Source organism: Leptodactylus fuscus, chromosome 4, assembly GCF_031893055.1.
Source record: "Leptodactylus fuscus isolate aLepFus1 chromosome 4, aLepFus1.hap2, whole genome shotgun sequence".
NCBI lineage: Eukaryota > Metazoa > Chordata > Amphibia > Anura > Leptodactylidae > Leptodactylus > Leptodactylus fuscus.
This window is the reverse complement of record NC_134268.1, coordinates 104,598,459-104,670,547: the sequence shown is the minus strand read 5'-3', so window position 1 is coordinate 104,670,547 and position 72,089 is coordinate 104,598,459. Positions and strand designations below refer to the sequence as shown.

The window sequence follows — 72,089 nt, the reverse complement described above, 5'->3', positions numbered from 1 at the left end:
GGAGGCTCCCTCCACCATGAATTGGTCCAAACTGGGTTTTTTAGAGGCTCCCTCCACCATGAATTTGCCCAAACTGGGCTGGTTAGAGGCTCCCTCCACCATGAATTGGTCCAAGCTGGGTTTTTTAGAGGCTCCCTCCACCATGAATTTGCCCAAACTGGGCTGGTTAGAGGCTCCCTCCACCATGAATTGGTCCAAACTGGGCTGGTTAGAGGCTCCCTCCACCATGAATTTGCCCAAACTGGGCTGTTTAGAGGCTCCCTCCACCATTAATTGGTCCAAACTGGGCTGGTTAGAGGCTTCCTCCACCATGAATTTGCCCAAACTGGGCTGTTTAGAGGCTCCCTCCACCATGAATTGGTCCAAACTGGGTTTTTTAGAGGCTCCCTCCACCATGAATTGGTCCAAACTGGGTTTTTTAGAGGCTCCCTCCACCATGAATTGGTCCAAACTGGGCTGGTTAGAGGCTCCCTCCACCATGAATTTCCCAAAACTTGGCTGTTTAGAGGCTCCCTCCACCATGAATTGGTCCAAACTGGGCTGGTTAGAGGCTCCCTCCACCATGAATTTCCCAAAACTTGGCTGTTTAGAGGCTCCCTCCACCATGAATTGGTCCAAACTGGGCTGGTTAGAGGCTCCCTCCACCATTAATTGGTCCAAACTGGGCTGGTTAGAGGCTCCCTCCACCATGAATTGGTCCAAACTGGGTTTTTTAGAGGCTCCCTCCACCATGAATTTGCCCAAACTGGGCTGTTTAGAGGCTCCCTCCACCATGAATTGGTCCAAACTGGGCTGGTTAGAGGCTCCCTCCACCATGAATTGGTCCAAACTGGGCTGGTTAGAGGCTCCCTCCACCATTAATTGGTCCAAACTGGGCTGGTTAGAGGCTCCCTCCACCATGAATTGGTCCAAACTGGGTTTTTTAGAGGCTCCCTCCACCATGAATTTGCCCAAACTGGGCTGTTTAGAGGCTCCCTCCACCATGAATTGGTCCAAACTGGGCTGGTTAGAGGCTCCCTCCACCATTAATTGGTCCAAACTGGGCTGGTTAGAGGCTCCCTCCACCATGAATTGGTCCAAACTGGGCTGGTTAGAGGCTCCCTCCACCATGAATTTGCCCAAACTGGGCTGTTTAGAGGCTCCCTCCACCATTAATTGGTCCAAACTGGGCTGGTTAGAGGCTCCCTCCACCATGAATTTGCCCAAACTGGGCTGTTTAGAGGCTCCCTCCACCATGAATTGGTCCAAACTGGGTTTTTTAGAGGCTCCCTCCACCATGAATTGGTCCAAACTGGGCTGGTTAGAGGCTCCCTCCACCATGAATTTCCCAAAACTTGGCTGTTTAGAGGCTCCCTCCACCATGAATTGGTCCAAACTGGGCTGGTTAGAGGCTCCCTCCACCATGAATTTCCCAAAACTTGGCTGTTTAGAGGCTCCCTCCACCATGAATTGGTCCAAACTGGGCTGGTTAGAGGCTCCCTCCACCATTAATTGGTCCAAACTGGGCTGGTTAGAGGCTCCCTCCACCATGAATTGGTCCAAACTGGGTTTTTTAGAGGCTCCCTCCACCATGAATTTGCCCAAACTGGGCTGTTTAGAGGCTCCCTCCACCATGAATTGGTCCAAACTGGGCTGGTTAGAGGCTCCCTCCACCATGAATTGGTCCAAACTGGGCTGGTTAGAGGCTCCCTCCACCATTAATTGGTCCAAACTGGGCTGGTTAGAGGCTCCCTCCACCATGAATTTGCCCAAACTGGGCTGGTTAGAGGCTCCCTCCACCATGAATTGGTCCAAACTGGGTTTTTTAGAGGCTCCCTCCACCATGAATTTGCCCAAACTGGGCTGGTTAGAGGCTCCCTCCACCATGAATTGGTCCAAACTGGGGTTTTTAGAGGCTCCCTCCACCATGAATTTGCCCAAACTGGGGTGTTTAGAGGCTCCCTCCACCATGAATTTGCCCAAACTCTGCTGGTTAGAGGCTCAATCCACCCTGATTTTCAAAACAAATGTTGGTGCCAACCTCAACTTACTACAAGGGCCAAATTCACTGCTGGTGACAAGCTCTCCTCACTGCAAGTGCCAAATACACATGTTTCAAGGTGTTTTCCTACTGTCAGAGAGGTGGTATTGAGTGTGTAAAGTGTGTAGTTGTTAGGCTGTGATGTTGGGGTAATAGAGGGTCTTTGGTGTGTTAGATGCCCCCAGACATGCTTCCCCTGCTGTCCCAGTGTCATTCCAGAGGTGTTGGCATCATTTCCTGGGGTGTCATAGTGGACTTGGTGACCCTCCAGACACGGATTTGGGTTTCCCCCTTAACGAGTATCTGTTCCCCATAGACTATAATGGGGTTCGAAACCCGTTCGAACACACGAACATTGAGCGGCTGTTCGAATCGAATTTCGAACCTCGAACATTTTAGTGTTCGCTCATCTCTATTATTCACTAATACAGTCCTATGAAAAAGTTTGGGCACCCCTATTAATCTTAATCATTTTTAGTTCTAAATATTTTGGTGTTTGCAACAGCCATTTCAGTTTGATATATCTAATAACTGATGGACACAGTAATATTTCAGGATTGAAATGAGGTTTATTGTACTAACAGAAAATGCGCAATATGCATTAAACCAAAATTTGACCGGTGCAAAAATATGGGCACCTCAACAGAAAAGTGACATTAATATTTAGTAGATCCTCCTTTTGCACAGATAACAGCCTCTAGTCGCTTCCTGTAGCTTTTAATCAGTTCCTGGATCCTGGATAAAGGTATTTTGGTTGAGGGATCATTCGCCCAATATTGTTTGGCCTGTGCTGAGCTGGTCCACCAGCACATTCAAGTGTCCCTTTATGTGCACCGCACTGCGATGGCTTAGATTTTCTTCTGCCTGAGAAAAAAATCAGCTTGAGAAGGGGAGGAGATCGTACCTCCCTGTTTGTTCAGGTAAAGAACAGCTATGATGTTGTCCATTCTGATTCTGACCGCCCTGCAGCGGAGAGACTGAGCGAAGCATAGAAGGGCCCGGTAACGCATAGTTCACGCCAATTTTATGACTGGGATCTCTCCAGCTGATTCCACGTCCCTCACACCAGGGTCTCCCCCAGATGCACCCCCCAACCATGGAGAGAGGCATCTGTTGTCAACAGGGTCCAGTCAGGCTGGACCGTGGACATCCCGTTCTTCAGTAGGGACCACCATACAGTGATTGACGGGTTCTGATGGACAACTGGAAAGGCTTCTCCAGCCCCGAGGGGCTGTGGCTCCATACCTTGAGGATCTCGCTCTGCAAGGGTCGCATATGCCATAGTGCCCATGGAACTGCATCCGCAGCCACTGACATTAATCCTAAGACCTTCATTACGGGTTCTTACCTGAACCTTCCGCATAACCGCCAGATGATGTACCGCCCAACAGATCTTCCCTTTCCAATTGGGAGGAAGAGATATCTCCATCTTCGGGGAATCTAAAATGAAACCTAGAAACTGGATTCTGGTGGAAGGGACAACCCCCGACATTTGCCAATTTATTAGCCATCCTAGTTCTTCAAGGAAGGTGGTGGTGGTCCTTAGGTGGGCAGTGAGAACCTCTGCTGACTGGGCCTTTAACAGCCAATTGTCTAGGTAAGGTATGATAAAAATACCCTGGAGCCAAAGCGCTGCAACGACCGGAGCCATGACCTTTGTAAAGGTGTGGGGAGCCGAGGATATCCGAACGGAAGAGCTGTGAACTGTAGATGACACAGAGTACCGTCCAGCACAACCGAAATCCTCAAGAATATTCTGTGTGGCGGAAATATCGGGCCATGCAGAAAGGCGTCCCTTAAGTCTAAGGTGACAAAACTGTCTCCGGCTTGCAGGAAAGGTAGAACCGACCTGATGGTTTCCATCCGGAAACTGATCTTGAGGACATGGCGGTTGAGAGATCTTAAATCAACTACCATTCTCCTGAAGTCTTTGGGACCAGAAATATTGGAGAATACCCACCGGCCGATTGCTCTTCCAGAGGCATCGGCTCTAGAGCGCCTTTGTTCAGGTACCCCTGAACGGCTTTCTCTAGAAGAACCTGCTTGTGACCAGACAAAACAAGGGTTTTTACAAAGGTGTCGGGGGGTGAGAAATTAATTTTATTCTGTAGCCTGAATTGACGAGCTGAAGCACCAGGGGTCCTGAACATGACTGGAACAGGGGGGCGGGCAGAGGGGGAGGAAGGAGAGGAGAGTGGACGTCAGAAATATGCCTTTTTCTTTTTAGGCTCACGGGTGAGGCCTAGCGAACCCTCTCCCCCTAAATGAAGGCCCAGTTTTCCCCCTAGAGCTTTGGGGAAGACTTTTCCCCTTGCTATCAGCCAACCCCTCCATGATGGAGTCTAACTCTTTACCAAAGAGTCTGCCAGGTTCAAATGGGAGGGAGCAAAGATTGTATTTTGAAGTGTTAGGGCTAGCTTCTCCTCTTCCGCCAGCAGATTTTTCTGCTAGCAGAAAAAAAGAAGTGACATGACCTTTCTTCAGGCGGAAGTCGCGGCACACTGAGCCACGGCTTCTGCCTAGCAGCAGCACCCTCCGATGTCGGCCCGTTCATTTGGCCTGGCTACGGAGGGGAAAGCCGCGACCGTGATGGTTGTGGCAGGCGTGTCCCGACTCGAGAGCGACGCAGCTCCCGCGTCACTCTCTGTGTCAAAATCCGCCCCCACGCGTGAATGAACCCTTATCTGCCCCCCAGGGCTTTAACCACAGAGGACGTCTTGCTGCAGTAGATAGCGCCATCGCCTTTGCTGCGATCTTCACTTACCTGGTAAAGAGATGCTTCCGCCAGGTAATCTACCGCAATGGAGGTGGAGGATAGAAATGCCCACAAGTCATCTCGGGGGACCCCCGAGTCAATATCTCTACATAGCAAAGATATGTTGCTATGCAGAAACTGGACGACCTCACTAGACCTCACAAAATCCCCATGGAGGCTTGAGCTGAAGCTGAGGTGTAGATGCGGCACAGAGAACCCATCCATCCCTTATCCCACCCTTATCCATCGCGTCCTGTAAATTTGAACCATCTGCAGATGGTACCACCGGTTCTAACCGCGGTCTTTTGGCAAGTTGAGAAACAGATTCTTTAATTTCTTGCATCAACTCCTCTAAATAGTCCTTTACCCAGGACCAGATCTCGGACTCATGATTCCTCAGTGGCCTTACACGCCAAGCGTCCGTGTCAGAGGTGGGCTTCCTACTGGGATTTTCCCCCCAATAGAAGCACAATCAGATATCTCTGGTAAAAGGCAAGATAATATTCTGCTACCATAGGTGGCAGCAGGCAGTAGCTGACAATCAAGTAACTGGCAGGTAGCCACCCAGGTGGCCGGTAGCCAAAGTCAGGTAGACACCATACGCGGCGCAAATAGAAATAAAAATCTGCTTCCCACAGACTGAACCACAAAAAAAACTTGACTTTTTAATGAAACTTGCTCAATATGAAGAATAGACTTGGCGCACATTCAGCTTACCTCACCTGGATATATGCAAACCGCTGAAAATCCAGTGAGCCCTAAACTCACTGCATTAATAGGCTGTTATTCACATTAGCTGCGATTTAAGGCAGTGGAGAAACCCAGCCCATCAGCCAAGTGAGAGCAACAGTCTGCAACAGCAGGCTGGAAGATAGGCACCATTAAATATAACTTAGAGAATACACCATCAAGTGAGCAATAAACAAATATGTACTTATCAAGTGGTGATAATACACAGGTATATGGGAACCGCTATACTTAGGTCCACAGCATATGGTCTCCACTTAGGAACTAAATGCACCTTAAAAAACTGCAAGACATAAAAAGTTTGGTTGGATCTTACCATAATGGCAGTGAAATGACTTCCACGGCTGAGAAGCACAGGTGAGTGCGCAAGGGCGCTGACAAACAACAGGCAGTTGACAGAGTGCACATAGCAACAGAAATAGTGCTTTAGTTTCTGCACTGGACACAGGAAAAGTTGGAGAGGACTCTGCTTTAAAGGGGCTCTATCACTGGGAAAAGTCATTTTTAACTAATCACATCCTTGCATAGGGTTTAGTAATGCTATTTCACACTTACCTTTAGTATGTAGATTGCCTCAGTGGTTTCTGAATAAGTCCGTTTTTATTCATATGCTAATGAGTCTCCAGCCAGTACAGGAAGTTCCCAGCAGCCTCTCTTCTATTATCTCCTATGTGTGTGAGGCAAACAGGAAGCTGAGTCATCAGCAGCAGCAGCAGTCTCCCATAGGAAGCAATAGGGAGAGGTGTGCACGATGTATCATGCACCAGACTAATTAACATATGAATAAAAACGGACTTATTCAAAAACCACTGAGGCAATCTACATACTAAAGGTAGGTGTGGAATAGACTTTCTAAAGGCTATGCAAAGATGTGATTAGTTAAAAATGACTTTTCCCAGTGATAGAGCCCCTTTAAATTACCGCTGGTAATGAACAAGCTGCAACACAGCTGAAAAAATGTCAGTAACAGGAAAGACAAAAGACTAGAATATAAACCCAGATCTTTCTCTCAGAAAGGAAGAAAAAGGAGAATAAGAAGGCTCTAAGACACCTTCCTTCAAACCTTACAGGAGGCCAGAAAGCCTCCTCCACCTGTCCAGTCACACAGGACAGAAAAAAACACGAGGTGGGGGAGGTCTGCTGACCTCTTATAGGGGAGGTTTTCTTTGATTGATTAAAAATTCCACCTGTCCTAATTGCATGCAGGGGCAGGAATACCCCATCTGCCGTGCCGCTGTTTGACGTTTGGGGAAAATGCTTCTCTGTCTGTGTCTCTGTGCAAGCTGCAGCTGCTCCTCCTCCCCCCTTCCTGTTTCACTAATGCTTCCCGAGACAGGAGGGGGGGGGGGACTTTAAAGTCCTGTATCTCAGGACAACTTTGGCCTATGAAGATAATTTTAAATTCATTTAAAGAAGAGAATCTCATCTTTAAAATGACATCAAGATCTTCATAATAGCCCTTACAGATTTTTAGCGAATTGCTGTTAAAAATGCTGTCAGGAATTGAGATCTTCAATGAGATCTAAATCCCCAATAGTATTTTCAACAGTGAATCGCTTTGGCACAGTAAGGGGTAACGTGAAGAACTTGGTATCATTTTAAAGATGAGATTATCATCTTAAAAATGAATCTAAAATTATCTTCATAGGCCAAATGAGTCCTGAGATATGGGCATTAGAAGTAAGGACGTAGCAGCTATGTCCTCGGATAGGCAAGTGACACCCTGGGAGGACGTAAAGCTACGTGATTGGCAGTGAAAGGGTTAAGGATGCAGCCTTCATTCATATCAGTGTTTGGTTTCCGTCCGGGAAAGTCCGCATGGGGACCCCCCCGAATGGAATACCAAACGTAAGTGCAAAGTGCTGTGCTGTAAAAGCACGTGGACCCCTTAGACTATAATGGGGTCCGTGTGCTTACTGCCAGATCTCCCAATCTACTTTCCTGTCCGCATGATTCATGCGGGCAGCACGTGCCAGGCACACGGACCCATTATAGTGTATGAGGTTTGTGTGCTTTTATAGCACATTGCTTGCAATTGCGTTTGTATTCCGTTCAGAGGGTCTCCATGCGGACTCTGCCCGGACAGAATACAAAAGTAGAAACCACACACCAACAAACACCACTACACAGACACTATCACAGTAGGCCAGAGAGAAAACAGACAAAGCAAGGCAACAGGACTAAACAGACAGTAAAACAAGTCACAGGAGTATCTGACCACAAGTGTATAACCGGTGCTAGCACCCAGCTTAAGTAGCACACCAGAGGGTGGGGCCAAACCTCAGGAAAAAAAAACCTCTCCCAAACTGCAGTGTGCAGAAATACAGAGATTAACCCTTGCCAGCCCTGACCAGCCCCCTAACACACATAGAGCTTTATTTTTATTTTGCAAGTTTTTTTTCTTTATTTTACGTCCGTGAAAATGTAACAAAAAAAGGAGGGAAATATGTTTGTTTCACTGCTACTAAAAACTTTTTTAAGGCTGAAGGTACATGTCACGAAAATTCTGTTTTTGCCACTGTGGAAACCTGCCACCAAAAAACTTGCCATCATTTTACAATAACCACTAAGTGAATGGGATTCTGGCTAACCCCATCCACATATCACAGGAAAAAAAATCCGCTGCAGAAAAGCTGCATTTTCAAAAATGCTCACTTTTTAAAGATCGCAGCATGTCAATTATAGGCCGGGGCCACACGGGACATAAACGCTGCGATTTTCCCGTGGTGGAAACGCTGCGGGAAAACTCGCAATGTTTTACAGTGCAAGCAAAGGGGATGGGATTCATGAAAATCCCTTGCCCACTTTGTGTAAAAAAACGCAGCGCGGACACGCTGCGATTTTCAAAACCGTTGCGGTTTTGAAAATCGCAGCGTGTGAATTATATCTACGGAAACGCCGGTGGCTTTCCCATAGATATAATGGAAACAGAAAGTCCGTGCAGGAAAACTCAGCGAACTTTCTGTTGAAAACGCTGCGGAAAGAACCGCAGTGCATTCACGCAGCGTTTCTTTCCGCAGCACTTTTATGCTGCGAATACGGCCCGTGGGGGCCTTAGCCATACCTGGAAAAACACTTGCGTTTTCCCTATACATATATAAGAGAAGAAAGTCTAAAGTGAAAAACTGAGCAAAAACATTAAAAATGCTTCGGAAAAAATGTGATATGTTTCTGCTGCAGTTTTTACCACAGCGTTTATTATCTGCGTTTTGCTATGTAGGGCCTAAAAAAGTTTTCCCTCTCTGGTTATTTTTATTTGGTATTGTTATTTGGGGTGGAGCTACAACCTATGATGTAGGCATGGTATTGGCATATTTTCTTTTATTTTAAAAGTTTTAGATTTTAAAACTATTTTAGTTAATTTTTTTTAAACTTTTTTTTTTATTTTTTTTTCTGGGAGGGGGCAATTTAACAGTATGTTTTCACTATAATCGGAGCTCATATATTTAGCCCCAGTTACAGGATGAATACAGCCTCCTGTCCATAACTGCAGAGCTGATGTGGGTCCTCTATTACGTCAATGCATAAACCATGGATCAAAATTTTTCTTTTAGAAATTAAGTTGCTAAAATATATGGTTATTATGTTAGCTTCTGTAAGAATTATCAACCAATAGTTCACCTTTATATGCACTGTTTTTCCTTGAATTATAACTTTCTTACTGAGAAATGATGAAATTATTATTTCACAACATGTAAATTGTGAACTTAGGTGTTGTCCCTTGTGATGTTGAAGCACCCCACCCTATAATTCTCTATAACAATGTACTGTATAATTCGCTGGCAGTGTAACTAAAATTTGTTTGCATATTAAGTATCTCAGCATCTTTGGTTCAAGTTCTGACCTATTTTGCTTGTGGTCATACCACGTATGTAATATGGACATATGCCATCTGTCCCTGCTAAGGTTCAGAAAACACGTAGGCACAGAATTACTAGTATCCATCACTTTATCTTTTAGCACAGACATATAGGAAGAAATAATTTGCAAAAATAAAGGCATAGGTTGTTTTGCTTTATGGTCAATAAGATTTAAACAGGTTCCTGACCTGTGATTTACTATTCTTTTAGGGGTGAGAACCTGTTCCTACAATCTGCCCTAATAGTATGACATGAAGGTGACCCTGGCTCAGGAAGCGTCAAGAAAGGATGTTAGCAGTATCACATAGCTGACATACTGCTCTGACGGCTATTTGTGGTGAAAATGCAGTTTGCAGCCATTTAACCTGCTTTTTGTCATCATCAAAAATATGGTGACATCAAAGTGATGTCTTAGTGTTGGCCCAACCTCATCAGTACCAGACTGTTGTCATGTTGACAAGGGTGATACCAGTGGCGTAACTAGGAATGGCAGGGCCCCGTGGCAAACTTTTGACGTGGCACATAGTGGCCCCTGCACACAGTATTATGCCCCATAGTGGCCCCTGCACACAGTATCATGCCCTATAGTGGCTCCTGCACATAGTATGATGCCCCATAGTGGCCACTGCACACAGTATGATGCCCAATAATAACCCCTACACACAGTATTATGCCCCAATGTGGACTACCCATGAACAATGATTATACTCTGGGGTCTGAAAAGTGTTATGATTAGAGACCCAGGGGAGGATACAAACATGAAAAAACACTGTTACTTACTAGAGATGAGCGAACACTAAAATGTTCGAGGTTCGAAATTCGATTCGAACAGCCGCTCACTGTTCGAGTGTTCGAATGGGTTTCGAACCCCATTATAGTCTATGGGGAACATAAACTCGTTAAGGGGGAAACCCAAATTCGTGTCTGGAGGGTCACCAAGTCCACTATGACACCCCAGGAAATGATACCAACACCCTGGAATGACACTGGGACAGCAGGGGAAGCATGTCTGGGGGCATAAAAGTCACTTTATTTCATGGAAATCCCTGTCAGTTTGCGATTTTCGCAAGCTAACTTTTCCCCATAGAAATGCATTGGCCAGTGCTGATTGGCCAGAGTACGGAACTCGACCAATCAGCGCTGGCTCTGCTGGAGGAGGCGGAGTCTAAGATCGCTCCACACCAGTCTCCATTCAGGTCCGACCTTAGACTCCGCCTCCTCCGGCAGAGCCAGCGCTGATTGGCCGAAGGCTGGCCAATGCATTCCTATGCGAATGCAGACTTAGCAGTGCTGAGTCAGTTTTGCTCAACTACACATCTGATGCACACTCGGCACTGCTACATCAGATGTAGCAATCTGATGTAGCAGAGCCGAGGGTGCACTAGAACCCCTGTGCAAACTCAGTTCACGCAAATAGAATGCATTGGCCAGCGCTGATTGGCCAATGCATTCTATTAGCCCGATGAAGTAGAGCTGAATGTGTGTGTTAAGCGAGATAACTTATTTGCATACAGAAGAAAGCCAGGATTTCTACCAAACAGTGGCACGGAGAAGACATCTAAAGTTAGGAGAAGAATAGCCTTTCATAAGGCTATTCCTATGTGTTAGGAAGAAAAAATTGCTTTTTAATTAGTGAATCCCTTTAACAAGTGTTTTCTATATGTACAAGAGGTTAAACTCAAAATGAAAATGTCTTTGTGAGGCTCTAATAGAACTGCATCTTCAGTTTTACCTTATGTACATACAGGAAACAATGGGGGAATATAGTTTCTTCTATGCCGTAAACTGGCATAGTTGTGGCACATCTTTGGCACATGGCACTTTTCGGGGCCCAAAATGTGTCACTTCCCTGCCTTCTGTGCTTTTTGACAAATGCCAGGAAACTGGCTCAAGCATTACAGGAAATCTATGTAAATTCATTAATTATGTAGATTTACATTCAGGCGCGGTTAGCGCCAGCATGGGAATGAAATAAGCCTGGCAAACAAAACACCATTCTTAATAAATTCCCCCCACTGTGTGCATCAGAGGAGCAGAGAGGAGGTCAGTGCTCTAAAGGGCAGCCCCAGAGCACAATAAAAACAGTTATTCAGCAACGTTACCCAGTAATGCATAGTATCCAGTCCTTTACATCCCCTTATCAATAGTTTTCAGTATTCTGTCCATTAATATTTTTAAGTATCCTGCAAAATGTTCAGGCCTTTGCCTAACAGCAGGCTCTTTACATAGAGGGTGATACCTATACTTGACACAATCAGACATTGTTTCCATAACAGCAAGTTTTTTTTATTGGTTCACATAAAAATCCCACTGAAAAATCTTTTCTTAAACATTTCTGTAGTAGTTTTTCATTTTTTAAAGCACTGCCGTTTTGGCTATTTTTATTTAGATTTATTTAGATTATGGATTTTTTTTTTGTATTAAATGCTTATTTGGTTTGCAAGCACTGCAGGAAACTTGTTCAGCCAGTCCAACAACTGTTGAATAAGTTAAGTGTGTCGACAGAGCCAATGAAAATATTGTGCAATGCAGTAACAAAAGCTACAAATTTTTTTTATTTCATGGCACAATGCCAGTGAGCGTTAAAACACAGTATAAAAGTCAGCACATTTTGTATACCTTACCAATTAGCTGAGATCCAACGAAGATACACTAAGTCAGTATAACTTTATCCATCAAGGTAATTTATTTTATTTCTTACTATGTACATTATTGCTTATTGCTTGTTCTATATACTCTATATATTAATGTACTTATTCGCTGCATTCTTACAATATAGTAAGATATAAAAAAATATAAACATTGAATATTCTTTTGTGAAATCTGTCAAATGGAATCCACCTAATCCATGAAATTGTTAATCCAAGTAATCTCGCTTTGTTAAACATGGTAGTTCACGAGAAACTTTTGCTAGTTCTGCTGCTCTGCTGGAGAGATTGAAGGTTTTTCAGTAATTTCTAAGAGTTATTAAATATATCTCTATAGGATCCAGTGTCGGCATCATGGATACCCACAGCAAAGCTCTTACCATGTTCTCATTTAATCTGATGAAAGAAATCACGAAAACAGAAAAACACAAGAACATAATGTGTTCACCTGTCAGCATTTATGTGGCATTGAAGATGGTTATGACTGGGGCAGGTGGGAAAACTAAGTCTGAAATGGAAGAGGTACCGTAACATTGCTGTGCCATTATTACTTATTTTGGAAATTTAAAGGAACTATTCAGACATACCATAACACCATAGTAACACTAATGGAAACAATTGGTAATGTAAAGGGGGTGTCCAGTTTAAGATCAATATTAAGAGACAAATGCAATTGTATAAAGAAAAGTTATACCATATTCCAATATATTTTCTGTTTCAGTTACTCACGATTTTCTAAATTCCTGCTTGCTGTTATTCATTCTGCTTACTTAGGGTCCATTCACACGGAATAAATGCACGCTCATTTTGGCAAAATACACGTGTCAAGAACACACGTGTAAAAATAAGACTCCCATTGACTTCAATGACATTTTACACGTGTATTTTCACATGTATTTTGACGTGTTTTTGTACACGTGTAAAAAAAATGTCATTGAAGTCAATACACGTGTATTTTGCCAAAATGAGCGTGCGTTTACTCTGTGTGAATGGACCCTTAGAGTAGATAAAAATCAGTCCATGGTGATGTGATATAATGTCCCTGCACACAAACTCCTTATTCTACTTCTGTTACCAAATATCTCTTAATATTGATCTGGACAACCCCTTTAATGACCCTTTTATCTGACAGCTGCTGTGGTGATAAGTTAATAGTATTTAGGCTGGGGCATCACGCTGCGAAAATGTAGTGTTCTGTCCTTGGCAGAAACGTTGTGGCAAAAAATGCGGCATTTTACAGTACTTGCAAAGTGGAAGGGATTCTGGCTAATCTCATAGCAGAAATAAGTCTAAAGGTACAAAAAGGTTCAGCTCACCCACAGGTTGATTTCAGACATCGGCTTTTCAATGGTTAAATTCTTCGGGGTGCACGGCAACGCACTCTATTCCTTGAGTGTAATATCTCCACAGCAAAAACAAATTTCTCCGGCAACTCTCCGATGATAAAATATAACTTTTAATCAGAAAACATCATAAAATGACAAAAAATTTGATGTCAAATCACAAAATAAAGAAAAGAAATATAAACCCCCTAAAAAACGCAGACGCGATGGTTCCGCAACGCGTCTGCGTTTTTTAGGGGGTTTATATTTCTTTTCTTTATTTTGTGATTTGACATCAAATTTTTTGTCATTTTATGATGTTTTCTGATTAAAAGTTATATTTTATCATCGGAGAGTTGCCGGAGAAATTTGTTTTTGCTGTGTAGAAATAAATCTGCAGTGAAGAAACTGTGTTTTTAAAAACGCTTATGTTTTTGAAGATCGCAGCATGTCAATTATATTTGCAGAAACACTGGTGTATAATAGTTACTGCTCTTCACTATGTGGAGCCGTAGCCTAAGGCCTAGTTCACATCAGGACCCCCCCGAACGGACTACTGAACGCATTGGCAAACGGTGTGCAGTGAAAGCAAACAGACCCCACAAACTATAATGGGATCCATGTGCTTTCTGCATGGTCTCCGCACAGAACATGTGGACAGAAAAGTAGTTCATGATCTACTTTCCTGTGCGCATGACTTGTGTGGAGACTGTGTGGAAAGCACACGGACCCCATTATAGTCTATGGGGTTCATGTGCTTTCACTGCACACCGCTTGCCAATGCGTTATGTAGTCCGTTCGGGGGGGTCGGGTCCTCATGCGGACTCCTCCAAACGGATTACCGACGAGATGTGAACAAGGCCTAAAGCAGATTTATTAAAATGGTCTATAAGGAACCAGACCCCAGTTTGTGACTTTCATCTAGAGTGAAGGCTCTCTTAAGTGACCTATTGATAGAGTACAAACAGCCAGGGGCATTGCTAGAATCTTTATTTAAACAGGGGCACAAGCTTCCATAAAACCAATATATATGCATCACAAACTGCATATCTGCAGCAGATAGATGCAGTGGGCTAACCCTATGTATAATGGTATAGCTCTAAAGATGCGTTCACATCTGTATCGTGCATTAAGTTTTTCTGTTCTGTCAAATTGAAGACGAACCTATCATATGTTGGCACTAAGGCTGGTCTTACACGCCCGCAAGTTTCTGATCATCAACATAGACTCCGCAGACACCCTTGAACTGCCACACTCGCCCGTACAGTTCTGTTGGCGAGTCCGTTCAGTGCCGTGAATTCACGGCCATTAATTGCGGACCTCGGTTGCGGCCCAGCCACACCACGGATAAAATATCCGGTGGTCTAAGAGGCCGCATTGAATATACCGTATTTTTCGGACTATAAGACGCACTTTTTTTCCCCCAAATTTGGGGGGGAAAGAAGGGTGCGTCTTATAGGCCGAATGTGGCGCCTGGCATCCGCTGTAATAGAGAGGCGGAAGCCGGCAAGTGATAGACGCCATTACAGGTGCCGGGGCCTGCAACATCGCTGCGCTCCTCTGCCCTGCATGAAGCCAGCAGCAGGAGGAGTGATGCTATTCCGCTCCTCCGTCCCCCCACCGCTGGCTTCATGCAGGGCAGAGGAGCGCAGCGATGTCTCAGGCCCCGGCGTCTATCCCTCCCCAGCATCCGCCTCTCTAGTACAGCGGATGCCGGGTCTGCAGTCTGTATCAGCGGCCTCTTATCCCCCGGGGCCGGTCCCCACCGGCCCCGTACCTGTAAAGTTGCAGGCCGGCTCCTGCACTCCGGCGATATCGAAGGAGCCGACCTGTTCGGGTGACAGCCGGGAGGCTAATGAGGCTCCCAGGCCTGTCACTGCTATATATTAGTATTGCGGCTGGGTCTATGACCAGCCGTAATACTAATACACAGAATGTCCCATAGACGGCAATACAGTTGTATTGCCGTCTATGGGACTTGCAATCAAGTGACCGCAGGCTCAAGCCCCGGGGGGGGGGGGGGGGGACAAAATAGTAAAAAAAAAAAAAAAAAAAAAAAGCTTTAAAAATAATAATAAAAATATGAAATAAATAAAAGTTCTAAATCACCTCCTGTCCCTAGAATATATATATAAAAGTAGAAAATCATATATCATAAACCACCGGTTTTTTTTTTCAATAAAAGGTGATCTAAGCAATAGATATTCCCCAAAATGGTAAACTAAAAAGTACATCTGGCCCCGCAAAAAAAACCCACTCTATGCATCCCCGTACAGCTGCAGGGTCACCTGTCAATGTGGCCTTGCAGCTGTTGCAAAACTACAACTCCCATATATTAAATATTTTACCAGTTTTTGCTTCAAAATTTTTTTTCCCTATTTTCCTCCTCTAAAACCTAGGTGCATCTTATAGTCCAGTGCGTGTTATAGTCCGAAAAATACGGTAATGTGTCTGCAGATGGTCCGCAATTGAAAAACCTCAACTGCGGACCATTTGCGGACTTACATTACGGCCGTGTAAGACCAGCCTAGCAGAATTGGCTTTCCATAAAGTTCAGCATGCTGCACTTTTTTTTTTTTTTTTATAGAACCTGCAAAAATCTTCTAACTCACATGTGAACACACCCTAATAATGCAGTCAACAGTTAATGAGCAGATAGGTACCAGTTCTATACTGTATAAGGTTAATACATTGTTCAGTTTCTTTTCCATCTGGACCAGAATGCCATGATGTCTTCTTCCAGCCACAGCTCACCCCTGCACACAAATTGTTTATTCTACTATTCCAATAGCTATCTCAGGGTCCATTAACACAGATGAAAATGGTGAGGAATTTGGTGTGGAATTTCAGCGCTGAAAAAAAAAAGCCTCCCATTGACTTCTGCTAGCAGAAAAAAGGGACCCATTGAAGTCAACAATGGAAGGCTTTTTTTCAGCGCTGAAATTCCTCACCAAATTCCTCACCATTTTCCTCCGTGTAAATGGACCCTAATAGTTCCTCAGATTCAGGGGCATTATTAGGTTCATCAAAGATCCAGGGCCCAATCCAAAGTACATTACCAACCTCTCCCCATTTCAAAGACAACAGTGCAGATAGAGACGGGAGAGCCTCTGAAGATTTGAAGATATCAGGATTTGTTGCTTTAGGGTGTATTCACACGTCGGATACGCTGACTGATTCTGAACGTTAAAACACGTTCAGAATCAGCGCGTATAAAGCAGATCCCATTCATTTCAATGGGAGCCGGCATACGAGTGCTCCCCATTGAAATGAATGGGCTACTTTTTTTCTCTACGAGCGCTCCCATTGAAGTGAATGGGAAGTGTTTAGAAGCGCTCGCGTGTACGGCTCGGAATGAGCCGAGCGCTTATGCCGTGTGAAGGGGCCCATAGAGAAAAAAGCAGCTGAATGAAATGAATGGGATCTGCTTTATATGCGCTGATTCTGAACGTGTTTTAACGTTCAGAATCAGTCAGCATATCTGAAGTATGAATGCACCCTTAGGGTGCATTCAGACTACGTAACGCCGGGCGTGTATGAGAGCCGTACACGCCGGCATTACGGCAGACTGCCGAACACTTCCCATTCACTTCAATGGGAGCGCTCGTAACAGCGGCGTTTACGAGCGCTCCCATTGAAGTGAATGGGAAGTGTTCGGCAGTCTGCCGTAATGCCGGCGTGTACGGCTCTCATACACGCCCGGCGTTACGTAGTCTGAATGCACCCTTACACTGCAAAGACATTTAAAGAGAGAGAGATTTAAAGTGGACCGCATGGACGTATATAGTCTATGGTTGGTAGAGGAGCAGTTAATCTAACTAAACTTCTTTATCCTCCATATTCCCCCTCTACTAGAATTCTGTACTACAGGAATGTTGGGGGTTTCTTTCCACTATTACTGTGCTGGCACTGCTATCTGCAGTGGTTGAGTTTTTCTCTCCCTGACCACAGACCATGCAATCCTTCTTATCCTCTATGCTTTTCTACCGTGTGTGATAGGTTTATCCAAGAAGAATCACAAAACACATTGTTCCAAACTGCTTAGATCATTTATAGTGCTGACTGGATGCAATCAAAGAATACACAGGAAAAAAACATCCAATGTATTTTATATCCATTGTATAAAATATACACTACAGAGCAAAAGTTTTAGGCGGTTGGAAAGCTGCAAAGAAAGACTACTTTTAGATTGGAGAACTCACTACAGATCTTCTGTGGATGTAGGTTTTCTCAGATGTTTCTGTATTCCCATGCAATCCTAGGAAGTCTCAATGATGCTATATTCAGGGCTCTATGGGGCATCATATTATCACTTCCAGGACTCCTCCTCCAAAGGGAGATTATAGAAAGTATTGATTTGATTTAGATTTCTTTGTTTACAAAAATAAACTATTAACTTTTGTATCTTTTTAAGGCATTCTTACATTGCAACATTTTTTTCATTGCTGCCTAAGACTTTTGCACAGTACTGTATAGCTTAATACTTGTTTAAGTAACAATTATTCATGTTAAATATTCTTTCCAATTCCAGGTTCTTCAAGAATCGCAAGGCAGTTCAACGGTATGAATTCATCTAACCGTATTATGCACTTAAAGAGGACCTTTTGTGTCCTCGAGCACATGCAATTTTATATGCCACAAGAAAGCCAATAGTGCACTGAATTCATGTCGGCTTTCCTATTATGTTCCCGAGGGAAGAGATATCGGTGCAATTACCGATAGCTCTTCACTGTCAGAAGGGCCTTCCTGGCAGTCTAGTTGAGAACGTCCGTCCTGACAGTACTGTCCGTAGCAGGTGTTCCTTACCGCCCAGTCATGACATCATTTTACAGGTTAGCCTTCCTGATGTGTTTCCCCTATATAGTGCCTTCACAGACTAATACTGAGAGCCTAAATTTATCTAAATCCCATATAAGGGGGAAAAAATGGTGACAAAGTAGTGTGGGGAAGGTAACTCGGTAGCAGCAATGGTGTGGACCCAACCAATTAGACAGGGATACAAAACTGTAGCAAACAGGTTTATTTAAAAAAAACAACAAAAAAAAAAAGACAGACACAAAACAGCAAAACAAAGAAACCTTCACATTAGGAACAAAAATTAGCAAAATAAAATACAGCCTTAGGGTCCATTCACACGGAGTAACGTGCCGCATGATGTGGCATGTATACGGCGTGTGAGACTTTACGCGCCGTAAAAGTTCCCATTGATTTCAATGGGAGCCTGGATCGTATACGGCAAAATCACGGCCGCAAAATAACGTGGCGTATATGATCCAGGCTCCCATTGAAATCAATGGGAGCTTTTACGGCGCGCAAAGTCTCACACGCCCTATACATGCCACATCACGCGGCACGTTACTCCGTGTGAATGGACCCTTAAAGGGATCCTATCATTAAGATAGAAATCTGGCGGAGATATACCTGGACTCCAGCACTCTGCCTGTCACCTTCTCACAGTAGATAGACATGCTCATCATTGTTGCAGCACAAGTCTCCAACGCTTTGCATTCTTCAATAGGTGGCACTGCACTGCTCTGCAATCTAGTGCAATTACAATTTTTTTTTCTCTAGGTCTGTTCCTGAGCAAATGGTACTGTTAGTTTCAGCAACGAATATGGTAATAGTTGAGCTAGAGAAAAAAAATTCCAACTGTTCCCAAATAAGTGAAGCAGCACCTATTGAAGGATGCAAATATTTTAAGTTAATGGACATGGTCCAGGATCCTCTAACTAAATATAAAATCATCCTTAGATATAGTTTGTTCCAACATTACCCAAAAAATAATCTTCTGTCCCTTTCATAAATAGTACTTATTGTATATGTGTTACAGGACACTGAAGGATTACTATCAGCCATCAAAGCACTGGTTAACCAGACAGACAAAAAATATGAACTGACGATTGCGAATGCACTATTTGGAGACAAGGGATTTAACATTCAAGAAGTAAGTTGCAAAATTAACGTTCCTTTTAACCCTTTCCTACTACAGGCATTTTTCAATTTTTGTTTTTGACTTCCTGCCTCCCAAACCCCATAACTTTTTATTTTTCCATTTACACATAAGGCCTTAATGCTTGCGAGACAAATTGTTCTTCATGATGGTACCATTTATTATTCTGTACAATGTACTGCGAAACTTGAGAAAAATTCTGAATTGGGTAGAATTGGAGAAAGTGTAGGACTTTGTATTTACAGCATTCACTTTGCAGCCAAAATTACATGTCATCTATATTCTTTGTTTCGGTATGATTCCGGATATTTATACCAGAGATTAAATTTAGTTTTATTTACATTTTAACTCCTTAGCAAAAATCTAAAACTTTGTAAAAAAAAAACAACAACCCAAAAACATTTTTCTAGTCACCATATTCTGACACCCATAATTTTCTTATATTTCTGTGTATAGGCTGTGTATAGGGATGCATAGGGCATCATTTTTTGCAGGGCGAACTTGGGTCGTGGTGACCCCAAGGTGAACCTCCTAGAGTCAGTGGGCCTGGGTCCGCCCCCCAACCCGTCCCAACCTTCCCACTAGCTACTGTTCTGCAGCTATGCTCTAACAAATGTGCCACTTGTACACTATTTCTCACCATAGTAAATTCCCTCCCTGATTTGCACTCTGTGGCTATTAGGCTAAGGCCCCACATTGCAGAAAAGGTGAATTTTTTTTTTTGGAGCCAAACCCAGTAGCGGCTACAAATGGAATGGAAAATATAAGGGAAGTACTTAGTGTACTCTTCCTTTCTGTTCAATCCACTCCTGGCTTTGTCTGAAAAACAACAGCAAAATCTGCAAAAAAAATAAATAAAAAAAAATACAGTAGTAGCTGTTCCATAAAGTGGGTTGCCAAGATATAGCCTTTTTTTTTTATCAATGTGAAAATGAACCTGTAGAGGCAGACACTATGTCATCAGACAATGTATCCTGGACAGGGCATCTACGTTCGCTTGTAGTTTGCCTGACCTGTGCTTTAAAATTTTGCAGAGTAAGAAACCACCTGGTATAAACGACCAGAATTCAACCAGAATTGTTTGAAATCCAATAAAGTGCGTTGTTTGAATTAAACACGTTTGGAGTCAGCGCAGTGTTATTCCCGAATTCTGGTCGTTTATCCCTGTTGTACCACCCGGTGTGGGTGTTGGGTTTCCTGCTGCTCATCAGTGCTCCAGTTCATTACTGTCAAAACCTCCAAAAGGACTGTTGGAGCGGACAGAATTTTGGTCGCTCGGTACAATTGTTTGTTCCATGTTTAGAAACCACCTGGTGGCTCTGGCATTTCTTTCTTTGTCCTTGCACATCCACATAAGAGGGGAGTGATCTATAATTAGCCTGAGGTGGCAGCCCAACAATTAGTACCTCAGGGATTCTTGGGCCCACGTAATGGCTAAGCACACCCTTTCCACAATACTGTATTTTTTTTAAAATGTAGATTGTGAGCCCCATATAGAGCTTACAATGTACTTTTTTTTCCCTATTGGTATGTCTTTGTAGAATGGGAGGAAATCCATGCAAATACTGGGAGAACATACAAACGCTTTGCAGATGTTGTTCCTGGTGAGATTCAAACCCAGGACTCTAGCGCTGCAAGGCTGTAGTGCTAACCACTGAGCCACCATGTTGCCCCAATACTGTTGTTTTTTCAGGGGGTGTAAGCGTACTGCTTAGGTATGTGGCTCTGTGTTCTTTACCCCCAACCATTTGTGACAACACTGCGCTTAATACTACATCAGAGGCATTAGTCATCATAGGTAGGAACCAACACCACTAACCGATCACCCAGATTTAAGGTTCTAAGTTTTGTCATTCTGTTATAAACATGGCTTTGAGCCATTTGGGCCTGCTCTATGTATTCTTTTATAAACATCATTACAGCCGCAATTCTGTCTTGCATAAGGGTAATATGTTCAACTACATTTCTGTAAGGAGTTTGTTCTTGTCCCAGGTTTCTTTAGCAATTTCTAGAAAACATGGGTGTCTGCAATGCACCAACTCAAATGGAGAAAAGCCTGTGGAGGACTAGGATACCTCCCGGATTGCAAAGTAGAGCTGTAGGCAATCTTAATCCTTGCCATCCTTGCTAACCACCCTCTTTAAGATGCCCTTAAGGGTTTTATTGAACCCCTCAACTAAGCCATCTGTCTAGGAGTGATACATGGAGGTTCACAGATGTTTACTTTTCAGGAGCTTACACATTTTTTCATTAAGAGGAATCGGCATCACTCCAAGGACAGTGAAAAACTTTCTTTAATCCATATTGAGTATTAAAAGTACAGAAGTATTACAAAAGAGATGAAAAAATAAAACAAAAAACATTAAAAAACCCCCCGTTTTTAGTGGAATCTCCTGATATGAGACCTTATTTTGGAAACTACACCCCTGAAGGATTTATCCAGGGGTACAGAGAGCATTTTTAACCCCCAAGTGTTGCTAGAACTTATTATCCATAAATGAATATGAAGCTGATTGTGAAAGGTGAAAATGACAATTTTTCAGTGCGTAATATGTTGTGTCCGACTTGTATCAGAGATGAACGCTCTAAAAGCTGTTGTCCCCAGGATACCCGCTTACCAGTTTTTGGAGAGTGTATCTCTGCTGACATAAGTTGGGCACAACATATCGGGCACTAAAATGGCGAATCTAGAAAATTTTCATTTTTAACTTCTGATTATCAGTTGCGATTTCATTTCTGGAAACTAAATAAATGCAACACTCAAGGGTTAAAAATGCTCGCTATGCCACTTGATAAATCCCATCAGTGGGGTAGTGTCCAAAATGGGGTGACATGTCTGCGGATTCCACTTTATTGGCATTTCAGGGGCTTTGCAAAAGTAGAATGACATCCAAAAACCAAAATAGTGCTCCTTCCCTTCTGTGCCCTGCTATACCCAAGCAGCCATTTCTACCCACATATGGCATTAAGTCCTTTACACCAGTGTCATATATGTGGGCATACACCGCCATTTGGGTACACAGCAGGGCACAGATGTGAAGGAGCGCTATGTGCTTTTGAAGTGCAGATTTAGATTGTTGGTGTTTAGACACCATGTCATATTTGCAGAGACCCTAAAATTGGCCCTACAAAATGGGGTCACTTCTTGGTGAATTCCAGTTTACTGGCACCTCCAGGACTCTGTAAAAACAACATGGTGCCCAGAAAGTCCTTCTAACTTTGTACCCCAATAGCTAAAAAGCGCAGTGCTCCTTCCCTTCTGAACCCTGCTGTGTGCCCAAGCAGCAGTTTATACCCACATATATAATTTTTTGCCCCTCGAGATGGCCCCTTAATAGTTTTAGGAGTGCAGGTCTCTGACAACACAAAGTGGGTGCAACATATTAGGCACCAAAATGGCATATTTCTTTAAAAATCCCAATTTTCATTTTGCACGTTCATTTTTGAGAAGCATTTTAGGCTCAAAATGATAATACCCCTTGATTTATTCCTTGACGGGAGTAGTTTCTAAAGTGGGGTCACTTTTGAGGGGCTTCCATTGTATTGGTACTTTAGGGGCTCAGCAAATGCTACATGGCACCAGAAAACTATTCCAGCAACATCTGCCCTCCAAAATCCAAATAGCGCTCTTTCCATTCTGAGCCCCACCATGTACCCATACAGCAGATTATGACCACATATGGGGTATTGCCGTGTTCAGGAGAAATTGTGTAACAAACTGTGGGGGGCTTTTTAATTCTTTAACTACTTGCAAAATTTTAAAATATGGCGCTAAATGGACAATTTATTGGAAAAATGTAATTTTTCATTTTCACGTCTCAATGGGAAAAAAAAATCTGTGAAACACCTGTAGGGTCCAAGTGCTCACTAAACCCCTTGATAAATTCCTTGAGGGGTCTAGTTTCCAAAATGGGGTCATTTTGGGGGGAGGGGGGACTTTCTACTGTTCTGGCACTTCAGGGGCTCTCCAAATGCAACATGGTGCCTGAAACAGATTCCAGCTAAATTTGCTCTCCAAAATCCCAATAGCGCTCCTGGACCTGACAGTATGCGCTTACATCACTTTACCGCCACATGTGGGGCATTACTGTAGTTGGGATAAAATGTGTAACAAATTGTGGGGTGCATTTTCTCCTTTAACCCCTTGTGGAAATGCAAAATTTGGGGTTAAAGCAACATTTTATAGCAAAAAATGTTGTTTTCCCATTTGCTCGGCCAATTCTGTGAAACTCCTGTAAGGTAAAAGTGCATACTATGTCCCTTGAAAAATTCCTTGAAGGGTCTAGTTTCCAAAATGGGGTGACATTTTGGGGGTTTCCACTGTTTTGGCACATTGGGGGCTCTGCAAAAGGGATATGGTGCCTACAAAGTATTTTAGCAAAATCTGGCCTACAAAATCCAATTAGCGCTCCATCCATTCTGAGAGCGACCGTGTGCCCGTACATTAGGGAAATTTGTTTTCCGTGGGAGTAAGAAGTCCGGGAGACATCTGGAGTAGCTCCCTTTGGCTCTGTATCATTCCATTAAGCTCACCATCTGGTTAGCTGTTGTCAGTCTCACATGTCCAACCCAGAGCTGAAACTTAGGCGGTACAAATCTGGTGAACTTGTGGATGACAACCAAGTCATGCATTTGAGACCATGGCGGCAGACTCTCAGGAAAAAGTCCAAATATTGGGGCAACACGGTGGCTCAGTGGTTAGCACTGGAGCCTTGCAGAGCTTGAGTCCTGGGTTCAAACCCTGCCAAGGACAACATCTGCAAGAAGTTTGTATGTTCTCCCCGTGTTTGTGTGGATTTCATCGCATACTCCAAAGACATACCGATAGGACAAAATGTACATTGTGAGCCGTATATGGTACTCACAATCTACAAAAAAAAAGTACAACTATGCACTCTCCCAAACAAGTATATGCATATTCACACACAGAGGTGCCAAAATCTCTCCTTTCAACTTGGAGTAGTCCTTAACCTCCTGTTCACACAGGTCATAGTAGGTTTTCTGAGGTTTGCTGGTTAAGAAAGGTGCCACCACATCTTTCCACTGATCCATCGGCAACTTCTCATTACTTCTCAGTAATGAGCTAAGCTCTCACACCTGGGCTGAGATATACTGAATACCAGATTGATGATCACCATACATAGGCGAGGATCCTGGGGGAGATATAGAGACATTTCAGCACCATGTCTGCCACCTTCTCACAGTAACCATACCATAAGGGTTTGCAGAGAAACCCCTTATAAAGGGGGTTTGTATAACCTTAAATATAAACACATGATAATGTCAATATAATTTACAGGAAAACTCACAAAACAGATTTTAAATTAAAGCGTTCTCCAGGGGATGATATTAGTATTTGCTAAAAAGACATGCATTCTTCAATGAATAAATGCAGCCTTACCATAACCTTACACTTCATAATACTATGAATAAAGAAGCATTATTTTATATTAAAATGGCTGTTATTTTCAAGGCACTTCTAATTACAATTCTTTTTTTAAAACTTTTTATTTTAGACATATGTACAAAAGTTGAAAAGTGCGTTTTGTGCAGAAATCCAGGCGGTTGACTTCAAGCACAGAGCAGAAGAGGAACGCAAAAAAATAAATGACTGGGTAAAATGCAAAACAAACGGTACGTAATTTTTCATCATCCCACCAAATATACTGTTGGAAAGTTCCATATATCATTTACTTAGCACAAATTATTATGTTTTATAGATTATTCTTTATAAATGATGTAATATATTGTAGATGTCATTGGTAAGCCTACAATTTTACATTAGGAAATTGCATATAAAGCTATTTTAATATATACTTGCTATCTAGATCACTACCTTATAAGCACAGTAATCTGAAAATAGAGCACATACGTTTCAAGATTTCATGACCATCCCGAGGAGCAAATACTCTAATAAAGAAACGAGCATCATAATCTTTGTTACAGACATATTAAGAACGTTTATATTTATCTAGTCTCCTTATATACAAGTATACATTAATCTCTCGTTCCACAAAGTTTAACCTAATCTTTACTATAAGTGCAGATCCAAAGTAAAAGAACAAGAGCATTCTCATAACTTAAAGTCAACCCCTATCCAGAATTCACACCACTACCAATAATAAGATGTTCTCCCATCTGAATGGAGTAGTAGGCTGAACATACATACTACCACTCCATTTATTCTCTAAGGCACTTGACGAGATATCACAATGACAGTGCTCTCTTATCCCCAGCAGTCCCATAGAGAATGAATGCTGCTCTCCAGTCAGCAAGTTATGTCCTATGCTACGGAATACTTCTTTAACCCTTTAGGGGATAAAGTTTCCTGAAACAAAGAAATATACCTGTAATTAATCTATCCCACAACAATTGTCAGTTTTTACTCAAATTTGCAATTTTCTGTGTCTGTTTTGTTGTTCCAGGTAAAATAACGGAATTGTTTGCTACAGGATCACTTAATGAATCATCAGTTATGGTCTTAGCAAATGCACTTTACTTTAAGGGGCAATGGCAGGAAAAGTTTGATGAAAAAAACACAGAAGTAGGAACTTTCTATGTGAATCAGGTAGATCTGCTACATCTATACAAAGTGTACTGTATATACATCATTTATATAAATACGTAAAGATTTTATGTATTTATTTGTATAGATTTTATTTATTTGTTTTATGTAAATGTGGCACTGATTCTTGCATGATAACTCGTGTAAGGATCAGCGCTGCAAAACAGAATCCCATTAACTTCAATGGGTTACGTGTGCTAAAGGAACCCATTGAAGTTAATGGGATTCTGTTTTGCAGTGCTGATCCTTACACGAGTTATTGTGCAAGAATCAGTGCCACGTTACATTTTGTGCATGCACCCTTACTCCAGTGCAGTTTGGACTAAAACTGGAATATGAAACTGACTTTAAAACAACACATTTACCTTTGCAGTACTTTTGAAGTGCAGTTATAAGTGCAGTATTTTCTTTCCAACCATTGGATCAATTAACATAGAAGGGCTTGTATAAGTGGTAGTATGAGAGATGCAAGGGTTGTTGTAAGGATTCCTGCTGATTTATATAAGAGAATGCACAATGGATACTACCAGCAGCCCCACAAATCCCAATGACATACAACAGAGTCCATTTCATTAAGTTGTATTAACTATTTAATTGGGACAATTGGTTCCCACACTCTGACAGTTCAGGATCTCTTGGCCTGATGAAGATGCCAGATCAACGTCGAAATGCATAGACTTATTTTATCTTACGGTCACTGGATCCTAATAAACATGGCTTTTATAGTGCATTTCTGCATTTGGATTCTTTTCGCTACAGTAGCGCTCTACATTTGTTCCGATTTTTTTACACTCTTCAAGTTTTGTAAAAGGCATTCTTGGAAACAAATTAGCATCAATGCACCAAAAGCCATTTCACTTCTCCATTGTGCCAACATTGTTAGAAGCTTAGCAGCCTCTGATCGTTGAATCCACAGGTAATTATATAGCAAATGTTAACAAAACTTGAGCTGTATTTTTAAAAAGATGTATGAAAGTACCATAAGATGTGAGAAAAGTGCATATACCGTACACTTTATTTCTTCTAGAATGAAAAGAAGACATGTCTGATGATGACCAGGAGTGGGAAGTATAAATGTGCCACCCTGCCCGAGATGAAGAGCAAAGTCGTAGTGATGCCATATCAAAATGAGATGTGTTTGGCCATATTGTTGCCAGATGATATTACTGGGATAAATGAGGTAACGTTAAATACCAAATGTAACCATTAAAACAATTATTAATCTGGGGAATATTGTTATATAGACATTTGAGAAGACAACCTCTGTCCATATGATCTATTGGGTGATACAGACATTACAGAGTGGGTCTTCTTCTTAGGACCACTTCTGTGAGCCAGAATGGAGAGCCACTAAGCCCCGACCTTTTATTCACTGTGAGCTGTATTCAACTTTGATTGGTGGTTGAAACCCATATTCAATTGAAAAATTAAGTACATTTGGACAAATAATCATGAAATCTCAAATATTTGCAGGTATTTTACCATAGTTATACTAGTGCTATTATATTAAATCTCAAAAGAAAAGGTAAAAAGACACCGAACAAACCGTAGTGTAGATCTGTATGCTTACTGGTTGGGTATAAAGACAAATCTAGGCTCACCTTTAAGGGTTGTGTGGATACACAACACTTTACAGAGCAACAGGATCACTGGGCAAGGATCCTAAATTGGGTACATCTGCGAGGTACCTCACACCTCGTGGGTGTATGGATAATGCAAGGATGGACCAAGTTGCCGATTTTGCAGTTACAAATCCGGAACAAGAAGGACCCACGCTGAATGGTTAGGTGAATAACGACTTTTTATTGAACACTACACTACGCGTTTCGGGCATTCACTCTGCCCTTCCTCAGGTGCAATAGTTCAGAAGGTTTCTTGAGAATAATCCTTTATCAGCCAAAACACAACACAAAGTCTTTCAGGACTGCCACCTCACTTCTTCAAGAATACAATAGGCAGGTAAGCCTGTTACCGTTTTAAAATAAAAATATAAAAACATATAGATAAATAATACCTGAATGTGCACCGACGTCATCTTCTGGCACGCCTACCTCTTCCTTCTTCTTCTTTCGGCGACGCCCTCCAGTCCTGGCTCTTCCCCGGCTTCATCTTCATCTTCTTCCGGCGGTTCAAATCCGATTAGTTGAAATCCGGCGCGTGCGCAGTAGCGCTCCCTCCGGAGCTACTGCGCACACTCCGGTGGCACTGCCATTGACAGGACGAGTAAGTTCACATTAGCGCTTGCCTCCCGTCCACAAGGAGTCTGCAGGAGGACCCTCTCGAACGGAATATCAGCGCAACTGCAAGCGCTATAGCACACGGACCCGTTATAGTCTATGGGGTCCGTGTGCTTTAACTGCACAGTGCTCCTAAACACTCTCCTCCTGCTACTCGTGGACTTGGTGACTCTCCTTTAGTCGAATAGTGGTTTCTCCTGAAACAAGTAGTCGAATATTGAGGCTTTACTCAAAACGAATATCGAATCTCGAATATTTCACTACTCGATCATCTCTAATCATATACAGTAGGGATGTTGTCTCTATAAGAATGTGGGTAAGTAACAGGAAGGATATAACTAAAGCTTCTGTATTGCATCGTATCACTTTAGGAAGTCTCTCAGTGGGCCCCTTTTACTGATTCTGCTAGCGGGCAATGGACTCCTCTGGTGTCTTTCCAAAGCAGCACCTTTCTCCTTATTGCAGTGGAGAAACTGGCTGAGCACTCCTGTGTCATTGCTTTCCTTTCCCAGGTGCTCTGCAGTTTACTTACTTGCACTGGTCTGTGTTGCTTTCCTTCAGTGCAGTTCTGTGCTCTACTTGCTGCAGTACTTATGGACCATGGGTCACTATGGGTCACTATGTCACACCATCCTTGAGCTCTGTTAACAGACACTGCTTCTGATCTCCAGCACTGCACTCTTCTCTTTTTCCAATATCTGTGTGACCCCACTTCTTGTGTACCTGGCTTTTTCTTCTCCAAGTAACACTATTATTTCTAGCTGGAAACAGGCTCCCTCTGCTGGATTAGGATGGAAATCTCCATGTTCTAACATACAAGAGAATCTCCTGGTGTTACTCTAAACTCAATACACAATGTTCATTGATTGCAGTTGTCTCTGCCTAATCTATAGGATGATATCTGTTTATCTCTCTCAGGCATTTGTCCACTCTTGCAGCTGTAGGTTTAGGATTGATTCACATCTCCGTTTGGGTCCATTTAGGGGTCCACCTAAAAGTGGTTGCCTCAGGAAGCTTGCAGACTTCATAGACTATAATGAGGTCCGTGTGGTTTCCACTCGGTTTCCGCACGAAAAGAGCAGAGAGAAAAGCACTGCTTGCAGCGCTGTTCTCTCTGTATTTTTCATACAGAAACGAAATCCCCGAAACGGAATCCCAGGAAACCCCGGATGCAGATGTGAACCGAACCTATGTAAGATGTAAAGATTTTGATCAATCCAAATAGTTTTAAATTAGCCAACAAGGGCTGTTTTTTTCTTTGCTAGGGGGCTAATAGCTTGGATAGCCAGTTATTATGAAAACATCTGCAAGTGCCCTATATAAATAAGTAGTGGTACATATGAATGACCACCTCTCTAGTGACTTCTATAGGGTTAACAGTGCATTGTACTGTACTGTTGCGCAGTGCCACTCTGCAAGCACATCCTGGGTGTTCCTGGAAAATAGTAGTGCAGTTAAGATCAGCATCTCTGTCAAAATAAGATGTGATGTCTTTCTTTTTTTTAAAAAAAATGTTATCGGGTGCCATGGAGACAAGAAGTGTGGTATTCCATTGTGTGGTACTGCATTTAAAATAGGAGCCACTATGGGACATTATTCTGTGTGGTGGTCACTATGGGACATTAAACTGTAAGAAGGCCACTATGGGACCATAGCATGAAAAAGCAACTGCAAAAAAACTGCATTTTAGCTGCTGAAATTTTTTTTTCCCTATAAATAAGTTGGGAAATATGCAGATAAAAACGTACAAAAAATTGAAAAAGAGTAGCAGGAAAAAACGCAATGGGTTTCTGCATTTGTTTTTTTCTGCTGTCATTTTTAGCTACGTTTTGCTGCGTTGAGCCTTAGCCTTAAGTTGGTTGTCCAGACTAAAATTTTATTTTTTATTAGGCCGGGGGAGGTGAAAGAATAAAAAAAAAAAAAAAAAACATGTTCCCCTGTCTCCAGTGCTCCGGTGTCCTTTCAGTGGAATTCCCTGTTTGCTGTGACGTTCCGGACCCTCCTGTTGAGGCCACTGATTGGCCTCAGCAGTCATATGCAGTATGAAATTCCAACAGAGTTGCAGGACCAGACAGAGCTGGGAGGACAGTGGAGCACTGAGCAACCCAGACTTCTCCTGCTCCTTGTCTTCAATCTGCTTATTTAGAATAGATCTGTCTTCATCTTCAGCCTTATACCAAGGCGCCGAGTGACATAAATGCTGTGGTTTGGCCGTCTCAGAAACGCCACAGAAAAAAATGCATTGTTTCACAGTCCCTGCAAAGTTGATGGGTTCTAGCGAATCCCATTCACGCATTGCAGAAGAGTACGTGCAGCCGACACTTTGACATTTCTAAAACCGTTCTGGTTTTGGAAATCACAGCATGTCAATTATACATACAGAAATGCTGGCAGTTTCCCTATAGGCATAATCGAAGCAGAAATTCCACAGAGGAAACCTCTGCTCACTTTCTGTGAAAAGCAATGTGGAAAAAACCTTGATATGTTGCTTCTGTGCCTTTGCCCACAGCACTTTTTTGCTGCAGACTGTTACATGGGACCTTAGCCTTACACACAGACCTCTATGGGGAAAGGAGGTTGAGTAGGATGCTGCTGCTGACTGGTTAATTGACTTATTGCTTCTGTGGCTTCCTCCTCTTCATAGGCTAGTATGTTGAAAGTAACTCAGCCTGAAAAATGGAGAAAATATATTTCTTTAATAGGATATATTGCAAAGTTTAATATGTTAACATATACAACCCATTGATGAAAAGTTGTTTATAACAGGAGATATAGTTTAAAGCAATGAAAACAAATTGTTCTCAAAGTGCAGATAGCTATACTAAGTTTCTTTTTATTTCACCCTGCTTCCTATTATATTGCTCATTTAGGTACTGTCAATGGCAAAGCCTGAATTACTCATTAACTGGGTCCATTCACCAAGCCTAATGGAGAAAGACGTTCATTTGAAAATGCCAAAATTCAAAATGGAAGCAACCTATAATCTAGTTCCAATGTTGATAGAAATGGGAATGAACGATGTGTTCCAGGCAAATGCTGATTTATCGGGAATTTCTCCCACAAAGGGTATATGTTTGTCAACTGTTACCCACAAAACGTATATAGAGGTGAACGAAGAGGGTACTGCAGCAGCTGCTGCTACTGGTGCTGGAATAGTTGTTACAAGTATGCCTGTATGGGAACAAATTACTGTAGACCATCCTTTCATGTTTTGCATATTAGACAAAACAAAGTCACTTATCCTATTCCAAGGTCTAGTTTGCTCTGTATGAATACTGTACAGTATGTATAATACTAACTGTAAAAAATGTTAGAAAATACTTGCTGTAAATACTGAGCTCTATACAATAAAGTGCATAGAAAAAAATTGTGCAAATGGTGCTATATTTTTCAAATGATTATTGTCCCAGTGTCCATTTACATTATTAGGCTTACAGTGGGTAACAGGGGTGCTGATCGCTAAGGTACCTGCACCCAAGGGTAATTATATATTATTACACCCAGAGGTCACTAGGAATACCAACCAGTGCATTTAATAATACCCATGGCTCAGTACCGATCAGAAATAAGGAGCCAAAGGTACGTCCAAATCCTTTTTTTTTTTTTACTGTAATTTTTATTGAAAGATTATTCTTATAAAATACAGAACAACAAAATGGAAAAACAGATATGTAGTGAACAAAGAAAAAGTGGTATACACCTAACAGAACAATCAATAGTGTATACATAGCACAGGCTAGGGAGTGGGGGACTGCAAAGGAAGGGAAAGAGGAGGGGGAGGGGAATGGGAAAGGGGGAGAAGGAGTCAAAGACCATGTACAGCACAATATGCATCCCAGGATGACCACACAGCATGAAATGCATCCATACTACAAACATCTTTTACACAGGCAATACGATCCGGACCGGTGGGAGGGGAGGTCCTCCTTCAATGAAGAGCAATGACTGTTTTGGCGGCAGAACACAACTACAGAAACAATTTAGAGGTCTGCTTGCCCGGATGTGGCTGAGGGACTACCTGGTAAAATCCCAACATCATTGCAAACAAAGGCCTCTGAGAAGGTCGGCATGATGTTAAAGGGAGCACCCTGTATTGGTTTGCTTGACTGAGGCACTGGCTTCCTAATTACATCATGGAAGTCAGATTTGCATATTCTTCAGATGTTTTGCGGGAAGGTAAAGCAAATAGGTGAAGGGATCGAGAGAGACACCGTGAACAAAAAGGACATCAGTAAGGGACTTAACTTCTAACCAGAAGGGGCAGATTCATGAACAAGCCCAGAAAATATAGCATAGTGTACCCACCTCTACCTCCACCTGGCAACACCAGCATTGAGGAGAAATAGTAAGATGGAGGGAGAGAAGCATGGTGAGGGTGTGGTACCAGTGCATAAGCAATTTGTATTGGTTCTCATGGAACATAATACATGTAGAGGTACATCCAAATCTTACAGGTTTATGGGGGGAATTTTTTCCTGCAAGTTTTCTGGCACAAAAGTTTCACATTTTTGGTATATGGCCATTTGCAAATGTCCATTCGCCAATATGAAGACCTATGACCAATATTATGGCCATTCCTGAAGAAAATGGAGGCGGTGCTGGAGAGTTCTCTCGCAGCATTGGGGACGCCCCCCGTGCTGTTTCAGCGCTGGGGCCCGCCCCCATTGCTGCAAAAGAACTCATTTGCATATTGACAAAAACCGGAATTTCTACCGAACGGCGGCACGGAGAAAACATCTAAAGATAGGAGAAGAATAGCCTTTCTTTAGGCTATTCCTACGTGTTAGTCACAAAAAATTGCGTTTTAATGATAGGATCCCTTTAACCTTTTCGCTGCCAAGGGTCTCTGGAAATTTTGCACCTCCAGTAGCCAGAGCAATTTTCACAGTTTTGACATGTCTGAATAAAACGCATATTTCTAAATTAAATGTTTGTCAAATACCCCCATACAATATATTTTCTGAAAGCAGGGAGCCAGGGGAATATAGCTTGAACAGTTCTATCTTGGAATGCTATTTTATGCTTGTATACATTTGAGTTTAAGTTTTTTTTTTCTAAAAAAAATCCAAAATTCCAAATTTCTGACCTAAACTCTACCACATGGAGGGATATACTGACATAATTTCTTTAGTATACTAAAGTCTAAGGTGCCTTTAATTCATTAATACTACATATATGTGACTAAACTCCCTTTAAGACCCTAAAAAAAGTGCACCTCAAAATCTTGATTTTGGCCTTAAATGTGAAAAAAATAGTAGCATGAATAAAACATGCCATAGACATTAGAATGAATGACTAAACCCCATAAACCTATATATTTCCAAACAGCAGACACCCTGACGATCATAAAAATACCACCTAGCTTATTATACTGACAGCCACCTTCATGCAACATTTTATCAAACATAGATTTTTTGCCAATATTACACAAAAGTTCAGGTTTGAGACTAAATCTCTGAGATAGTTTGAACTATATATACAGAAAACTGTCAAAGCTGAGTTCTTTGTGCACTAAGCAATACTAACTTTTAACAGTATATAATTGCTTAAATTTAAAGAAGAATCCCTTAACTTAAAGACGTTATAGGAAATAGGAGGTTTGGATAGTAGAAGGGGAGTGGGGTCGGTATATCAGGGACACGGGTAAGGTGCTAAGAATTTTAAAAAGGGGTATGTACGTGTATAAATGTTATTCTGTTAGTGTAAGTGAATGTGGTGGAAGTGCTTAGTGGTTAGTGACACTGCTTCCTGGGCTTCTCACTTTAGACAGGTAAGGACAGTGTCTATGCAGATAGGAACGATCTTCTGACTTATTGGTCACTAGATGTTACCTTACTCTGAAGCTCAGACATTTAGCTTCCAAATGAGATGGAAATTGTGAGTGTCACAATACATCTCAGCACAGTAGCACAGTGCCCATTCTTCAGCAGTACAGATAAGAGAGGGACAGAGATAGCAGGACCGGCCGTCTTTTTTATGTGATAGCTGTGATCAGTGACCATTTGGTCAGCTTATCACTGGCTTATCTGAAACCTAGGAACATGGGTTATAAAATAAGCCAGTGATAAGATGACCAAAAGGTCACTGATCACAGCTATCACTTAAAGACTGCAGTACGCTCCCTCTGTCCCTCTTATCTATGGTGCTGAGATTGTGCAGCGATCGTATACAGTGCAACTGTGATATGAATCTTGTGAATAGTGTCACAATTTTAATATCATTTGGAAGCTATGAACATGAGCTATAAAATAAGCCAGTGATCAGCTGTCAAAGGGATTGCTGATCACAGCTGTCAACTAAAGAAGTCAGCAGTACCGCACAGTGTCAGCACTATTGAAGGGGGTGAGAGAGAGCTCACCTAAAGTGTTACAGTTAGATGTAAACTGCAAGTAGATTCACAATTTTATCTCATTTTATAGCCCATGTTCCTAGCTTTCAGATGAGATGGAAACTGTAAATCTACTTGCAGGTTTCATCTCACTGTAACACTTTCTGAGCTCTCCCTCATCCCCTTCAATAGTGCCGACACCGTGCGGTACCGCTGACTTCTTTAGTTGACAGCTGTGATCAGAAACCCCTTGGACAGCTGATCATTGGCTTATTTTATAGCCCATGTTCATAGCTTCCAAATGATATTAAAATTGTGACGCTATTCACAATATTCATCTCACAGTATTAGTATGTACGAGCGCTGCCCGTTCTTCACCAGTACAGACAAGCGAGGGACAGATGGAGTGATATCGCCGTCTTTTTTATGCGATAGCTGCGATCAGCGACCTTTTGGACAGCTGATTGCTGGCTTATTTTGTAGCCCATTTTCCTAGCTTTCAAATGAGATGAAAACATAATCAACAATGGTCTGTTCTCAATAATCAACAATGGTTTATTCTCAATAATCAACAATGATTCATTGTCAATAATCAACAATAATCCATTATCAATAATCAACAATGGCTTATTGTTAATTAACAATGGTCCATTGTCAATAATCAAAAATAAACTCAGCAATGGTCCATTGTTAATCAACAATGGTTACTTGTCAATAATCAACAATGGTCTTTTGTTAATCATCAATGGTCCATTGTCAATAATCAATAATGGTCAATTATGAATTAACAATGGTCCATTGTCTATAATCAGCAATGGTCCATTGTCAATAATCAACAATGGTCCATTGTTAATCAACAATGGTCCATTGTTAATAAATAGAGATGAGCGAACAATGTTCGATTGAATAGGTATTCGATCGAATATCAGGCCGTTCGAGGTATTCGATTCCAATAGAATACAAGGCCGCAAACGCAGTATAAATTCGTATTCCTTCCCACCTTCCCTGGCACTTTTTTTGCACCAATAACTGTGCAGAGGAGGTGGGACAGGAACTACGACAACATAGGCAGTGAAAAAAATTGAAAAAACACATTGGCAGTGTCGGCCATCTTCATCTCATTTTCGTTTTGGGGTGATAGGGAGAGCTTGGTCTCAGGGCGATACAGTGCTTTTAGCTTTGGTTAGGCAGGAAATAACAGCTCTTTTCAGAGCTAAATATAAAGTGAAACTGCAAATCATACAGCAGCGTAGCAGCAGGTGATGTAGGCGAGGACATGGACGTGGATATCCAGCTGGGTATCCAGTCCATAGTCCAGGTACTGGAGAAGGGCTGCCAGCAGTGCCCCTCGACAGTATGAGCAGGGAACATGGGCTAGGACGTGGAAGTGGATACCCAGCTGTATATCCACTCCACAGTCCAGGTGCTGGAGAGGGGCTGCCAGCAGTGCCCCTCGACAGTATGAGCAGGGGACGTGGGCTAGGATGTGGAAGTGGATATCCAGCTGTGTATCCTCTCCACAGTCCAGGTACTGGAGAAGGGCTGCCACCAGTGCCCCTCGACAGTATGAGCAGGGAATGTGGGCTAGGACGTGGAAGTGGATATCCAGCTGTGTATCCACTCCATAGTCCAGGTACTGGAGGGGGGCTGCCAGCAGTGCCCCTTGACAGTATGAGCAGGGGACGTGGGCTAGGACATGTAAGTCGATACCCAGCTGTATATCCACGCCACAGTCCAGGTACTGGAGAGGGGCTGCCAGCAGTGCCCCTCGCCAGTAGCAGCAGGGGACATGGGCGAGGACATTGATATCCAGCTGGGTATCCAGTCCACAGTGCAGGTACTGGAGAGGGGCTGCCAGCACCCAATTCACTCTTCCTCCTCATCCTTCTCCTCCTCCTCCTCCTACAACCCCAGCCCCTTCTCCGGTATGCAATCATAAAAAAAACGTAAAGTTTTTTTTAAAATCACAATTAATTTTTTATGTATACGCCCCCAAGGGCCTGCAAATCAATTTTTTTAGGGCTGCAGCTCAAGGGCCTGCAAAATAAATTTTGAGGGCAACCCCCAAGGGCCTAAAAATTAATGTTTTAGGGCTCACCCCCAAGGGCCTGAAATCTAATTTTTTAGGGGTCACCCCAAGGACCAAAAAATAAAACACTGCTGCTACAAGGCTCTAGTCACGCCAAGGGCCAAAAAATAAAACACTGCTGCTGCATGGCTCTAGTCACCCCAAGGGCCAAAAAATAAAACACTGCTGCTGCATGGCTCTAGTCACCCCAAGGGCCAAAAAATGAAACAGTGCTGCTGCATGGCTCTAGTCACCCCAAGGGCCAAAAGCACTGTATTTTAAATGCTCTAGTCACCCCAAGGGCCAAAAAATAAAACACTGCTGCTGCATGGCTCTAGTCACCCCAAGGGCCAAAAAATGAAACAGTGCTGCTGCATGGCTCTAGTCACCCCAAGGGCCAAAAGCACTGTATTTTAAATGCTCTAGTCACCCCAAAGGGCCAAAAAATAAAACACTGCTGCTACAAGGCTCTAGTCACCTCAAGGGCCAAAAAATAAAACACTGCTGCTGCATGGCTCTAGTCACCCCAAGGGCCAAAAAATGAAACAGTGCTGCTGCATGGCTCTAGTCACCCCAAGGGCCAAAAGCACTGTATTTTAAATGCTCTAGTCACCCCAAGGGCCAAAAAATAAAACACTGCTGCTGCATGGCTCTAGTCACCCCAAGGGCCAAAAAATGAAACAGTGCTGCTGCATGGCTCTAGTCACCCCAAGGGCCAAAAGCACTGTATTTTAAATGCTCTAGTCACCCCAAAGGGCCAAAAAATAAAACACTGCTGCTACAAGGCTCTAGTCACCTCAAGGGCCAAAAAATATAACACTGCTGCTGCATGGCTCTAGTCACCCCAAGGGCCAAAAAATATAACACTGCTGCTGCATGGCTCTAGTCACCCCAAGGGCCAAAAAATAAAACACTGTTGCTACTAGGCTCCAGTCACCCCAAGGGCCAAAAAATAAAACACTGCTGCTGCATCGCTCTAGTCACCCCAAGGGCCAAAAAATGAAACAGTGCTGCTGCATGGCTCTAGTCACCCCAAGGGCCAAAAGCACTGTATTTTAAAGGCTCTACTCATGCCAAGGGCCAAAAGCACTGTATTTTAAAGGCTCTACTCACGCCAAGGGACAAAAGCACTGTTTTTTTAAGGCTCTACTCACTCCAAGTGCCAAAAGTACTGTATTTTAAAGGCTATACTCACGCCAAGGGACAAAAGCACTGTTTTTTAAAAGCTCTACTCACGCCAAGGGCCAAAAGCACTGTATTTTAAAGGCTCTACTCACGCCAAGGGCCAAAAGCACTGTATTTTAAAGGCTCTACTCACGAGAAATGAAGGCTGGTATGGACGCTACATCGCCGGACCAGATCAAAATATCGTCTATGTAGCGCCCATACCAGCCTATATAGTGAAGAAAGGGGTTGTGACATGTGTAAATAGTATGCTCCTCCCAATATGCCATGTAGAGATTGGCCAGGGACGGTGAGAATGGGGCACCCATAGGTGCCCCACAAATCTGTAAATAATATTGGTTGTTAAACAAAAAATAATTGTGCTGTAGTAGAAAAATAGTAATGGACAAAATAAATTCACAAACTTCCTCTGTGTAATGACTGTAATTATATAGATGAAATGCTAACGCATCTATAGCAGAGTTATGTGGAATGCATGAATATAAAGTACACACATCACAAGTGATCCATGTGTAATTACTTTTCCATTCAAAATTTGCAAAAGTCGCTAGGACTTCTTTGCTGTCCTTAAAATAAGCAGGAGTATGGTGTACTAAAGGTTGGAGAATACCATCCAGCCAGGACGCCACTTTCTCGTTAACAGAGCCAATACTGGAGATAATTGGGCGCATAGGTAAAGGAGTCTCATTTTTGCGGGTTTTAGGCAACCCATAAAAAATTGGAGTTATGGGATTACTGTTAATCAAATTTTGTGCCTCATGAGAAGTATAGATACCAAGCGCTATTCCTTCAAAAACTAAATTTTTTAAAGCCAGTCCTGGACTGGCTTAGGTAAGCAAAAATGCCGCCCTCCCTGTGGCCCTGGCATAGCGCCGCCTGAAGCGGTCGCTTCAGGTCGCCTCATGGGAGGTGCGGCGCTGGACAAGACATACAAAGGGAAACTCCTACGCGTTTCAAAGCTTTAGCTTCTTAATGGTGATGAACTATTGTGCCCCTAGCCCACCATATATACCTAGTTGATTCTGGTGAATGGGCAACAGATGATCGAGAGGTGTGGCTCAGAAACAATATGTAAAATATGAAACAAAACCAAACATGCAAAATACAGATACATTGTGTCTTAGAACAGATATAATGTCACTTCCATATATATGAAAAATAAACGAATAGAGCTATAAACAGACTAAAAACTGAAGGAAAACACAGATGGTCAATGTTGAAATATAGCACGTCTTTGAAGAGAAAAAGCAGTCGCCGTTTATTTGATGAATGTGAGGGCAACTCCGATAATGTTTCCTTATAATTAGAAATAGAAAATTGAGCCAGAGTCGACATATATAAATAAACTGATGTTGAGCATGTGAAGTACCTGCAGATATTAATGAAAAGAGAGGATATTATAAACCATATAGTCAATGTTTTTTTTTTTTTAATTCTCTTTCCTATTGCTTAACAATATTGCTAGCATAAGAAAAGCCATCACATATTTGAATTACCATGTGATAGTAGGTATAGCCTCTCAAATGTTGGAATAAATAAGGAAACAAAGAGGAGGAAAAAAAAAAGAAAAAAATTCATATAAAAAATTAAATCTTTTTCTCCTTCCCTTTGCTTAACAATATGGCTAGAGTAAAAAAAAAGCAGCCATCACATGTTTGATCTACCATGTGATAGCAGGCATAGCCTCTCAAATGTTGGAAAAAATAGGAAAACAAAGAGGAGGAAAAAAAAAGAAGAAAAAAAATCAATATAATAAATTTAATCTTTTTCTCTTTCCCTTTGCTTAGCGATATGGCTAGAGTAAGAAAAGCCATCACATATCTTATCCACCATTTGATAGTATGCATAGCCTTTCAAATATTCAGAAAAAACATTCAGAAAAAACAAGGACAAAAACATTACCTTCCACGCAGACGCATCTCTGGCCAGCATCATGCTTCAGCAATGGAAACAACCTGAGAAGGGACATTCCTCTATGAGAGTCAGGTCCCTGTTCCCCAGGACCCATCATAATGGGACAAGTGGGGGCCTCCCCCGAAGATAGACCTTAGAAGATGGCTCGAATCTTCAGGACCTCTGAGATCACAAAGCGGACTCCAACCTAAAGAAGGTCTATTCCGCCAGTTCAGCTCAGGCCTCAGTAGCCGTAGCCTCAACTGCTGTGTCCGATTATCTGCGGACCCGTCTTTCTCAACCTGAATGGAAGCCTCCACAGAGAAGTGGACTACATCTCATCCAGACAACAGCTAAGGCTCGCCTCCAGTTCCATGGCTATGTCTACAGCCACATGAGGCCTCTATGGTTAAAACTTTGGAGAGCTGATCTCGCCTCAAAATTCGCGCTCTGCTCCCTTCCCTTTGAGCCTGGGAAGGTATTCAGCTGAGAGCTGGATGACCTCATGGAAGGTCTAGTTGAGGGCAAAGGGAAATCCCTGCCGCAAGCCTCCAGAAGAAGGAGATCTCCCCCTCCTAGGGGTCAAGGGTCAACATCTGGCCTTAGACGCCAGCAACAACGGTGGTCTAGATACCGTCCTAGAGGCGCGGGCAGTGGTAATCCAGGGATGACCCCAAAAAGAAGCCTGAATTGTTATGGGGCACCGCTCTCTGTGGCCATCATTCATGTTGGAGGACATCTTTTCCATTTTTTTCTGTGGTATGGAGAACCCACATAGAAGATCTTTGGGTTCTACTGGTGGTAGAATGCAGGTATTCTATAGAGTTCGATCATCTACCTTCCGACCGGCCGGTTGGAGTCGGTAGACACTGTAACATTTTATCTACAGCAAGGAGAAGTAATATTCACTCTAGATCTCAAAGACGCGTATCTCCAGGTCCCTATTTTTTAGTCCGCACTGCCATGAGAGTCCTCGGCCAGATGTCATCCTCGGCCAGGGCGGTCCCTTGGACTTTATGGCATTTGCGTCCCCTTCAGACTGAAGTGTTGAGAACCTGGAATGGCTCTCCACAGGGATCGCACAAGAAGATCTGCTTTTCTCCCAGTACCCGTCTTTCCCTCAGATGGTGATACACTCAAAAGACGGAAGGTCCTTGGTCCTGACAGTGTGGACCCTGTTGACAATAGATGCATCCCATTTGGGATGGGGAGCCCATCTGGAAGACAAGATTGTGCAAGGTCGTTGGAGGAGACCGGAGTTGGGAACGTCCAATCAAAGAGCCCAGAGCAGTCTATCTGGCTATTCTTCACTTTGCAAATCTGTGAAGGTTTGTTCAGACGACATGACCACTGTAGTCTATATAAACAAACAAGATGGCACCAGATCTCCAGCCCTGCTGAGAGAGGCGAAGCTTATATTTTTCCTGGGCAGGAAAGAATTTGACCCAGTTATCCGCTGTTCACATCAAGGGCTCCCTGAACATAGTAGCGGATCAGTTGAGTCGGGGCATCACTGTATCTGGTGAATGGTCACTTAGTTCAGATGTATTTCAACGTCCAGATCGTCCAGAGATGGGGTCTCCCAGAGGTCGATCTTATGGCAACCCGACTCAACGCCAAGGTGGGGACCTTCTGATCTCTGTACCAGAAGGACAATCCCTTGGCAGTGGATGCCCTGTCCATCCCATGGAGGTTCAGGCTGATATACATCTCCCTCCAATTCCAATCATACCATGGGGTATTGATAAAATAAGACAGGACCAAGCCTCGGGAATTGCCATAATCCCATTCTGGCCAAAAAGGGCTTGGTTTGCCCAGCTCATGTGGATGAGTCAAGGCATATACTGGAGGCTTCCCCCCTCTCCTAGACCTGGTAACCCAAGGAGAGCTGAGATGCCAGGATCTGAGGAGACTCAACCTGACAGCCTGGAGGTTGACCAGTCCCTATGAAGGAATAGAGGACTGTCTCAAGCCGTTCTGAAGACTTTCGCAAGCACCAGAGCTGGGCCTACTAATACCATCTATAGAAGAATTGGTAAAATCTTCAATGCCTGGTGTCTGAACATGAAGTGAACTCCTCCGATCCCCCAGTGAGGGTGATCCTGGATTTTCTTCAAAACGGACTAGACTGAGGGATCGCTGCTGCCACCCTAAAGGTATATGTAGCCGCTCTGTCCACCTATCTGAGGAGGCGTTTGTCTCAAGATCCATTAGTAAGCACCTTTATGAAAGGGGCAACTTGGCTAAGACCTGTGGTTACCACACTTGTCCACCAGTGGGACCTTAATATGGTCCTTTCGGCACTACTCACAAAGCCTTTTGAGCCGCTGGAAGAGGTCGAATTAAAGTTCCTGATCTACAAAACAGCAATTCTTCTGGCTATAGCATTAGCCAAAAGGGTCAGTGAGCTACAAGCTCTGTCTTCGGAGAAGCCATATATCTCCTCCTTCCGGATCAGGTTCCGCTTAGGTTCCTTCCGGGCTTCAGACCCAAAATTCCTTCCACCATAAATATAAACCAGCTGATCACCTTACCAGCTTTTTTCCATCTCCTTCCTCTGCTGACGAAGAAAAGTTCCATACACTGGACCTCATGAGATGCCTGAGGATCTACCTCCAGCGTACGCGTTCCTTCAGAAAGTCAGGAAAACCTCCTCATCAACTTCCTGGGGAGACACAAAGGGCTTAGGTCAGCTGGGTCAGGGAGACAATTAACTTCTCTTATTCAAGGGCGCATTCCATGAGGTTGGTTTCCACCTCCTGGGCAGAGACAAAAGCCTTGTCTCTAAGTCATATTTGCTGCTGCATATTGGTTCTCGGAGGCAACCCTTGTGTCCCACTACTGCCTGGACACTCGGGCTTCAGAAGCTACTGCTTTTGGTCACGGTTTAAGTGCAGTGGGTGGTGAGGACCCACCCTAGGAGATTACTTGCTAACTCCCCATATTGTGCCGCTGTAGGACGACAGGGAACGAAGGATTATGAAGATAACCTTGTTTCCCTTAGTCCTAACAGCGGCACAAGACTGCCCGCCCGGAAGAATTTTGTCATTGTTATAAGTATACTATGTTACCTATGTATAATTAGGTTACTCTTGTATATACACACAGGGGGGAGGTTCTTGGGCCCTCTTATAGGGCAAGCCATGATTAATTAATTGGCTAATTAAAAATCCGCCTGTCCTACCAGCACACGGGGGCAGAAATACCCCATATTGTGCCGCTGTTAGGACTAAGGGAAACAAGATTATCTTCATAATCCTTCCTTATTTTTGTTTTTTTTCCCCAATATTTGAAAGGCTATGCCCACTATCAAATGGTGGATCAAATATGTGATGGCTTTTCTTACTCTAGACATATCGTTAAGCAAAAGGAAGGAGAAAAAGATTAAATTTTTTATATGGATTTTTTTTCTTTCTTTTTTTTTTTTTCCTCCTCTTTGTTTCCCTATTTTTTCCAACATTTGAGAGGCTATGCCTACTATCGCATGATAATTTGAATATGTGATGGCTTTTCTTATTCTAGCTATATTGTTAACCCCTTCCCGCCGATGGCACTTTTTGACTTCCTGACCAAGCTCGATTTTTCAAAACTGACATGTGTCACTTTATGTGGCAATAACTTTGGAATGATTTAACTTACCAAAGTGATTTTGAGATTGTTTTTCGTAACACATTATATTTCATGTTAGTAGTAAATTTTGTTTGATATGTTTTGTGTTTAATTATGAAAAAAATAGGAAATTTGGGGGAAATTTTGAAAAATGTGCATTTTATGAAGTTTGAAATGATGTGCATAAAATTCAGATATGTGATGGCTTTTCTTATTCTAGCAATATTGTTAAGCAATAAGAAAGATTTTTTTTTAAAAAAAAATATTGAATATATGGTTTATAATATCCTCTCTTTTCATTAATATCTGCAGGTACATCACATGCTCAACATCAGTTTATTTATATATGTCGACTCTGGCTCATATCTGCAGGTACATCACATGCTCAACATCAGTTTATTTATATATGTCGACTCTGGCTCATTTTCTATTTCTCATTATAAGGAAACATTATCAGAGGTGCCCTCACATTCATCAAATAAACGGCGACTGCTTTTTCTCTTCAAAGACATGTGCTATATTTCAACATTGACCATCTGTGTTTATCTTCAGTTTTTAGTCTGTTTATAGCTCTATTGGTTTATTTTTCATACATATGGAAGGGACATTATATCTGTTCTAAGACACAATGCATCTGTATTTTACATGTTTTGTTTTGTTTCATATTTTACATATTGTTTCTGAACCACACCTCTCGATCATCTGTTGCCCATTCACCAGAATCAACTAGGTATATATGGTGGGCTAGGGTAACAATAGTTCATCACCATTATTAAGTAGCTAAGGCTTTGAAATGCGTAGGTGTTTACCTTTGTGTGTCTCATCTCGTGCTGTTCACTACCATCATGTCTCTGTAAGTCTTTTCATCCATACATTTTGTATTTTTGTATCTGTTACCACCCTCATGGATTTTTACCAATGTTATTAAAAGCTAAGTTTTAATTTTAACCTGGACCATCTGTTGCTAAACTTTGTCTTTCTTCATGTGTTGCAACTTGCCTATACCGTGGTGTTTTGTTCATGCAGCAAGAGGCCCAGGACTATTTCATATTCCTTGCACTTTAAATATATTGGGCTGTGGACTTTGTTTTTTCTTGCTTCATACATAAATGTTATATATGTGGTTGTAAACTGCTGCTTGGGCACAAAGTAGGGCTCAGAAGGGAAGGAAAAACAGCCTGGCACCCATCTTTCTAGGGTCGGGGGAAAATTGGGGAGATAAAGCTCTGATTTCAAGGGGAGATCCCCATCAAAGATCTCCCGGAGGAGTAAGCAGACCTCCACCCAGAACCGAGTTATAAAAGGAGTGAGTACAAAACATATGGTATATGGGCCCATCAATTCAGAGGCACTCAAAGTCCATAGGTCAGGGTAAAGCTGATGTATCTAACATAGGTGAGTGAAAATGTGGCATCTGTTGGTAACTGTAGGTCATTAAGGAGGTAGGACTATGTTTGATTGCAATGTAGCAGATGAGAGAATATGGACTGTCAAGGGGTCTGCCAGGTCCCCAAAGCAGAAAAGGATGTGAGTTGACCAAGGCTGCACCACTTTGTTTTGGGTTCTAGCTGAAATGTGAGGAGTAAACATAAAGGGAGTTAGAGAAGAGGTTAGAGTAGCTGGTTGGTAGTGTACTCTATAGGACCATCTGTTGCTGGACTTTGTCTTTCTTCATGTATAACTTTTATGTACCCATGATATCCCACTTAATAGTTTTATAAGTGCATGTCTCTGGTGACCCAAAGTGGGTACAATGTATTGAGCACCAAAATGGCATATTTCTTAAAAAATAAATAAATACATTTTCACTTTGTATATTAACTTTTGGGAATCACTCTTAGGGCCCCTTCACACGGAGTAAACGCGCGTGTATTTTTGCAAAATACACGTGTAAAAATACACGTGTAAAAATAAGACTCCCATTGACTTCAATGACATTTTACACGTGTATTTTGACGTGTATTTTGACGTGTTTTTTACACGTGTAAAAAAAATGTCATTGAAGTCAATGGGAGTCTTATTTTACACATGTATTTTGCCAAAATATACGCGCGTTTACTCCATGTGAAGGGGCCCTTATTTTTACGCGTGTATTTTTACACGTGTATTTTGCCAAAATAAACACGCATTTACTCCGTGTGGAGGGGCCCTTAGGCTCAAAATGATAATACCCCTTGAGAAATTTCTTGAGGAGTGTATTTCCTAAAGTAGGGTCACTTTTGAGGGGTTTCCATTGTCCTGGTACTTTAGGGGCTCTGCAAAATCTGCCTGTCAAAAGTCAAATAGCGCTCTTTCCATTCTAAGCCCACTGATGCTCCTATACATCAGATTATGACCACATATGGGGCATTTCTGTGTTCAGGAGAAATTGTGTAACAAACTGTGGGGTTCTTTTTCCTCTTTAACTCCTTGTTAAAATTAAAAATATGGTGCTAAATAGACGGTTTATTGGAAAAAAAAAGTCTTTTCTCATTTTTAGGTCCCAATGCTAATAGAATCTGTGAGAAATACAATAAAGGGTGCAGTTTCCAAAATGAATTCACTTTTTGGGAATTTCCATTGTATTGGTATTTTAGGGTCTCTGCAAATGGGACATGCCACCTGAAAACTATTCCAGCAAAATCCGCCCATCAAAAACCAAACAGTGATCTTTCCATTCTGAGTCCATCTACCCATACAGAAGTTTACAACCACATATGGGGCATTTCTGTGTTCAGGAGAAATTGTGTAAAAAACTTTAGGGAAGTTTTTATCCTTTATCCTCTTGTGAAAATGAAAAAAATTTGGGGCTAAAATGATTTTTAGTGGTAAAAATGTAATTTTTCATTTTCATGTCCCAATGTTAATAAAATCTGTAAAGCAGCCGTAGAGTTAAAATGCTCACTATACCCCTTGATATGTTGTATGTAGGATGTAGTTTCTAAAACGGTGTCACTTTTGGGGGTTTCCATTGTACTGGTAATTTAGGGGCTCTGCAAATGCGACATGGTATCTGAAAACTATTCCAAAACCCAAAAAGAGCTCTTTCCATTGTGAGCCCCTTCATGTACCCATACAGCAGATTACGACCACATATGGGGTACTGCTGTGCTCATGAGCAATTGTTTAACAAACTGTGGGGGACATTTTCTCCTTCAACTTGAAAACTTTGGGGATAAAGTGACGTTTTATTAATTTTTAACCTACGCATTGTTTGCCAGCTTCCCAGGCACTAATGCGCCTGCGTGTGGAGCTGGCACACAGAAGAAGAGGAGGCGTCCGTTCCCTGGATGACGCATCAGCCTGGATCCAGAGGAGATGGTAAGTATAATGGGGCAGAGCAATTCCTTTACAATGTCGTAGCAGGTCAGGATATGGATTATACCGATGACCTGTTACATCAGTGGAAAGGTAAAAAATGTAATATATGTAGGTCTCATGTCCTACATGTATTACTGAAAAACTATACAATATGGGTAAAAAAGATATATTAGAAAGTTGGAGGGGGAGGCATGGGGAATTGTCAATTTATCCTGGACAACCCCTTTAAACTATATTGGAATTGACCCTATGAAGCCATCATCCATTAATTCTCTTATTCAAATAGTCAAATTAAAAAAGTGTAAAGTGTGTTTTATAATAGTATCATTTGAGTAGTTTTTCAGTATATATGATATCTAATCCATGTATTTTATAGCTTTTAATTTTGTTTTCATAAAGTCAAGATAATTTTTCCATTTTCCACTGTTTTCTTGACAGATATTTAAGAATTGTAGTTTTAAATAGTGTGCAACTGTATTACAACAACTGTACAACTATGCAATTCATATTATTCTACCCATTTAAACACAATAGCCCTTCAAGGATTGTGCAGTGTATTTTGGGATTGCTTAAAGCCATATATAGAGCGCTGCATTCAATTTTGAAGTATGCCTAAAAATAGTATTCTTGGCATATACACTAAGTGGAAACCAAAAATCTTGAGCTAATTTTGTCTAAATGCAGACATTTGGAATATGCCGCTTTTATTCATGCCTCAAAATGTAACAATACTAAACATTGTACAAATAGTCAAAGTAAAAGGCTCTTGTGCAAGTACGTTCCCATGTCCTTTCACTACTTCTGGTTCAAGTGAGTTCAGCAGTACTGTTCTCGAATGCCTATGTAGAAATAAGGACAAATGCAACTCAGGTTATTGAGCTTGGTAGTTTAAGAGGTTCAAGTAGTTCAGTGCTCAGAATATCACTATTTTTAGAAAATGAAACAATGAGCTACAAACAACCAAAAATAAATAGCTGTGTGGAGAAAATGCCTCTGATTTGGGGTGAAGTTGGGAGGGAAGACTGAAACGCTGAATAATTCACACCCAAATTACTGGTTTATATACATAATAGACAATTCTCATGCTCATGTACAATAGATCATGTTTTCTATGTTATACATTAACAAAACTAACTTACAACTTCAGATGAATTATTCAGGGTTGTGTAGGGAGAAGTGGAAATGTTTAAGTCCTTGAGTTTTTTTAGTTATATAATTCATAGTAAACCTTTTTTTATCTGAGAATAACCGTACGTTTAACTATGAGATAGATTGCTTTACTTTTAATTTGTCATTTAGACACTGAATAAGATTTCTTAACCCTTTCCTAGTCATGTCTGTGTCAGAGAAAGTTGTATGACAACCATGCTGGCCACCATCACAGCTAAAATAGAGATTTTCACAGCTAATTCTAAATTATTGAATGTCAAATGTATTTAGTCACCCAGTAATTTTAGATGGTAGAATGTCTAGTTAGGACAATCTGCCAGTTGGAATTCTGGAAATGCTGGGTGGATAAACTTGGTAACCAAGTTTTTTATTAACATAAACTGCTAAAGCAAAATTGCATGATGAACTTGAGTAAGAGGACAACTAAAAGACTAGAATTGTAATATGTGAAAATAATGTAATTTGGTAATTGGTCTATATTTGTTCTACTGGGTGGGATGTTTACTGAGGACCATAAAAAATTACATAATTCATTTGGAATATCACCAGGTCTGTGAAGAGTTAGAGATAACTGTGTGTTAAGCAAGTTTCCAGCTATGAATGCTTTTGTTACCTAAGCAAGAAGAGTACTTGAACTTGAGTCTCTTGAACTGGTTCATCTGCTCAATTAGAAAACAACAAATTAATTCTTACTCTCCTGATATAGCAATTCCCTAATTTCAAACCTGTTCCATGCCCTTCCCCTCAAACTCTTAACCAATTACTTTGAAGGTTACTATATATCCCTTTGTAGTACAGTTCCATATAAAAGACATGTTAGACTAATCTCTTCCACTTTCACACACTCTTCATATTTCACTTGAACATCTAGGAGGCATCTATAGAAGTTGAAGGGACACACAATATGAGTCCTGCCATGAAGACTCTCTCATTAGTATTGTCACCTAGCATGGCAGAAAGTTTAATACACAAAGTACACTTCCACACACAGTCTGAGTGCATTGCCTTTACAAAAACAAGACAATTACCTTTCTCTTCTCTCCCAGGTCCAGTTGATTTGCCTGGCATCGGAAGCCTTTTAAATGTTATTTGGAATGGAGGACTACAGAATCAACATGAAATCATGGTATGTTTATTAAATGATAAATACATGCTGATGATGAATTAGTAGTTTGTTATTGACCTATTTTTTTGTTTTGCTTTTTTTTTCTTGACTTAGCATAAATATCATCAAAAACTTGGAGGAATTTTTAAGATGAATCTTGGATTTTTTAAGTCAGTGCAAATTGGAGACCCAACTCTTCTGGAATCATTTTTAAGACATGAATGTATATATCCCAAAAGAATGGAGATTAAACCATGGAAAATGTATAGAGAATATAGAGAAGAAGCTTGCGGTCTTCTTACACTGTGAGTGCACAATATTTTTCACATTAAATAAAATTTTAGTTTAGAATTAGCAAAATTTGATTGATATATTGCACTTTTTTTCACCACTGGGTTATCCTTACAGATGCTTAAATTAGTAATAACTAATAATACACTGACAGCCATTTGGTGGTAAAATATTTATTCTCATACAAGAAATTACTGCATGCTGCAAACAATTTGAAAATCCTTGGAAAACTGGCAAATGTCACTCCCTATACTATAATATTCTATATATATTATTATGTTTTGTACTTTAAATTTACTATAGGAATTACCAGTGTTTGTTCTGTAAAGCAGGAAAAGAATATCAAGTGTGATCCAAATAAAATATCCAAATTTTTATCTAAGATTTACCAAATAAAACACATGACAGGTCAAAAGTTAAGACCACATGATTCTAAAGCTGCCTATACATATGATATATTCATTAGGTTGGCTAATTTTAGTAGCATCTGCTGTGCTCTTGTGTGTACAAATAACCACAGACATCAGATTTGTCCAAATTTAGTTGAATCTGCCAAAGTGTCTGCAGATAAATATCCCATGTGTATGGCCAGTTTTAATCATAGCATGTGCACTTTTAACTTAGTTGATACATTTTCAGTAAAGCTATTAGGTTGTGTCGAGATTTTGTTGGATCATTCTTTTCTGCTGTACATTATCTGTTTAATCCAGGTCAGATCACTTCATTATTTGGCATGCAGCTTGGTGAATGCAAACCATGCTACTATAGACACAATATGCACATCAATGCCTATATTGGTCTTTGTACAATAAGTGTTAACAGATAAGCCTTCAGTTGTGTCTATTATCCATTAGACTGGCAACTTGAAAGAACTTACATGCAAAATGATATTGCTAACTTGATAGATAAAGGGTTTTTAAAGGGATTCTACCATTAAACTACCTGAAAGGCCGATGAGCGCATCCCCACTGCTGCCCGAGAGCTCTTTCCTGTGCCGCCTCCTTCTTCTGCAGCAACTCCGCCTCTTCAGGCTTCTCTTGCTCTTGTAGTTCGATACAGGAGCATAGAGAGGCCACCCCAAAATGGCCGCCGGCCGGCTCCTGTATTGAACTGCAAGAGCAGCTACCCAAAAATGGCCGCCGGCCGGCAGGAGAAGAATCAGCGTTCATTGGCCGACTGTATAGCATTCAGCCAATCAACGCTGGTTCTGCATCAAATTTTTCATTTGAATAGTGAGTGGTACTCGATCGAGTACGAGTATTTCGAATACCATAATATTCGATCGAATACCTACTCGATCGAATACTACTCGCTCATCTCTATTCACTATCCAAATGAGTAGAAACATTGGGAAAAGTTTCTAAAAAATCCATCAATTACTATTAAAAGTTGTAATCCCATAAACAACATTTAGCACCTATACTGTGCAAAGATGATGTATTTTGTGGGATAACCAATTTAAGCTAAGGTAGCGGATGCAAAATAGGCTATGGAAGTTAGAATAGCGTCAAGTTGATTTAAGACAGGGGATTTGGTGGAAAGATGGCCGTGCCCTCTTACTGCAGGAGCACATGAAAAAAGTTGAAACTGTTGCATTCTGGTTCTGGTAAAGGGAAATTATGGGGGTTGTTGGGTATTACCCTTGAGATGTAGCATCAAGTTAAGAAACGTAAATTGCTTAATCATATGGCTACTGGAAGAAGAGGATTAAAGAATGAAAATTGAAAACTGTAAAACAAGAAGTGCTTAAGCATTTTTGATATTGTTCTCTACCTGTAGAAAAGACCAAGCAATCCTCTGTTTAAGACCATGCATGAGGCATGATCTAATATAGTTGGTGTACAAAGATGGCTGACTTGGGAGCTTCATTAGACTCCCAGTTGCTATGACAACCCATCATTAACGCACTATGGTCTGTTGGATGTATCAGTGGAGATGATAGTGCCTCTGTTGTTGTACTGTATTTGTAAAAAGTATACATTTTTCCATCCACAGTGAAGGTGAAGAGTGGTTGAACATGAGAAGAATAGCACAAGCAAAGTTGATGAAAATCAAAGAAGTAGCAAGAATGGACGTGCGAATTAATGAGGTGAATTCCCTACTTTCTAGACAAAAAGAGTTAAACTTAGTTTTTAATTACATAGCTTCATACCATATGTAAGTCGGTATAAAATCATATAATATCCAGATATTTACTGCACAGTTTTCCTTTTTACAACACACCTCCCACTGTAGTCTATAGTTTATTATAGAATGTGATCAAATGTCTGTACATAATATCCAGATATTTACTGTTCACCTTTAATTCTTATAACACACCTGTCACTGTAGTCTATAGTTTATCAATCATATCTATAGTTTATCATGGAACATGTGACTCCATTCATGGGGGTGCTCACATCTTAGACTGATGTCATTCTGATGAGCAGGACCAGAATCCAAGCACTGTCATAAACTTCTTGGGGGTATTGACTAACCTCAGTCGCTAATAGACACATATAGTAGAAACAAATGTAAAAAAAAAAATGTAGAAAAGATTAGCATGGATTTTTGATGTAATATTCCATTCCTGTATTGCAACATATGGAATGCATTCTAATTTGGTTATTCCAGTCAATGGCAAACAAGTATCTGATGTTAAAGTGCCTTCAGTTATATAAAATGGTTCTCATCTGCAAGGCTCTACTATACAGTAGGATTCTAAAATACAGCTGCAGGAGAAGCTGTTGGACCTACACCTATCAGATATTTATGAGCTATTGATAGATCAAGCAAAATCATGGACAACCCCTTTAAGTTACAGTAGCTCTAATCTAGCTAAGGACTCCAATTCAATAACCAATTCAATACAATATCACAACATGCTACCTTTTGAATGACTGCAATCCACATCCCCACTGGGCACCACACATAGATACAAATAAGATATAGAGTGCATCACTTTGTATTACCATATAATTTTAGTACTGTATATCATGAAAACCTATTAAATCCTTTCCGACATCCGCCGTAATAGTGCGGCGCTGCCAGGAAGGACTTCCCGCAAACCGCCGTAGTACTACGGTGGCTGCATGTGCGCACACAGAAACTGTGTGCGCACCATATCCTGTGGGTGTCAGCCGTAACATACGGCTGACAATGCCCTGTAACACCTGCGGTCAGAACCAGGTCCGATCGCGGGTGTTAACCCCTGAGATGCCGGCGGTCAAACTTTTCAGGGCACATCCCATATTTAGAGCTTATGAGAGAGAATATACCAGCGCTGATCCCCCAGAATGCCCCTCTTCCCCATCTGTGTCATAAGAGCTAGTGGCAAAATAGAATGGGATTTGGTGTACCCAATTTACTCCGCACAGCTTACATATTCACTACGGGGATATTAATGCTCACTACATCACTTAATAAATTCTTTGAGGGGTGCGGTTTTTAAAACGTGGTCACTTTCTAGAGGTTTCCACTGTTTTGACTCCTCAAGGGCTTTGTAAATGCGACATGGTTCCTGAAACTGATCACAGCCAGATCTGCCCTCTAAAAGCTCTTTGGCGCGCCTTCCCTTCTGCGTCTCCTGTGCGTCCATATATTAGTTTACACCCACAAGTGGGGTACTATGGTAGTTGGGAGAAGTTGCATAACAAATTGTGGGATGCGTTTTCTCCTTTAACCCCTTGTGAATTTGCAAATTCTAGGGCTAAACGAAAGTATTAGTAAAATAAAATCAAATTTGAAAATTTCACCTCCACTTTGTCTTAATTCCTGTTAAGAACTTATAGGGTTGAAATACTTGGTATATGTGTTTTTGGCTTCTATAAGGGGTGCAGTTTTGAAAATGGGGTGATTTATGAGGGGGGGGGGGGTTAATACAAGGGTCTTTCAAAACCCCTTCATAACTGGATTAGTCCCTTAAAAAAATGGGTTTTAGAAATTTCTTGAAAATTTTGAATATTGTTGTTTCACTTGTAAACCTTATAATGTCCGTAAAAAATAAAAGGGTGACTAAAGTTTGATGCCGACATAAAGCAGAGATCTAGGACATGAGATTTAGGATATAATTTTGGCGGTCTGACTATCTGTATGCAATGCACATCATTTCAAACTTTATAAAATGCATATTTTTCAAAATTTCCACCAAATTTCCTAATTTTTCATAATTAAACACACAACATATCAACCGAAATTTACCACTAACATGAAGTACAATGTGTTACGAAAAAACAATCTCAAAATCACTTTGGTAAGTTAAAGCGTTCCAAAGTTATTGCCACATAAAGTGACGTGTCAGTTTTGAAAAATCGAGCTTGGTCAGGAAGTCAAAAAGTGCCATCAGCGGGAAGGGGTTAATCTTATGACACATGCATGGGGGGACATGTCCAGCAGAGAGTAAAGGGGAGGAAGATCGCATCAGTTCTACAATTTATCATTGTCTAAGCTATGGAATGTTCACTGCAGAAACTTAATTTCAGAGTAACTTGAGAATATTTTGCAGGTACTGAAAGATTTTATTGCTCATGTCAACCGAGTGTGTGACAAACAAGGAAACATTGATGATTTGTATTTTGAACTAAACAAACTCTCATATGAAAGTAAGTACCCGCGAAGAAATGATTGCCATTAGAGATGAGCGAACAGTGTTCTATCGAACACATGTTCGATCGGATATCAGGGTGTTCGCCATGTTCGAATCGAATCGAACACCACGTGGTAAAGTGCGCCAAAATTCGATTCCCCTCCCACCTTCCCTGGCGCCTTTTTTGCACCAATAACAGCGCAGGGGAGGTGGGACAGGAACTACGACACTGGGGGCATTGAAAAAAATTGGAAAAAGTCATTGGCTGCCGAAATCAGGTGACCTCCATTTTAGACGAATAGTGGATTTCAAATCCGGGTCATATGAGAATGTGAACTTTGTGACTATGAGACAGGGATAGCTGTACAGGCAGGGATAGCTAGGGATAACCTTTATTTAGGGGGGAATGTTATTAAAAATAACTTTTTGGGGCTCTATCGGGTGTGTAATTGTGATTTTTGTGAGATAAACTTTTTCCCATAGGGATGCATTGGCCAGCGCTGATTGGCCGAATTCCGTACTCTGGCCAATCAGTGCTGGCCAATGCATTCTATTAGCTTGATGAAGCAGAGTGTGCACAAGGGTTCAAGCGCACCCTCGGCTCTGATGTAGCAGAGCCGAGGCTGCACAAGGGTTCAAGCGCACCCTCGGCTCTGATGTAGGAGAGCCGAGGGTGCACTTGAACCCTTGTGCACCCTCAGCTCTGCTACATCAGAGCCGAGGGTGCGCTTGAACCCTTGTGCACACTCTGCTTCATCAAGCTAATAGAATGCATTGGCCAGCGCTGATTGGCCAATGTATTCTATTAGCCTGATGAAGTAGAGCTGAATGTGTGTGCTAAGCACACACATTCAGCTCTACTTCATCGGGCTAATAGAATGCATTGGCCAGCGCTGATTGGCCAGAGTACGGAACTCGACCAATCAGCGCTGGCTCTGCTGGAGGAGGCGGAGTCTAAGATCGCTCCACACCAGTCTCCATTCAGGTCCGACCTTAGACTCCGCCTCCTCCGGCAGAGCCAGCGCTCTGCTTAGCACACACATTCAGCTCTACTTCATCGGGCTAATAGAATGCATTGGCCAATCAGCGCTGGCCAATGCATTCTATTAGCGTGAACTGAGTTTGCACAGGGGTTCTAGTGCACCCTCGGCTCCGCTACATCAGATTGCTACATCTGATGTAGCAGTGCCGAGTGTGCATCAGATGTGTAGTTGAGCAAAACTGACTCAGCACTGCTAAGTCTGCATTCGCATAGGAATGCATTGGCCAGCCTTCGGCCAATCAGCGCTGGCTCTGCCGGAGGAGGCGGAGTCTAAGGTCGGACCTGAATGGAGACTGGTGTGGAGCGATCTTAGACTCCGCCTCCTCCAGCAGAGCCAGCGCTGATTGGCCGAATTCCGTACTCTGGCCAATCAGCACTGGCTAATGCATTGTATTGGCGTGATGAAGCAGTGCTGAATGTGTGTGCTTAGCACACACATTCAGCTCTACTTCATCGGGCTAATAGAATGCATTGGCCAATCAGCGCTGGCCAATGCATTCTATTAGCGTGAACTGAGTTTGCACAGGGGTTCTAGTGCACCCTCGGCTCCGCTACATCAGATTGCTACATCTGATGTAGCAGTGCCGAGTGTGCATCAGATGTGTAGTTGAGCAAAACTGACTCAGCACTGCTAAGTCTGCATTCGCATAGGAATGCATTGGCCAGCCTTCGGCCAATCAGCGCTGGCTCTGCCGGAGGAGGCGGAATCTAAGGTCGGACCTGAATGGAGACTGGTGTGGAGCGATCTTAGACTCCGCCTCCTCCAGCAGAGCCAGCGCTGATTGGCCGAATTCCGTACTCTGGCCAATCAGCACTGGCCAATGCATTTCTATGGGGAAAAGTTAGCTTGCGAAAATCGCAAACTGACAGGGATTTCCATGAAATAAAGTGACTTTTATGCCCCCAGACATGCTTCCCCTGCTGTCCCAGTGTCATTCCAGGGTGTTGGTATCATTTCCTGGGGTGTCATAGTGGACTTGGTGACCCTCCAGACACGAATTTGGGTTTCCCCCTTAACGAGTTTATGTTCCCCATAGACTATAATGGGGTTCGAAACCCATTCGAACACTCGAACAGTGAGCGGCTGTTCGAATCGAATTTCGAACCTCGAACATTTTAGTGTTCGCTCATCTCTAATTGCCATCTATTAATAAAAGATTTTAGCTTTTCTAGTGGTAAATGTCATTGTCTCTCTTTATAGCAATATGCTCAGTCCTATACAATGAAAGGTGTGGACTTCTTGAAGAGGCATGTACAGAAGATGCATTGCTTTTCATACAGTCAGTGAAAAAGGTGTTGTATATATGTTATTAAATCATGTATGGCTAAAAAATATTTTCTATTTAAAAATGAACTATGAGCAGTTATCATATCATGTAGCACCTTCAGCTTTCTTATGAGTGTTTAATTTAACTTAAAGAGGACTTTTCACCTCCTGGGGCACATGTGGTTTTATATACCGCTAGAAAGCCAACAGTACGCTAAATTCAGCGGCCTTCACGTTCTGTGCCCCCGGTGAAGAGTTAAAAGTGTCGGTACGTAACTCTTCACTGTCAGAAGGGCGTTTCTGACAGTCAGTCAGGAACGCCCTTCCTCACAGTAGTGTCTATTGCGCTGTACTGTGAGAGGGGCGATGACGCTGAGCGGTGAGGAACACCCCACCCCCAGTACTCATTTATGGGCGAGCACTATCAGGAGGGGAGGGGGCGTTCCTCACCGCTCTCACAGTACAGCGCAATAGACGCTGCTGTGAGGAAGGGCATTCCTGACTGACTGTCAGAAACGCCCTTCTGACAGTGAAGAGCTACGGTACTGACACCGATAGCTCTTCACCGGGGGCACAAAACGTGAATTCAGTGCACTTTCGGCTTTCTAGCTGTTTATAAAACCGCATGTGCCCCAGGAGGTGAAAGGTCCTCTTTAAAGCCATACATTTATGACATGTAAATATATATAATTTGGTGAATTCATATATGAATTTTGACTTCAGTAGTCAAATTTCCCTCTGAGCTTTATATCAAGATAAGATTATCATTTTCGAGATAATAATATTTTGTGGTATTGAGTCAGAAAATTATATATTCTGTTGCACATTCTCTTCTATTATGTGGTGACACCAAGTGCCTATGGGTCTGTACCCTAAATGAAATTATTTTGATTCTGTTAAACTATTTCTTAAACCATATTGGCTGGCCATCCAAGATTATTACAATAAATGCCATGTAACCAACATTATACCATTTACTTTATAAATGCTTTAATGTATTGTAACCTAAGAGGATGATGTTGTAACCATTATATAAATGTTCTATTCTTTTTCTTGAAGATGATGCATTATTTAGGTCCACTCATTGTAACCTCAGCAGATCTTCATAAAAAATTTAATACAAAGTCATGGAAACGTCATACCGAAGCCTGGGACAATATATTTTCAACAGGTAATCTACTGGACAATATAGGGAGTTTTCCAAGACTTATATATTCCTGACCTATCCTTAGAAGAAGTCATCAATATGTGATGAAGAAACTCCAGAAAAATAATAATAGCACCTTTTGTTTTGTGCTGAACAAGTTTGGCCCAAAACAAATTGAAAGGACTTCACAAATATTTGACAAAACTAATCTGGTGTGAGTTGCCCAACTCTAGTAGCCACTAGTTAATTCTTTTTATCTATATAACACTAATAAAAAACCTCTATTTCCACTTATTAGTCTTACACGGTTATTACACCAACAGACAATAACAAACAGAGGAAAGACATTTATTAACACTAGTCTACATGCTGAATTAGACTACAAGCACAAAGAATATTATTAACAAGTTTTGATTCACATATGTATACTAGAAGTTTCTGAAAGTTAATTAAAGGGATCCTATCACTGGATACCCTTTTTTTCTGACTAACACATAGGAATAGCCTTAAGAAAGGCTAATCATCTCCTGCCTTCAAATGTCTTCTCCGCGGCACCATTCGGTAGAAATCCGGGTTTTCTTCAGTATGCAAATGAGTTCTCTCACCGCACTGGGGGCAGTCCCCAGCACTCAAACAGCACTTGGGGTATCCCCAATGCTGTGAGAGAACTTTCTAGCGACGCCTCTATCTTCTTCTGGAACGAAGAAGCCTCAGGCAGAGCCGACTGCGCATGTCCGCCTGGTGTAAGCAGCCATTTTCTTATGGCCGCTTACCCCAGCTTACTGTGTAAGTGGCCACAAGAAAATGGCCACTTACACCAGGCAAGCATGTGCAGTTGGTTATGCCCGAGGCCCAACAGCAGAGCTGACTACGCATGCCTAGAAGTTTGAAGCCAGCACCAGAAGAAGACGCAGGGAGAGGTCGTTCCAGAAGAAGATAGAGGCATTGCGGGAGAGTTCTCTCGTAGCATTGGGGACGCCCCCAATGCTTTTTGAGTGCTGGGGACCGCCCTCAGTGCTGCGAGAGAACTCATTTGCATACTGAAGAAAACCCAGACTTCTACCGAACGGCGGCACGAAGAAGACATCTAAAGTAGGAGAAGAATAGCCTTTCTTAAGGCTATTCCTATGTGTTAGTCAGAAAAAAGGGTATCCAATGATAGGATCCCTTTAACCCCTTCCCGCCGATGGCATTTTTTGATTTTCGTTTTTCGTTTTTGACTCCCCTCCTTCTAAACCCCATAACTTTTTTATTTCTCCGCTCCCAGAGTCATATGAGGTCTTAATTTTTGCAGGACAATTTTTTCTTCATGATGCCACCATTAATTATTCTATATAATGTACTGGGAAGCAGGAAAAAAATTCAGAATGGGGTGGATTTGAAGAAAAAATGCATTTCTGCGACTTTCTTACGGGCTTTGGTTTTACGGCGTTCACTGTGCAGCCAAAATGATATGTCCCCTGTATTCTGTGTTTCGGTACGGTTCCAGGGATACCAATTTTATATGGTTTTATTTACATTTTGACCCCTAAAAAAAATTCCAAAACGGTGTTAAATTTTTTTTTTTCTAAAAGTCGCCATATTCCGACGGCCGTAACTTTTTTATACATAGGTGTACGGGGATGCATAGGGCGTCTTTTTTTGCGGGGCCGGGTGTACTTTTTAGTTCTACCATTTTCGGGAAATGTTATTGCTTTGATCACTTTTTATTCAAATTTTTATCAGAATTAAAACAGTGAAAAAACGGCGGTTTGGCACTTTTGACTATTTTTCCTGCTACGGCGTTTACCGAACAGGAAAAATATTTGTATAGATTTGTAGAGCGGGCGATTTCGGACGCGGGGATACCTAACATGTATATGTTTCACAGTTTTTAACTACTTTTATATCTGTTCTAGGGAAAGGGGGGTGATTTGAACTTTTAATACTTTTTATATTTTTTTATATTTTTTTTTACTTTTTTTTTAATTTTTTTTTTGCATTTATTAGACCCCTAGGGGTGTTGAACCCCAGGGGGTCTGATCACTAATGCAATGCATTACAATGCTAATGCATTGCAATGCATTGCAAAAAAAGCATCATCTCTTTTGCAGGCTGTATACACCAGCCTGCAAAAGAGAGAATTTGCAGACTGGCTGGGAGCCCTTAACAAGGCTCCCGGCTGTCATGGCAACGGGGGGTCGGCCCTGGAGCATGCTCCAGGAGCCGGCGATCCCTGCCAAAATGGCGGCGCCCATGCGCCGCCGGGAAAATGGCGCCTCCGGCGCCTTTGACAGCAGCGCCGGAGGGGTTAATGCCTCCGATCGGTCCGGGGACCGATCGGAGGCATTAGAGCCGGTTGTCTACTGCTTGAAGCAGTAGACACCCGGCGGCTATGACGGCCGCCCGGCTCCCGGGCGGTCGCCATAGTTACAGACCCGACACGCGCCGTACTATTACGGCGCATGTCGGGAAGGGGTTAATAACTGTAAGTCTAAAAAATATGGCTTTGTTAATGAGTCTCCACTGTCAGAAAGTCAGAACGTCATCACAATGATGCTAGGCTATAAAGCTGTCTTTCTGACAGTGGAGAGATATCACTGACAAAACTAATGGCACCAATATCTCTAGCACCGAGGCAAATACCAGGAAAGCTGACAGTGTGGTGAATTCAGTACACTGTTGACTGTCTGGCGGTATGTAATACCGCAAATCTCTGAGGACATGAAAGGTCCTCCTTAAATATGATGAAGGTAGAGAAAAGAGCCAGGTAGAGTCACATCATTCAGTAGAATAGCAGAATGTTCCATTCCAAACTTACTGAGGGAAACTCGATAAGTTAAAACTAATTCAATTTGCAGCAAAAAAACCTCCCAAAACTGAACTACATGCTGTGTACCGTATTCATTATGTTAGTTTAGACAAGGGGCATTAAGAGAAAATATATGGCACGTATGTCCAATAAGTCAGAACGTTTCAATCAGCGGTTATTGGGAGATGTCAGCTAGTGTGCATGCTACCTGGTGTCAACAAGGGCACACCAGTATTCTGCCACATCTTTCTGTTGCAAAACAAGAAGTAGATGTCATACACTTAGGGAAATAGAACTGTATTGGGAGGCTTTTTTTGCAGGCTGATTTTGAGGCGGATTCAGCGTCAAAATCAGGGCCAAAAAACGGTGTGTGAATGGACCCTCTAGATGCTTAATTCAGCATCAACCACTTTAATAAATCTGGTTCATTTTAAAATAGGATTAATAAATCTGCCTTATTTTGGTGTCTTCAATTACAATGCAAAATGTAATTAATTATTTATTTCATCAATCTTGTTTGTATGATCCAGTAAACAATTATATCGACAAGCAACTAAACTCTGACAATGCCCAGAAGAATGACTTACTACATGCAATTCATTCTGAACAATTACTTACAAAGAAGGAACTCTCTGGTCTTCTTACTGAACTTCAGATTGGAGGTGTTGAAACTGTAAGTTTACTAGTATTCACATATTTAGCGAAAGAAGTTTTTTCCACTTCTGAATTATGGCTGCACCAATGTTCACTGGAAACTTCAGTAGTTTAGAATGTCTTCTGTAATGCCAACTAATGCCATCAGTACATTTTGTAACAATAAGGTTGTGATGGCCTTGAGACAGCTCACTGGTTTTACCCATTGTCAGATATTTCTTGAGACACCTTTTTATAAGCCATCAGTTGTACCAGCTGATATTATTTGTCAATAAGTGTCAGAATTACTTTCGCATTACTGACAGGTTTAAACTGGTGTTATGATCTCCATTTTATTTTTTAGTGTGTTCTAGACACATTAGAGATGAGCGAACAGTAAAATGTCCGAGGTTCGATATTCGTTTCGAGTAGCCCCTCAATATTCGACTACTCGAATCGAATATCGAACCCTATTATAGTCTATGGGGGAAAAAAGCTCGTTTCAGGGGTAGGCAACGTTCAATCAAATTATATTTACCAAGTCCACGAGTGAGGGTCGGGCTGGATCCTCCAAGCAGTCTTCTCCTTACAGCGTCCCTGCGGCATCTAACGGCTCTTCCGGCTCTTCATTCACTCTGTCAGGCATCGGGCCTGGGCAGAGCCGACTGCACATGCCCGCACTACCAGCGGACATGCGCAGTCGGCTCTGCCCAGGCCCGATGCCTGGCAGAGTTAATGAAGAGCCGCAAGAGCCAGAAGACGCCGCGGAGAAGACTTCTAAAGGTAGAAGAACCAGCATTGATTGGCCGACTGTATAGCATTCGGCCAATCAATGCTGGTTCTGCATCGAACTTTTACATTTGAACAGCGAGTGTACTCGATCGAGTTCTACTCGCTCATCTCTAATTATTATCAGGATTATGTAAAATTGTTGTATTAACAAGTGGAATAGCCATAGTGTATATGCTGAACATAGACAGAAATATCCATTAACCTGCTATATGTCACAATAGTTAGAGATAAGTGAATTTTTCAAAAATTTGATTCAGCCAGTTCACCGAATTTTCCAAAATGATTTCATTCAATCCGAATTAATTTGTGGCGAATAACATTAAAACCAGCTATTTCCTGGCTGCAGGGAGCCTGTATAGTGGTTTAGAATACTGCCTTAAGACTGTGTAGAACACTGTACCCCAATAATTGGAATTACACAGGTATGATCTATTGCAAACCTGCAATGAACAGCATTATAATGACAGTCAGTGCAGAAAGGTGAAGTAGGGTTGCTCGTATTACCCAGGCTAGAAATGAAACATTCCTATCCTTTCCCTACACTTCTAATGCTCTTTCCCTGAACTTCTATTGAGCAAAATATCAGTTTTCAAGTATTTCCTACCACTTACCCTAGTGCCTGCTTACATCTCTCCCTGCACTAAGTACACTGGAAAATGCCTGAATCCAAGATGGCGCAGGGTATTTATAGGGTTGTGACATAACAGGGCTAGTTGGTTGATGATTGGCTGCAAACATGGCATTGTGGGTGATCCCATGTTCCCAGAGTTCCATGCCCAATGTCTTGACATCTGCAGCAGCCATTTTAGAAAAAAATGTGCTTCGTTACCATGAATCATCAGGAAATCCATATTCAATGTAAATTGAATATTTCCTGAAATTCGGCTCAAATTCCACGTAGTCAGCTTCGATTCGCTCATCTCTAACAATAGTGTATAGACATAACTTTTTTTGTTCACTGTTTTCTGCTGTTCTGCAGTAAAGAATAAGAAGGTACAGAATAATATAATGCTATAAATGTTTTGTTAAGTTTGATGACATAAAGGTGGAAGTGGGGTTCAGGTCATGCAGAAATATCAAGAGATTTTCCCAGTATAAACATGCCACAAAAGAACCCAAGGCATATTCTAAAAATGACTCTATAAGTCACATGGATAGAATGTAAAGCCTAGAGTATGAATTGAATACAGAATTGTATTAAAACTGTGTTTCCTTTTTTTTTTTTTCACAGATAGCAAATTCTTTATTGTGGTTGATATTTAATATATCAAGACATGATGATGTTCAGGAGAAAGTTTTCAAGGAAATTCAGTCAGTTTTATCACCAGGAATATTCCCATCTGCTGAACATCTACAAAAGATGCCATATTTAAAATCCTGTATTAAGGAATCCATGAGGTTATCATTATTATTATCGTTATTATACCGCTTGATGAAATATTATACCGTTTTAATGCAAAAATCTATAGATCTATATTTTAAAATCAGCTTCAGATGACTTGTGTGCAGAAAAAAAAAAATACTCTTTAATAGGCAATTTGCATTTCTGAAATAATTCATATAAGAAACTATAATAAACTTAATAAAGGGGAGTAGAGTACATTAAACGTTTAGGTTCTTAGCAGGGGTGAACCTACCTTTTTTGCCTCCGAGGCGGACGACAGAAAGCCGCCCCCCCCCCCCTGGGAGGAGGGGGCGGGGTGGAGCGAAGGGGGCGGGGCGGAGCGGCATTAGCAGGCGGAGAGCAGGCAGGGAGAGGACCTGCTCTCTGCCTGAGCGTGAGGGGAGGCCGCTGGAGCAGCGCTGTGTCCACAGGGCCTCCCCAATCCACCACTCGCTTCCCATGCCGGGCTGCCGAGACGGTGTCGCTAAGCCAGTCCAGGACAGCTTGTCCTGGATTGGCTTAGGTAAGAAAAAATGCCGCCCCACCCCCACCCCGGGGCCCTGGCATAGCGCCGCCTGAAGTGGTCGCTTCAGGTCGCCTTATGGGAGGTGCGGTGCTGGTTCTTAGCCTGTAGTATGTTAACCCAGTGGTTACATATCATGTGTCTAGGGGGTGTTTGCTGTGGTTATCATGTCTGACCATAGCACTGGGGGTAAGAATGAATGTTCCCTCTAAGCCAAACAAAATAAAGCCAAGGAAAAATAAAGAGAACAAACAATATTCTAATGAAGCTCAATGAGCCCAAAAACTGTTTTACCTGTCTATACAGTTTGGAATTTTTAACTCATTACTAGAGCACAAGTAACAGGGAACAGTTGTAAAAACTCCAAATTTTGCAATAAGATTAAATCCTTGGATGAGTGTAGTGATGACAGGTATCCTATTTGGTCCTGGCTTTGGTGTACTAAGATACCTGACCTTGGGACTGGGACCCATTAGCACCCAGCAATCGCCCTTTCTTTGCCATGATCACTAGTGAATGGCATCTATAGGACCCTTCTCCTGAGCTGACAGGCTGCAGGGACTCCATCCGAACATTATTATGATTATTAGCTTTAATATGATTATTACTGCAATTGTTGTAAAATAATATTGTAATCACAAGCCTCCTTGTTTTAGGGTCACACCTACAGTGCCTTTCACAAGCCGTACATTGGATAAAGATACAAACCTTGGAGGCTATTTGGTTCCACAAGGTGTAAGTGTCATTTGTCATCACCACATGTATATTCAGCTCCCTTTTCTGCCTGGGCAATTTAATAGAAGAGGAAGCTTTTTATATATTGTATAACATATAACATATATACTGTCTTAAAGGGGTTGGCCACTTTCAAACCAATATTGAGTGTCAGATGTTATGGTTTGTATAATAACAAGTTGTGCTTTTTTCCAATATACTTTCTGTATCAATTCTTCGGCTTGCTTTCATTCATTCTGTTACTTCTAGAGGATAAAACTCTGTCCATGGTCATGTGATTTACGGTCCATGGTCATGTGATTTACGGTCCATGGTCATGTGATGAGCACACAGGTGCCGCTCGTTATAGTCACAGCACTGTAATCAGACAGCTGCCTGGTAATCAGCTGTGCACCTGTGTGCTCATCACATCACCATGGACCGTAAGTCACATGACCATGGACCGTAAATCACATGACCGTGGTCAGAGTTTTATCCTCTAGAAGTAACAGAATGAATGGCAGCTAGACGAAATCTAGAAAACTGTGAGGAATTGATACAGAAAGTATATTGGAAAATTGTATATTTTTTTTTATTGTACAAACAATAACATTTGTTTCTCAATATTGGTCAGAAAGTGGCCAACCCCTTTAATCTCCTACACTCCTATATTCATATATTTATATCTTTTTGCTACACATTCTGTTTCCCTGGATATCTGTATTTATATTGAAATAATCACTTATTATATTGTTATATTTTAAATAGACTATTGCAATGATTAACTTTCATGCAATGATGTGGAATAATGACTGCTTTCCTGATGCTCAATTGTACAAACCTGAAAGATGGATGAAGCCAAGATCCGCTGTAAACCCATTTGCAAGTACACCTTTTGGAATTGGAAAAAGAATGTGCATAGGACGACGACTGGCAGAATTACAGCTACAGCTAACTCTCTGTTGGGTAACATGACTTTTTTTTTAATGTTTGAATAGTGCATAATTTTTTCGATAAAATAGAACATTCATTCTAACGGATCTAAGTGTAGTAGAACTAAATGTATATGTGTAGTGTATATTTTTCTGTAGGCCCAGATTGTGGGGTTCTTTTGACTTTGTCTATAAAGTAGGCCACACCTTAATCATGTATGACTTTTATTCTGAGGCACCACATGGGGAAATGCAACTTTTTTTTTAAAGATTTTGTTGAGGTTTTTTTTCAGCTAGATTCAATAATAACTACAAAAGAAATGGGGAATATATAGAAAGCTCATATACGTCTACCTTCCGCTCAATCCACTCCTGGCTTTGGCTCAAAAAAATCTGTAAGAAAAAAACTGTGTTTCCACAACATGGGGCTTTGGCCGTAGTCAGAGGCAGCATATTGCAGAAATGCAGCTTTTTTGTTGCAGATTTTGTTGCGTTTTTTTTTCTTTTGAGCCAAAGCCAGGAGTGGATTGAGCAGAAAGTAGAAATATAAGGACTTCTATATATTTCCCATTCCTTTTGTAGGCATTCTTGGCTATGGCTAAAAAAAAAAATGCAGAAAAATCTGCAAGAAAAAAGCTGCATTTCCGCAATGTGGGACCTCAGCCTTAAAATGTTAGTTTGCTACACTATTATTATTTTTTATTATTTATCTAGTACCATTATTTTTGCAGTCCTGTACATTTGTGAAGGAGTTTACGTGCATATTACATGTACAACAGCAAGTACAACAGATACAAAACTAGCCAAATGATTAATCAGATACATGTATAGTAGGTATAAGAACCCTGCCCACAGCCATGCAACGTAAAAAAAATAATATAAAAATTAAACCTTACTGTTCACATCGAAAACCCTCTGTAGCCTTCTCCTATGTGTCATCTATTCTCACAGCACTGGAAGTGCTTAAATAACATAGAAATACATATGATATGAATATTAAAGTATACGTCACTTTTTTATTTCACTTTATTTCTGTTCTTCAATGTTTACACTTTTCACCTCTGCAGGATCTACATGTTGTGTACGCTTCTTCCTGGGCTGGTGGGCAGAGACTAGTTAGGAAACAGCTCTTGGATCATTTAGGACATATATAGAGAGATATCTTGTTTCTCCAAAAATAAACCCTAACCTGAAATTAAGCCCTAGCTTGATTTTTCATGGTTTTCGAAGTAGGCGTGAAATATAAGCCCTACTCCAAAAATAAGCCCTAGTTACAGTCAGCGCCTCCAGTGCTAGGTTATGTCACATGACATTATTGACTTCATGGAGATGGAGAATAGGCATACCATAGCTCCCAACTATCCTGGACAAGTGCTCTGCTATCTCCTACCATGGCAGGGCAAAATCCACTCCCCCTAAAATATTATATTCCTGTCCCATGGGTCCATACCTCTTTTAATACAAGACAGTATCCTGCTGGCCTTAGAAGCAGCTGACTGGCATAGCATGCTGTAATTTAACCCACAATCTAGAAGTACACCCAAATCCTTCTCCATCAGTGACTCTCTCAGCTTAAACTCCTCTAGGATATATGATGCATTCAGATTATTTTCACCTAGATGCATAATTTTACATGTATTCACATTGAACCTCATTTGCCATGTGCATGCCTAAATACTCAGTCTTTCCAAGTCTGCTTGTAACCTACGTACAGCCTCCAGAAACTGCACTGTACTACATAGCTTGGTCTCATCTTCAAAAATAGAGAACATGCTATTAATTTCATCTTCTATATCATTAATAAATAAGTTAAATAACAGCTGACCCAGATCTGAACCCTGGGATACACCATTTATAACAGCGGACCCAGTACTGAATCCTGGGGTAATAATAATAATAATAATAATAATAATAATAAATGTTTTTAATATAGCGCCAACATATTCCGCAGCACTGTACAATTAGTAGGGTTCAAATACAGACAGAAAGATACATTACAAAGAAAGTCATTTCACACAATGGGACTGAGGTCCCTGCTCGCAAGAGCTTACAATCTATGAGGTAGAGGGGGTGACACAAGAGGTAGCAGGGGCGGCATTGCTTATACAGGGGTCAGACAATACTGTAATAGAGGTTACTGTCATTACACAAACATAAAACTTTATGAGCCATCACCAGTCGTGACCTTTAACATATGGATGGTGCTTGGACATATAAAGTTAGCCTGAAATGGCATCATATCATGTGGGGTAATGTGGGAGCTGGAACAGAGGAGGGTTAGATTTTGAGGATTCTAATTACGGTACGGAAGGGTTTACATTAGGAATTGGGATAGGCCTGTCTGAAAAGATGTGTCTTGGGCATTAATCTGATTGTCCCTGATAGAGCATTCCAGAGAAGTGGGTCAACTCGGGAGAAGTCTTGTATATGAGCATGGGAGGTTCTGATAATAGAGGATGTAAGTGTTAGGTCATTCAGTGAACGGAGAACACGGGTTGGGCGGTAGACAGAGATGAGGGAGGAACTGTAGGAAGGTGCAGCATTATGGAGAGCATTGTGGATGAGGGTGATAACTTAATATTTTATTCTATAATGAATAGGCAGCCAATGTAGCGACTGACACAGAGCACTTATAACTGTGGACCTAGCACTGAACCTTGGGTTACACCACTTATAACAGCGAGCGGACCCAGCACTGAACCCTGGGGTACACCACTTATAACTGTGGACCCAGCATTGAACCCTGGGATACACCACTTAGAACAGCGAGCGGATCCAGCTCTGAACCTTGGGGTACACCACTAATATCAGAGGACCTAGCATTGAACCTTGGGGTACACCACTAATAACAACGGACCCAGTACTGAACCCTGGGGTATACCTCTTATATCAGAGGATCCAGCACTGAACCCTAGAGTACACCACTTATAACAGCGGTCAGTAAGTACAGATATGGCATCTCTTACCTTCCCTTTTGAGCAGATATGTGTTTTAAGCAACTTTTCTCAAAGCAACATAATCTGCCGATTATTTTAACACAAAGTAATATTCTAATTTTTATACTTGTGTCTATTTGTGGCCACCCAATGGGGGGATGTCTGAATTGTAGCCTTTCATATTTGTATACTTACTTAAATGAAAAAGTAACATGGGAACACTTATTATAAATGAGTGCCACTATTTGTTAATTTTAATATTTTGTTTTTCCTTAGATTTTACAGAGTTTTCACATAAGTGCTTCTGATATGGAACCAGTGAAGGCCATTGTCTCTGGAGTAATGATTCCCACACGGAAACTGCCTGTAATTTTTAAGAAACGATAGATTCCTATGCGTAACTGTCCGGAGCCTTTGTCCCAGTTATGACCGCTGCTGTCTGATAGTGTACACCTACATCATCTGCTGTATGGATAATACGTCAATGATTTACCTGCCACAGACTCTGCAGAATTGCTGTGAAAGCTGCCAAGATACTTTTTTGGATTATTGTTATATTATTTTATGCATTTTATTTCTTTTTATTTTCAAATTGATAAAAGTTTAGTCACTGCTAGAGATGGACGAACCCCTGAAGATTTGTTTTAGTTCCGAATGTTGTCCAAAGATTTGTTTTGCTTCAAATAAGTTCCAGAGGAGGTGTGGAAACAATAAACAGTTATATTCACCTTCCCTCACATCTACTAAGCATCCTTGCATCTAGCAGTCCCTTGGAGTCCTCTTCTGGCCTCCTGGTTGATGTCCTACACCTTGGGTTTGCTACTGAGGCCTATGATTGAAACTCATTGATGGCATGGGCGCACCAATGTCATAATGCTTAGATGCAAATGCAATGACATTGGTACACCAATCACCTAGGAGACCAGAAGAGGCTATACAAGGACCCCAAGGGTGCACAGGAGAGCTGAGCGAAGTGAGTATAACTGTTTATTATTTTTCCAGACCTCCCCTGGGCCTCCACATATTATTCCCTGAGTCTGAAAAAAGTATAATAGTTTCATTTTTAATTCATGGATAATGAACCTGCAAAGTTTTGGTTCTGGTTTAAACTCAAGAATTGTGTAAAATTTGGGTTGAATCCAGTTCGTTCTAGACCAGTTTGCTCATCTGTACTATAAGCAATAGAAAAATAGAGAATTTGATATTGTTGACAAAAAACTCATAAATTATAGAAATATTAATTCTTAACTTAGCTCAAGTTTAGTTAAATAATCAAATTTCTTATTAAACAAATTCAGTAGTACACTGCATCGCAAAGTAGTATTTTCTTGAAAAGCTAGTCATCTTGCAACACACATATCTGGACATGGACAAGAGGAAGTGTAAGGGAGGACACATCTGTATCAATAAAATCCATTATTGTACAAGCCATATTGTTATTTGTTGGATGTTATAAACTGTAAAATGATATCATTTCAGTCTGTATATTAATGACAATGAAATATGTAGAAACAAAATATTTTGTAGTATACTATACTAATGTCAGTGTAGTGTGCAACAACACATTTATTAACAGGAAAAAAAACAACTATGTGATTGTATTCGGAATAATTAAACACAAACCAGTTAAGATGTGCTGCTTATTGAAATTGAAATCACAATATAAAAATAAAAGTTGTTGTATGTTATAATTTTTCTATAGAGCCTACATTTTAGCAGTAAACAGTTTTACTTCCAAGTATAAACCTTGTGTGAGGAGAAGGTACAAGAAATCTTGCCAAAATTATTTATAAAATGTAATAGGAATGGGATCCATCATTAGAGCATTAGAGTATATTTAGATAATGACTCATATTTTAGAAATATGACAAGGTACAACTTTCTAATATATGTATGTAACAACTAGGTATCCATATACTGGTGTTTTGTTGTTCTTGTATCTCTTTAAGGTTTCTTGTTCATAGTGCCTCCAGGTGAATGTGAATAAAAAGAGGTTGGCCATCTTCAGAACAATATTATTGTTTTATAATAAAAAAAAGTTTTACAATTTTCCAGTATACTTTCTATATCAATTCCGCACAATTTTCTACATCTTTGCTTGCTGCTTCTGCTTATTCCCAGTGGATAAATATCAGTCTATGGTCAAGTGTTATACAGTCCATGGTCATGTGATGAGCGCACAGCTCATTACGAAGTAGATGTCTGATTATTGTGTGTGCTGTGACTATAACAAGTCATCCACTTGTTCTAATTGTGACCACTGGAACCTGAGTGGTCAAAACAGTACAGTCCATTGCAGCAAGTCCAACAATAGAAATAAAGTGGTGGCATCGATGGTTCAAAACATTCTTTATTCAGGCAGTGCAGGCATAAAGTATACCCAGTGACATCTACAGTGACGGCCCATTTCCTTATATAATATTCCATTTTATATGTTTTAGGGTAGTTTATATTTATTAAACGTAGGATCGTGAGTATGGTCTCAGTGGAGTGTGTCTTATCAATATGCAAAAAGATAATTGATTACACTGATTCTCACAAGAATAGGTCATACAAGTTTCCATGTGTTCCCACAGATGCTAATAAGTAGTGGGGGTTATACTTTTGGGTTCACACTTAGATGATCTCTTATTCAGTTATGGACTTGAATTTGTCTCGAATTTGACTACAAAAAAGCTGCACTTTACCATTCTCCACTGTTTGGCCACACATAGACACATATAAGATTGTTAGCATATCACTTTGTTATAATCTGTCACAAAACCATGTTGTATATCGTAATATGTGATACGCATATTTGAACATGTCCAGCCAAGTGGACATACAAAACAGTGGCATAAGTACTGGCGTAGCAGCCGTAGCAACTGCCATAGGCCCCTGCTCATGTATTTATTTTTTTAATAAGCTGTTACCTGTTTTCCACATCAGCTCCTGGACCCTGGATCACCTCTATTAGCCCAGAATGTCTTAATAAATTATTTAATTTTGTGTTTACTAAACTAGACAACCTCTTTAAAAGTGTGTAAACCAGTATGGTGGCTAACAGTATTAGTATTACCAATAATAAATTCAGCATGTTAGAATTATATTTGTATAACTGAAAATTATTTTCTAAGAGCCATTGAAACACCAAACACATCTTTACTTGCCATATATATCTGTTTGCCTTTAATTGTAGAAGCCATGGTTTGTAAAACTGAGAATCAATATATATAACTACCAAGGTGCTATATAATATTAAGAAATGAAAAGGTGACAGGTCATCAATTATAAAAATACAAAAATACATTATTTATTAAAAACAATTTTTACCTAAACCTAAGCTATTATTCAAGAAGAAGGCAAAAAACCTGGACACGTTAAGCCAATTTTGTGTCTCAGGGAAAAAAAATCCTTCTTGACCCCGAGAAAAGGCCATCAGTTCAAGAACCCTGGACCAAAGCTTTAACAACACTGACTAATCAATCTAAAAGACAGAATCTAGGTAGGAGAGTTGTTTTCTGTTCTGTTCTTCACAGACAAGACTATGGAACATGCTGCACTGCTGAGAGTTGTTTTCTATTTTCAGATCTTCACTATGCCCTGGTGGTGTACAGCATCTCTTCTTCACAGACAAGACTATGGAGCTTGCTTCGCTGCTGGCTGTATTGTTGTCTGCATGCATCTCCATGATTGACTCACATCATTTCCACTGAAAGAGAAAACAAACACAAATCCCTATGGAACAGATATTAGAGCTTGCTTCACTGATTTCAGTGTGACTGTTCTCTCACCATTGACAGCGTCCATTGACCATTTATTGGTCTCACTGTTTCCTGGGTCGATCTCTTCTGTTAAAAGGTAAAACAAACAAAACTCCCTATGGAACAGATGTAGGCAATTGCTTCTCAGTTGACTCCATTATTGTCTGCGTTAATCTCCACCGTTGACTGCGTTGGTCTCCTCTATTTACTGCGTTCATGTCCACAGCTGACTCCGTTGATCTCCACTGTTGACTGAGTTGGTCTCCCCATTTACCTCATTTAATGTTCACTGTTGACTGCATTCATTTTCACTGTTGAAAGAGAAAACAAACACTACCCCAATAGCACAGAAATAGGCCAGCTGTATTATGCCAGGTCTCTAATGTGGCATAGAACAACCAGCCAACAGAAGAACTGGGATTTGGTCTGAGACCTACAGCTAGGTCTGTTGGAGCTGTGACATGAACTGAAGGTAGAGCATGTCAACCTTATGTTAAAGGGCATGGAGAAATGGCCACCAGTTCAAGGGCCACACAGTGGCTCAGTGGTTAGCCTTGCAGCACTGGAG

General features: G+C 41.4%; 2 protein-coding genes across 2 annotated transcripts; both read left to right on the top strand.

Moving 5' to 3' along the window:
- Positions 1–12,023: 12,023 nt before the first annotated feature.
- On the top strand, positions 12,024–31,376 carry LOC142201154 (serpin B11-like). The gene is made up of 7 exons (XM_075271980.1): positions 12,024–12,062; positions 12,368–12,552; positions 19,183–19,296; positions 24,819–24,936; positions 25,728–25,870; positions 26,895–27,047; positions 30,975–31,376. The coding sequence occupies exons 2-7, from the start codon at positions 12,385–12,387 to the stop codon at positions 31,374–31,376; spliced, it is 1,098 nt and encodes a 365-aa protein (XP_075128081.1). The 5' UTR covers positions 12,024–12,062; positions 12,368–12,384.
- A 17,197-nt stretch (positions 31,377–48,573) lies between these two features.
- Positions 48,574–68,165, top strand: LOC142201354 (1,25-dihydroxyvitamin D(3) 24-hydroxylase, mitochondrial-like). Its single transcript, XM_075272196.1, has 11 exons — positions 48,574–48,783; positions 48,877–49,067; positions 51,049–51,142; positions 53,537–53,633; positions 55,861–55,952; positions 56,986–57,097; positions 60,395–60,537; positions 62,521–62,687; positions 63,853–63,931; positions 64,679–64,876; positions 68,055–68,165. The coding sequence occupies exons 1-11, from the start codon at positions 48,574–48,576 to the stop codon at positions 68,163–68,165; spliced, it is 1,494 nt and encodes a 497-aa protein (XP_075128297.1).
- The last annotated feature ends 3,924 nt before the right edge of the window (positions 68,166–72,089 follow it).

What these genes read in the sequence shown, in the direction of transcription:
- LOC142201154 (XM_075271980.1), top strand. Translation starts at nt 12,385, where the DNA reads ATGGATACCCACAGCAAAGCTCTTACCATGTTCTCATTTAATCTGATG. An exon ending in GAACTTTCTATGTGAATCAG is followed by an intron (nt 25,871 to 26,894) that starts GTAGATCTGCTA and finishes TATTTCTTCTAG; the next exon opens with AATGAAAAGAAGACATGTCT. An exon ending in ATATTACTGGGATAAATGAG is followed by an intron (nt 27,048 to 30,974) that starts GTAACGTTAAAT and finishes TTGCTCATTTAG; the next exon opens with GTACTGTCAATGGCAAAGCC.
- LOC142201354 (XM_075272196.1), top strand. Translation starts at nt 48,574, where the DNA reads ATGAAGACTCTCTCATTAGTATTGTCACCTAGCATGGCAGAAAGTTTA. An exon ending in AGAATCAACATGAAATCATG is followed by an intron (nt 48,784 to 48,876) that starts GTATGTTTATTA and finishes TTCTTGACTTAG; the next exon opens with CATAAATATCATCAAAAACT. An exon ending in AAACAAACTCTCATATGAAA is followed by an intron (nt 53,634 to 55,860) that starts GTAAGTACCCGC and finishes CTCTCTTTATAG; the next exon opens with CAATATGCTCAGTCCTATAC.